Source organism: Ceratotherium simum, chromosome 12 (genome assembly GCF_057802395.1).
Source record: "Ceratotherium simum simum isolate JZ-2026a chromosome 12, ASM5780239v1, whole genome shotgun sequence".
In the NCBI taxonomy this organism is placed as follows: domain Eukaryota; kingdom Metazoa; phylum Chordata; class Mammalia; order Perissodactyla; family Rhinocerotidae; genus Ceratotherium; species Ceratotherium simum.
The window spans coordinates 16,234,278-16,306,366 of NC_141911.1; the positions used below are offsets into that span (position 1 = coordinate 16,234,278).

Sequence of the window (72,089 nt, forward strand, 5' to 3'; positions counted from 1 at the left end):
ACCTTAGGTCCTGATAAAAAGGCCTCCAAATGGAGGCTCCTGGGGTAGGAATGCATATATGCACATGAACGTGGCTGGTCTCAAGAGGCCTGAAACTCCCTCCAGAAGCTAATGCGCTGGCTGTACATCAAGTTTACTGTGGGGAGTGTAGTTTCCCCTATGAGTCCTGACTGGCAAGCCTTCTCTATGGTCAGGCCTGAAAGATCACAATAGAACTTTAATTTGAAGCTAGACTCCTCAGTCCCATGATCAGATTTTAAATTTTTTTATAGATACTTGATTTCAGTGATGGTAATCATTGGTTAAGAGTTAAAACAGGAAACAGTGAGACAGGACTCTGATGATACAAATCAGATAATATAAGAGCTTTAGGGAAGAAATAGAAGAATGAAGAGAAGAAATAGAAGAAGAAGAATGCTTTGAAATGCTTCAAAGAGGTAGACATTATAGAAAGTGATGAATTGAATGTAAAGTTGTTAAAAATGAAGGGTCAACAATTATGTTAGAATTGCAATCGGGTACGGGAGTTAAAACTCAACAACAGGGCCGGCCCAGTGGCCTAGCGGTTAAGTGCACGCGCTCTGCTTTGGCAGCCCGGGGTTCACAGTTTCAGATCCCGGGAGTGCACCTACGCACTGCTTGTCAGGCCATGCTGTGGTGGCGTCCCATATAAAGTAGAGGAAGATGGGCATGGATATTAGCCCAGGGCCAGTCTTCCTCAGCAAAAAAGAGGAGGATTGGCATCGGATATTAGCTCAGGGCTGATCTTTCTCACAAAAAAAAAAAAAAAAAACCTCAAAAATAAAATATTCATCATTAACACACACTGATGTGTTAATTTTTTTATATTTACCACTGCCATAAATCTATTACACATATTAATTCATTTAATCTTATACAAACCATATGATATGTGTATTGTGACACATTTTACAGGTTAGCTAGAAAATTTTGGAGCTGGGATTCAAACTTTGGGAGTCTCTCTAAAATCTTTATTCTTAACCATTGTGTTCATGCTTTCTAAATCATCACATGTGCCTGAAAAACTGTGAAGTGAATGATGCATTCTAGTGAAGAAAGTATAGGGAGAAAATGTAATCTAAGTACACATGCAACCTCAATAATTAAAGAGGTAAGCTGAAGTTCAGCTTTCAAGGAAAGAAGGAGTAGATAGTCAGACAGTAGGAGAAAGACTAATATCTTCCTTTACTGAAGCAAAAGGGAAATAATTTCCAACAGTGCTAAACACTGGAGAATATTCCAGAAAATTAACAATTAAAAAATCCACATCAAATTTTTTTTTAGAAATCCATTTTTAATCTTGACATAGTAGAGGCAAAACATAGTTCATGGACCACATTTAAAAAAACGTATGTAGTAGAAAGTTTTTAACCTGCAATTACGGAGATTCTCTTCCAGCAGGACAGAGTGAAGAGCTTAACAAATGTTGTCACCAAAAAGCAACTACAAAACTGAAAAAACTGTCAAAAATAACCATTTCAGCACTACGGAAATCAAGCAAAGCATACAATAAACTAAGAAGTGTCTATTCATGAAAACAATGAAACATTCAATAAGAATATTATGAGTCTGCAGCTTTCTTTTCTCAGGCTGATCCCATCCCCACCTAGTTCTGTCAGCTCAGTAGTTAAATCAGAAAAGCGCAGGCCAAGGAAAACAGAAGACTCATTGCTACTGCTAGAGGGGACCACTGATTTAGAGCGTTGTCAGTTACAGTGGTTATCTTAGAGGCAAATAAATAGGAATGGCCAGTGGCTATGAGGTGTCAATTTTGTTGAGACAAACAACAACAGGGGGATCAGTGTGGAACAGAATTCCAGGAGGCAGCAGAGCCACAGGAGGCTTGATAAGCATTCTAAATACCCTAGGTTGACCGGAAGATGAATGCACGTGCAGCAGAGACCAGAGCCAACCCAGGTCACACCAGTATCCCTAGTTGACAAGGCCTGTGTGCAGGCACAAAAGAGACATGACAGAGCTTAGCAGAAAGTAAAAGCCTAGGCAGACAGGAAGAAAGCCTGAGGTTTAAATAATTAAAATTCACAACCTACATACAGATCCATCAGTAAAGAGCAAAAGCCACATTGGCCCAATATGTTTGAACGTCTTCTGACTCATATTTTGGATGAGTGCTATTCTATGCAAACACAGAAGGAACCCTTAAAAAGTAAGGCTCAAAAACAAACAAGCACTGAGGAGAGACATCAGTAACCATACATTTCAATGAAAATGTACTTCATAAGTTTAGGTAAAACAAGCTACTAAACAGACAAACAAAACAGCAACAACCCACAGGGAGGGAAAATTAGATTTCAGAGTTGCTACAATATATGATACGTAATGGTCATTATGCAACAAGAAAATTATGAGAGAAACAAATGAACAACAGCAACAGCAACAAAAATGGAAAGTGAGACCAATACTCAGGAAAGTGAATCAGTCAATATAAAGAACCTCTAAATATCTCCAGATGTTGGATTTAGGAGACTAATACTTTAACATACATTTAAAGAACCAGGGAAACTATGTTAAAATTAAAAAAAACAAAACTGTGAAGACAATGATTTAGTGAATAATAATTTCAAAAAAGAGATAGAAATTATTAAAAAAAAATAAGCAAATGGGAAATCTGGAGTTAAAAGCATATAAACTGAAATAAAGAATTCACTAGAGGGCTCAGCAGCAGAATTGAGATTGCAGAAGAAGGAAAAATTGAACATGAGGATAGATCAATTATAACCTCACAACTGAAGAAAAGAGAAACAAAAAGATTTAAAAAAAGAACAAAGCCTCAAATACCTGTTGAAAACATCAAGCACATCAACATACGAGTCTCAGCAGGAAACAGAAAAAGAGAGAGACAAAGAGAGAAAGAGAGACAGAGACTGAAAGTTTTCCAAATTTGAGAAAAACATTTATCTATATATTCAAGAATCTCAATGAATCCTAAGTAGAATAAATACAAAGAGATTCACACCTAGAGTTATTATAGTGAAACTATTGAAAGCTAAACACAGTAAGAAAAATTTGAAAACAGCAAGAGAAAAACATCTTATCAAGTATGGGGACGCAATAATACAGTCAACAGCTGACTTGTCATCTTAGACAGTGGAGGTCAGAAGTCAGTAGGATAAAATATTCAAAGCGTAAAGGAAAAAAAAAGTTTTACATCTCGCAAAGCCATCCTTCAAAAGTAAAGATGAATTAAAAATATTCCATAATAAACAAAGAGTGAAATAAATTTGCTGGCAAAACTGCCTTTCAAGACATTCTACAGGATGTACTTAAGGCTGAAAGGAAGTGTCACAACACAGCAACTTAAATCAGGAGAAGAAATAATAAGCATGAGAAATATTAAATAAAGAGAGGTAAATGGAAAAGACTATAATATATTTTTTTCTCATTTATTCTCTTAATTTTTTAAAACATATAAGATTATATAAAGCAATAAATATAACATTATGTTTCTGGTTTATAACATATATGTACAGTAGTCCCCCTCCCCTTATGCATGAGGGTTATGTTCCAAGACGCCCAGCGGATGCCTGAAACTGTGAATAGTACAGAACCCTATATATTCTATGTTTTTTCCTATATATACATATCTATGATTAAAGTTTAATTTATAAATTAGGGACACTAACAGATTAACAATAATAACTAATAATAAACTAGAATAATTATAACAATATACTGTAATAAAAGTTACCATAGATCTTAGCAACCTCAGCATATGATTTTTTTCTTTCCTTATGAAGTTGAGAACTTTCACCTTTCACTTACAGGAGGTACTTTACAGCTTCTCTTTGGCATAACCAAATTGCCAGTATCACTTCTCTTGTACTTTGGGGCCATTATTAAGTAAAATAAAGGTTACTTGAACACAAGCACTGAGATACTGCAACAGTCATTCTGCTAACTGAGATGGCTACTAAGTGACTAATGGGCAGGTAGCATATACAGTGTGGATATGCTAGACAAAGGGATGATTCACATCCCAGGTAGGACAGAGCTAGACAGCATGAGATTTCATCATGGTACTCAGAACGGCACACAATTTAAAATGTCTGAATTGTTCATTTCTGGAATTTTCCATTTAATATTTTCAGACTGTTGTTGATCACAGGTAACTGAAGCCACAAAAAGTGACACCACAAATAAGAGATGACTACTATATATATATAAATCATATATATATATATGATAATAATAATATAAAGAGGGGGAAAGAAAAAGATATTTAATATAACATGTGTAAATTTTACAATTAAGTTATTTTCTTGAAGTAGATTTTTGATAAATTAACAGGCATATCATAATCCCTAGAGCAACTCCAAAAAAAATAATTTAAAAGAGATAGCAAAAACATCTACAGAGAAAGAAAAAATGGTACACTAAAAAGGTAGTCAACAACAAAAAGCATATAAAGGAACAAGGAAACAAAAAAAGAGAATAATGAGACACAATGGAAAAATGGCAGATATGAATACAATCATATCAACAATCACATTAAAAGTAAATGGACTGGGGGCCGGCCTCGTGGCTTAGCGGTTAAGCGTGCGCGCTCCACTGCTGGCGGCTCGGGTTCGGATCCCGGGCACACACCGCTTCTCCGGCCATGCTGAGGCCGCGTCCCACATACAGCAACTAGAAGGATGTGCAGCTATGACATACAACTATCTACTGGGGCTTTGGGGGGAAAATAAATACATAAATAAAATCTTAAAAAAAAAAAAAAGTAAATGGACTGGAGCGGGCCCAGTGGCCTAGTGGTTAAGTTTGCATGCTTCGCTTTGGCAGCCTGGGGTTCGCAGGTTCAAAGCCCAGGCACAGATCCACACACCGCTCATCAAGCCATGCTGTGGAGGCATGCCATATACAAAAAGGAGGAAGATGGGCACAGATGTTAGCTCAGAGCTAATCTTTCTCGGCAAAAAGAAGAAGATGGGCAAGGGATGTTAGCTCAGGGCTGATCTTCCTCAGAAAAAAGAAGATGGGCAAGGGATGTTAGCTCAGGGCTGATCTTCCTCACCAAAATAAAAAAGCAAATGGACTAAACAACCAGTCAAGGGCAGAGATCATCATTTTTGATTTATAAATCAAGATCCAATTATCTACAGAAAATATATCTTAAATTTAGAAACACAAAAAGATTGAAAGTAAAAGGATGTAAAACTATATACCATGCAAACAGCAACCATGAGCGAGTTGAAATAGCAAATATTAATATCAGCAAAATAGACTTTAAGATAGGAAATATTACTGAAGATGAAACACAAAAAGATTGAAAGTAAAAGGATGTAAAACTATATACCATGCAAACAGCAACCATGAGCGAGTTGAAATAGCAAATATTAATATCAGCAAAATAGACTTTAAGATAGGAAATATTACTGAAGATAATAGGTACATTTTATTATGATAAAGTACTTAATTCATAGGAACACATAACAATAACAAAGCTATAAGCATCTAACAATAGAGTCCCCTGCTCCATGGGCACTAGCAGCAATGGCCTAATCTAACCTCATCAGCAGCAATAGGGGAACAAAGGTGCTTTGACCAACCTACTGCCCCATATCACCTAATAGCAGGCCACTTTGTGCAGCACTAACTCCAAATGGGTAACAGAATTAAATGTAAAATGTGAAACTATAAAATTTTAGAAAATAAATATCATAGAAAATTTTAGGATCTAAGGTTTGGCAAAAAGTTCTTAGACTTGACACCAGAAACATGATAGGTAAAGGGAAAAAATTGATAACCTGCATTTCATCAAAATTAAAAACTTGCTCTGTAAAAGACCTTGTTAAAAGGATGAAAAAACAAGCTACAGACTGGGAGAAAATATTTGCAAACTACTTATCTGACAAAGTGCTAGTATCTATAATATATAAAACTCAAGAGTTAAAAAACAATTAATACAATTTGAAAATGAACAAAAACATCAACAGATATTTTACCAAATAGGATATGCATAAGGTAAATAAGCACATGAAAAATTGTTCAACTTGATTAGCCATTAAGGAAATGCAAATGGAAACGACAATTTGATATCATTACATCTGTAACAGAATAGTTAAAAAAATTAAAAAGTGGCAACTCCAAAACCTGGTAAGAATGCAGAAAAACCAGATCACTCATGGATTGTTAGTGGGAATGTAAAATTGTACAGCCAGTCTAGAAAACAGTTTGGCAGTTAATTAAAAAACTACCAAGTACTACCCACTAGTACTGTAGTGCAAACACTACAACTACCAAGTACTACCCAGCTTTTACACTTCTAAGCATTTAAGCCATAGAAATGTATATCATGTTCATACAAAAATGTATACATAAATGTTTATAGCAGCTTTGTATGCAATAGCCCAAAACTGGAAACAACCCATTTGTCCTTCACTGGGTGGGTTAAACAAAACTGTAGTATCTCCAGACTATGGACTACTCACATAAAAGAAGGAACTGTTGATGCATGCAACAACCAGAATGAATCTCCAGAGAGTGATGCTAAGTTAAAAAGTAAAAAGCTAATACCAAAAGGTATTGGAGAGAAGAAACTGGAAGATTCCATTTATTCAACCTAAAATGACAAAACTCCACAAATTGAGAACAGGTTAGCGGTTGCTGAGACTATGGATGGGGGAGGGGTAGTATGAAGTGGGAGGGGTTGTAAAAGGGCCACAGGGGGTTTCTGCAGTGTTTGAGTAGTTCTTTATTTTGACTACAGTGAATACATGAATTGACATGTGATAAAATTGCATAGAGCTATATACAACACACATGTACACACACACACCGAAATGAGTACAAGAAAACTGGAAACATTTGAACAAGATCAGTATATTGTGTCAATGTTAATATGTATATTGTGATATTGCTCTGAAGTTTGCAAGATGTCATCATTGAGGGAAAATAGATGTAGGGTACAGGAGATCTATATGTATAATTTCTTACAACTGCATGTGATCTATAATTATTTCAAAATAAAAATTAAAATTTACTCTTCAAAAGATACCCTGAGAGAAAGGAAAAACCAAGTCACTCAATGGTAGAAAATACTTGCAAATCGTATATCTGATAAAGTAACTGTAACCAGAATATTATATAGTTAGTTTACAACTCAAAAAATAAAAAGACAAAAACCCAATAAAAACATAAACAAAAGCACTGAATAGACATTTTACCAGAGACATATAAGATGCTAAAAGGAACAGGAAAAGGTGCTCAAAATCATTAGTCATTAGGGAAAACGTAAATTAAAACCATAATGACATACTACTACACACCCACTAGAATGATTATAATAAAAAATACAGACTAGGGGCAGGCCCGGTAGCGTAGTGGTTAAGTTTGTGCACTCTGCTTTGGTGGCCCAGGGTTCCTGGGTTAGGATCCTGGGCATGGACCTACCCACTGCTCATCAAGCCATGCTGCAGCGGCATCCCACATTCAAAATAGAGGAAGACTGGCACAAATGTTAGCTCACGGTCATTTTTCCTCACCAAAAAATAAATTAAAAAATTAAAAAAGAAAAGACTACATTCAGTATTAGTAAGAATGGAGAGGAAACAGAACACCTTATACATTGATTGTGGAACGTACGATGGTATAGCCACTGAGGTAAACTATTTGGCATTTTCTTTAAAGTTAAAAGAATTGCATACAAACGTTCATAGAAGCATTATTCATAAATCCAAAAAGTGGAAACAATTTAAATGTACATCAATTGGTGAACGGATAAACACAATATAATGTATCCATACGATGGTATATTACTCAGCAATAAAAAGTATCAAACTACCAATACATGCTACCATGTGGATGAACTGTAAAAAACGTTAGTTAAGTGAAAAAAGTCAAATGCAAAATAAAATTATTGTTTCATGCCAGTTACGTGAAATGTGCAGAAAAGTTAAATTTATAGAGAGCGGATAGATGATGAGTAGGTGTTTGGAGCAAAGAGTAGGAATGAGGATTGACTGCAAACAGCTCAAGTGAATATTTGCATTAATAGGAATGCTTTAAAATTGGAATATGGTTATGCTTGAATTTTTCTACACATTTACTAAAAATCATTGAATGTAAATTCTTAACACTTTCAAGGAGTGAATTCTATGGTAATTTTTAGTAAATTATACCTTAGTAATACTATGTTTGAAAAAGCAAAACATATGTATATATATTATATAATAAATTTTAGATAAGGAAAGATAAGATTATGAATAGACAATTTTTAAAAGATGTCTGTGACATCTTTTAAAAGAATAGAGATAACGTGGCAGCTGTAGTGTATATTTTAGGGGTTATATGATGTAGCAAATTCTCTTTTCCAGGGTTCTGCCTCATAATCCAAATGTAAAATCATTAATGCACTCATAATTGAAGCAGGTAACTCTGACTCACACATGTAAAATCAGTTCCCCTCCCTCAAAATCCACTGTGACTTTCTTACTTGTTGCAACTCTTGGTCGAAAATGAAGAGCTAAAATAACACTTCACCAGCACCCACAAAATAAAAAATACAGGCTTAGCTAGCCATACACATCAGAATCTCAAGAAAAAATAATTCGTATGGCCCTGTAGTCTGAATGTTTCCTTCACTGTCTCCCAATCAGAGACAGAAAAATAAAAGAAGAAACACAATTATTTGAATATGATCTACAAATAAAATGAAGGGCAGCGTTAAGGAAATCAAATCCAGATCGATAAAGAGCAACAGTCTCCCTTTCAAGAATTTAACAAGCAGAAAGTAACAGTGAAAATCTAAATCTTTTTATAAAAAATATCTCCAGCAGGCCCAGCGGCATAGTGGTTAAATTCGCCAGCTCCACTTGGCGGCACGGGGTTTGCCGGTTTGGATCCTGGGAGTGGACCTACTCACCGCTCATCAAGCCATGCTGGGGTGGCATCCCACATAGAAGAGCTACAACTCTACAACTGTGATACACAACTATATACTGGCGCTTTGGGGAGAAAAAAGAAGAAAGAGGAATACTGGCAACAGATGTTAGCATAGGGCCAATCTTTGTCAAAAAAAAAAAAAAAGGAGAGACCATCCATGTGCAAAAAAAGGATTATTAAAAAAAAAATCTCAAACCTTACTCCCATGTAAAAGGCCAGCCATGTAGATCATCTACTGTAATATCTCTTGGACATAGAAGTATACCCATACCGTGATGACACACTTGAACAAATCAAGATACTAAATTATCTCACTCTTACTTTTTCTTGAGGCCTTTTACCCACTAATCTAGCATCACTGACCCCATCCCCTGTCCCAATCATCAGGAAGTAACTGAAACCAGCTGTAGAGGAATCTAGACATTTTCATTAATTCACAGCCCTCCATTGCTTCTTGCTACAGGGCTACCATACACCAAGTTACACCACAGTCCCCCAAACATGACAATATTGGCTGCTTAGCAGTGATGCCCTTTCCTGGATTGTTCTTGGACAGGCAGCATTGGCATCTTCCTCTTTGGGCCCCAAATTACAGCTTTTTAAAATCAGAAACCATGTGTCATTGTATATGTGCTGTAAGGGTTTCCAAGCTAGATCACATACTGGGCCCAAAATAGCCTTACGTGCATTAACACGCAGTCCTTTGATTAAGCCCAGAATACTCTTTCAGAATCCCCCTTTCCACGTAACATTCTGTCAAGGGCCTTGTTATTCTTCCCTGCCCCTGAATCTTCCTGTGATCAGCCCTCTCATACACTGTGACCAACTTCCTAACTTTGAGATTTGGGGACCAATCTTCACCCTTTACGGCTCAGAAGGTTTTGGTTCATTATGTAATTGGCTGCCTTTGACTTCAGTGGTCAGCTTTACCAATCAGGCATCTCAGTGAATGCCAACTTAATAAGATGTTTCCAGTTGAATTTTATCATGAGTGCAATCAGAATCAAAAGTAAACTCTTCTTATACATCTGCATGTGCACATATACTATCTACCTTAGTAGTCATCAGCCTCAGAATTGAGACTCAGAAATTAAATAATTTTGACACTCCGTGAGCAGTAAGTGTTGGAATAGAATAAGAAACTTGATGTCGTCAAATAAGAAACATCTGGATTTAAGGAGAGATTTTTAATCAGAAAGACAGACTATTGCAATAGGGAAAACTCTCCGATCTAAGAAATCTGAAACTTGCTCAAAATTAAACATAAAAAGTCTTCTTTTATACAATAAAGGAAGGGCAAGCAGAGAGAAGCAGAACACTGTAAGAGGAAGCTGGGCAAGCAAGGGGAAATGACCACGGCGGTCTAACAGGAAAAGGGTCTCCCGGTGGCCAGCAGATGTCCAGGAGAAGCTGATAAGAGGGACACATTCTACTTTGCTTTTGCTTGCTCAGGCTTGGGGGCAAGCAGAGGTCAAGGGGTACTCAGGAAGAAGAGAAGCCTGACTAAAATTTGGTCAAGACAAAGCAGAGGGTGAGAAATGAGTAATTGTGAACTCTTGGTCAATATGAACCAATATGGTCCTCTTTCCAAACCACTACTGGAGGACTAGGGAAAAAAATAACGCTTCCTTAAGATGAATGATTAACTTTATTAGTAAATGAAAAATGTGTGGTGTCATTTAGCTTTTTTTCTGGTCTGTAGTATCAGAAGGAAAACAGAATTACAAAATCAAAAACAGTTGTTGAATTTAATCTTAAGATCACAATTACACCAAATGGGAATCTAGTTTAAAAAACTAGATTGTGGTTATGGATGACCTATTAAAATATATATTTCAACCAGATTAGTAGAAAGCAGTTAGTGGCCTCCCAAACTTTCTCATTCTTAGTCTCCTTCTTACATGTTGAAATGACATGACTCTACAGCTACCAATGGAGAAAGGCTTTGTTCTGGCATGTCTGCAGAGTGGTTCCACTAATACAATAACTATAGAAAGTATTCAGACACATAAAGGAGCCCAGCGTATTGCAACTTATCACTATTTTCTGTTTGTAATTCGACCACAAAATGGTATTGAGACTTACTTTATTGGCTAGATATAATTTATTTTGGTAAATTTTCTTGTACACTTGAAAAAGGCATGTATTCTGCTTTCGTTGGGTGAAGTATTATATAAATGTCCATTTGGTCAAGTTGGTTAGCAGAATTATTCAATTTTCTATATCAGGGAGAGGCAAAATATAGCCTGCAGGTCAAATGTGACCCACTGTCTGTTTTGGTAAATAAAGTTTAATTGAAACAGAACTCTGGCCATTAATTTATATATTTTCTATGGCTGTTTTTAGGTTATGAGGGCAGAGTCAAGTAGTTGCTACAGTGACCATATGGCTCACAAAACCTAGAATATTTACTAGATGGTTCTCCATTGAAAAAATTTTGCTAGCCACTATTCTCTATCGTTACTCATTTTCTATCTATTCATTCTATTAATCATTAAATAAGTTGTACTTAAATCTCTAATTGTAGGTTTATTTTATTTCCCCCTTTAGATCTTGCTTTTTTTTTTTTTTTTTTTGGTGAGGAAGATCGGCCCTGAGCTAACATCTGCCAATCCTCCTCCTTTTTGGCTGAGGAAGACTGGCCCTGGGCTAAAATCCATGCCCATCTTCCTCTACTTTATATGGGATGCCACCACAGCATGGCTTGACAAGCGGTGTGTCAGTGCGCACCCAGGATCCGGGCCAGCAAACCCCAGGCCGCCGCAGCGGAGCGCGCGCACTTAACTGCTTGCGCCATCGGGCCAGCCCCTAGATCTTGCAGTTTTTGTATGTGTATTTTGAAGCTCTCTTGTTATGTGTATAAATGTTTCTTCTTGATGAATTGACCCCTTTATCCTATATAATGGCCTTCTTTAACTCTGGTAGTCTTTGCTTTTAAATATATTTTGTCTAGTATCAATATAACCTTATTATCTTTCTTTTTATTATTGCTGGCATAATACACATTTTTTAATCCTGTCACTTTTAACCTAATTGTATCTGTATATTTAAGGTGGGTTTCTTGTTCAGCATATAGTTATGTTTTGAGTTTATATAAGCCAACAATAGTTACCTTTTAAATGGGGTGTCTACTTCATTTATATTTAAGGTGATTATTGAGCTGAGTTTATATTATCAACTAGCTATTTGTTTTTTATTGATCCTTGCTCTTTGATCTTTTTCTTTTTTTTCTACCATCTTTGGACTATCATTTTCAGAATTGCAATTTATGAGTGCATTTTATCTTCTATGGTTATGTATTAGCGATGCAACTCTTTTGTATTCTTTACGATTACTTCAGGATTTATAACATTCATATTTCTAGCTTCAAATAATATTATACTAATTCATTGTTGTATAAGATCCTTATTATAATATACTTTCATTTCTCCTCTCTTGGCCTTGTGCTATTATTGCCAAACATTTTATTTCTATATATTTATAAACCCTACAATACATAGTTATTTGTTGTAAATTCAATTAAAAAATAAAAAATAAAAAATATTATTTTATATTTATGTATATATTTACCGCACTCTTCATTTATTGTGTAGTAACAGATTTCTATTTGATATCAGTTTTCTTCTGTCTGAAGATCTTCCTTTAACATTCCTTGTAGTATAAGTCTTCTAGTGATTAATTATGTTAACTTCTGTGTGTATAGAAAGTCTTCATTTTTCCATCTTTTGAAAAAGATATTTTTAATGGGTATTATAAAATTGTGGGGTAACAATTTTTTTTCAGTTCAAATATGTTACTCTACTATGTTCTGGTGTGCCTTTTTTTTTTAGGAAGATTGGCCCTGAGCTAACATCTGTTGCCAATCTTCCTCCTTTTAGCCTCTTTTCTCCCCAAAGCCCCAGTGGATAGTTGTATGTCACAGTTGTACATCCTTCTAGTCGCTCTTTGTGGGACACCACCTCAGCGTAGCTTGATGAGTGGTGTGTATGTCTGCGCCCAGGATCCGAACCAGCGAACCCCAGGCCACCAAAGCAAAGCACGTGAACTCAACCGCTATGCCAACGGGCCGGCCCCTGGTGTGCATTTTTAATAACTCCATTTCTTTCTGTCTCTGTATATAATGGGTCTTTTTCTCTCTGGCTTCTCGAAATATTTTTTATTCATCATAGGTTTTAAGCAGTTTTTGATTATGATCTGCCTCGGTGTAGTTTTCTTCACGTTTCTTGTTCTTGGAATTCTCTGTTTCTTAGATCAGTGGGTTTATTAATTTCATCATTTTTTTTTTTTAAGCTGGCCATTTTACTTACTTTTTTTTTTCCCAATCCTCTTTCTTGTCTCTTCTTCTGGGATATACAGGTGTACTTGGTTGCTTGCCAAGACTTGGTTCAATTTTTTTTCTCCTTTTTTCATATATTTCTTCATTTTGGATAGTTTATATGGCTATATCTTCAGCTTCATTAACTTTTCCTTTAACAGTGTCTAATCTATCATCTCCAACTTTAAATATTTTACCCATGCAAGTGCTATTAGGGTCTTTTTTATATCTTCTATGTTAATATGCTCATGCTTTCCTCTACCTTCCTGAACATACTATATATAGTTATAACCATTTTAACACTCTTGGTCTACTGATTCTATGTTTGGTGTAATTTCTAGTGCTTTACCTATTGGGGGCTTCTTCCTCATCAAGGATATCTTAGTGAATCTGAAACTAGAGCAATCTGTAGTCTTTGATTATTATGACCCATTACTGAAGCCATATCCTTTCGAGTTTTGAGTTCTCTACCTCATATTTGATATGTACAAGTTTTGATTTTTTCTCCCCCCTTCTGGCTGGTGGGAAAACAAATTTCCCCATTCTTATGTGGCATCCAGAGGTTGTTCTGCTTTCCAGTGGTTCTTTCCCCACTTTGGGTATGTTCCTCCCACTCATGTGCTGATTCCTGTTAGCTGAGACAAGTGGGGAAACCTCTGATGCTCTCTCTCTGATCATCTCTCTCCTGTTCATGCTGTTCTTTTCTTCAGTTCTCTGCCTGGTGCCTTCTAGCTGTTTTGTCCACCCCATATTCTCAACTCTGCTTCAACTGAGGAGCCTTTGGGTTTCTGTTTGGGTTCATCCTCCCTGCGCTGTGTCCTGTAAACTCTATTTAGGCAGTAAAATGGCAAAAATTGTAGGACTCGCTTCATTTACTTCTTTTATCTAGAGGATCACTGTCCTCTGCTGTTTATTGTCCAATGTCCAAAAACTCTTGTTTGATATATTTTATCCTGTGGTTTTAATAGTTTAAAGCAGAAGGATACATCAGGACACTGGTTGTAAGCAGAAGTTTTACCCATCATGGCTGTAAGGAGTTTTCTCTCTCCAATCCAATGAATTTTTTATGCATTATTTTTATTACAGCAATTATTTCTGAACAGACTCAGAGTAACAGCATATTTCATTGAATCTAACACGCCACTGATTTTTAAATGCTCTATTATTTTATATACCACTAAGAAAGAATAACACTTCCAATTCTATTTTCACATGCCGTCACTATATCTATATTTCAGAGATACTAAATATGAAAAAATGAGCATCGTCAATGTGAAAAATAATCGTATTGACAATACATGGTAAATAAACATATTATAATAAGATTAAAATTCATATGAGATAATTTTTAACTAGTTTCACCTTTTCTAGTTTATGTAAATGTGACATAAATAGGTATTTAATCTCTGTCTATAATTATTCTAGTAATCAAGTCTTTTCCATGGCATGGTCTTTCATAAACTGAAAATTATTACACAGAATGAGAATTTCTGTCATTCACTGGTCTCCTAAAGGTTTAAATATATCCTTCTACAACAATGATAAACTGACTAAGAAACTCTATCAACTTCTTATTCAATTAGAGTCTTCAGATGGCACTGTGGTATTTTCTTAATCAAATTTTATTGAAAGATAATATGAAGGGGAATAAAGATTATAGTGAAACATCATTTTTAAAATCTTTAAAGTAAATGCTTATCATGTCACTATTCTAAAACTGAATGCTTACATTATTATATGTCCATCTCAGCAATCCCTTAGGTAAGTGACACCACTCCAAACTGCAATTCAACTTTGAAATCTAGAGGCGAGTCCACAGAATTCTGAATAGATTAACTAAGTTAACTCTCACAATTCTTTGAAGCCTGGCTGGCTAAGAACATGTAGTAAGTCTAGAACAAATAATTATCTGATATTACATAAAGATAATAAAAAAAAACTAGATGCCTAAAGCCAGATACAGACAACTTCTTAAAAGTTGACAAGATACCATAAAATATGATCTGCCTAGTCCACTACCATTATTATTAATAACTCCTTAAGTTCAGTACAAACGAAAGATCTGAGTTACTATCTCACACTTACACTACGACTGTGAATTCATAAAGGACAGGAAACACTTCTTGTGGTTTTGGTTTCTATTATGATATTTGGAACATTATAGATACTCAAATATTTGTAGAATTGAATTTTAAATGTGCTATGGGAAAGTAAACCTCTAATAGTTCATAGCCACTGTCAAATTCAGTGTAGCGATAGAAGGATCCTGACTCAATTTATCTAGGATTCTAGACTTTGATAAAATGTTGAAGTGAACAAATGGGCCATCATTTTAGAGATAATTTTTGAAATGATGAGACATTTGATATAATTTTGAGGCTTCATTACTAAGCATTCTCGTTAATGAGGTAGCTTAGAGCCATTTTAACTATAGTTCGGAGAAAGGTCAGCATACACACTTTTGTATGTATCATAAAATAAGGATTATAAAGTAATTAATTTTATGGTCCATAACTATGCAATTAAAGATGTGAAGTCATCTAATTATCTGAAACTTCAAAGTATGCATTTGGTAACCATTTAAATTAGCAACATTAGTGTATATTTCTTCTGTATGGCTGAGTGACAGTTTAAGGTTGCACTTTATATACACTGCCAAATCCACACAACTTCCGGTCTTGACTGTGTACATCAAGGTCTCTTTTTTATAAAGAGCAGAAACTTAATAGGTTCAGAAGTAAACTATCCAGTATCAGTAATACGGACCCAGGAGGCAGCAATACAGAATCTATTAATTTATTTTATTTTTTATTTTTTTTTTTTAAATTTTTTGTTTATTGCAGTAACATTGGTTTATAACATCAGAATCTATTAAGTTATATCACATAATCCAAATTATTTGATCTATGAAACAAGGTTAATAGTGAAGAAAAATGTTCTTACTACTTCTATAATTAGCTAAAATATTTGAAAATCAGTTACCCTTTCATATAACAATATTCAACAAGTATTTATTAAGAGGGCACCAATATATTTATCATTAGTTGTACAAGAGGTTACAAAATACAGTCTTTAGCTTTCAGAATCTAACACACTATGTCATCACTTTCATCTGTTACTAAAGTAAATAAAATTCCATCCTATTTGATACTCTACAAGGTTTCAATTATAGTGAAGCAAATATCTGAAGATTTTGTGGAGTAACAACCAACTATCATAATATATATTTATTAAGAAATAAATTACACCAGAAAAACAAAATCAATAAAGTATCTAGTAAATCATCTCCAAAGTTATCAAAAAGGGATTGAATAAAGTATTCACTGCCAGAAATGGTCCTTTGAGTTGACGATAATGGCCAGTGATCAAGAATCACCTCAAAAAAGTGAAAGTATAGCAGATTTTAATTCACTAATGGTTACTTTATCCTAAGTATCTATATATTTAGTAATAGTTACTGAATTCTGAGTAAAATCAATTAATTATTGCATTATTTCTAAACATCTTAGAAAAGGAAGTTAAAAATGTCTACTGAATGCCTCATCTTTGGATTTCTAAAAATAAAGAATTCCAGATGCTCTGACTCTTATAAACTAACTAATGCCTTTGAAGATTAATCATGACACACTAAAAATTAATAAACCAACTTTGAGGGATGTTTGTCAATAAGTATGTTCAACTGTTTTCAGTTCAAACTCATGGAACGACATTAAATATAATGAAAACAGTAAACTGTTACAAGAGCCTCAAGGGCAACTGCAGAAAAACTAGATTGTGAAAATAAGATGAATCTAGAAAATGAAAAGTTAGTAAGTTTCATATAAGAAACAGAAAATGGTTTTAGTGTAGCTGAATTTTCTCTACTTTTGTGGGGAAAAAATACATTAAAGGGCACAATCAGTATGGAAGAAAAAATCTCATTATTTGAATACTACAAATAAACACTCATTTACTTCTTCTAAACAATAAATGTATTCCTGAAACTTGGAGTTTTTTATTCACTAAAAATAGCTATATATAATCAACTAGTGTTTAGTCAGGAAAATAAAATCTTCCGCAGATGTTTTCAGGAGGAAAAAGCTTAAAATAGGAAAGTTGAAGCTTACACAACTGTTGGAAGCTGGAGGAATACAAGTTAGAGAATCTGGAATTGCAGGAATGTGATGGTGCTCAGGGCAGGCCACCCCAAGAAGCACCACTCTGGTACGCGGATTATTTCAAGCTGAAGACAATAAAAACTCAGAAAACTCAGGAAGAACATTTGAGTTTCCCCTCCCAAACTGCCTAAAGAATTTAAAACAAAAAGATCTGTTTCAGGAAGGAGTTATTATCATGATGGCTATAATATAATGTGAAATAGATGTTACAATAGGAAAGGCACCAAGCCCCTCTTATCAAAAATTCCATCTCTCCCTGGCCACATTCTCTATAGGTGGCCCTGAAAAGAACTGTCAGATAAACATTTGCATTTCTATCTCCATGTGAATTGTCTTTTTCCCCTCTGAAATTCCAAACCACTACCAACCCCAACAGCTTCCTCGCCTTTAGCTACAATACTTAAGCAAGCAGCTTAGACAGAAGGATGAGCTGCTCATTTCTGAGTTTCTCCCATGTATACGTGTTATTAAACTTGGTATTATTTTCTCCTGCTAACCTGTCTTGTTAATTATTTGGCCAGCCATAAGAACCTTAAGGGAAAAAGCAGAGGGGGATTCTCCCTCTTCCCCCAACAAATGGCAAGGATGGCCTCAGTGTCCTCTAGCACCCAAGTGGGTATCTTTTAGGACAATGTTCAGAACTGTTAGAAGCCACCACTGATGGCTTCAGCTACCAACAGTACTGATGTGAATGATTTTCAGGAGATAATCTAAAAACTTCGGATAAATCACAATATCTGCTGTCTGATGATTTCCATATGACTTGCCACAGCTGCCAAGGAGAGTAATGGCATCTCTTTCTTTTGCATCATCCCAGGCTGCATTTGCCCATTCATTGGTGGACTCTAACAAGAACTCTCCTAGCAGGGGGTAAGTTTTCAGGCTTCAAATTTCCTTGGGGGTAAGCTTTGAAAAACAGAGATGGCACTGAGTGTGAACAACCATCAGGCCTATCCTTTCACCAGGCTTTAAATATTTTGGGAGTATAAATCTTTGAAAAAAGTAGTCTAGGCTTAATCTATTTACTCTTCACCCATTCCAACAGTTCTAGGCAACCATTCTATTGAAATTCTTCCTGCTAATGTCAACAAAGACTAGTTATGAATACCAATGGCCCCTTTAAAATTCCTGTTACACTTTACTTCTTTTTATCATGAGTAACACTTCACATTCTTGAAGCCTCTGGCTATTATATACTTGTTCTTATTCAACATCTATTTCTATTACCATTCCTTTTTTGCCTCTTTTCTCATCCCTCTTTCTTTACCAACATCATTATTTTTTTCCTGAGACTTTTGCTTTCTTCTTTCTTTCAGCTCTATAAATTCTCTCTTTGTATTACCAATAGACCCCATGTCTTCAACTATAGGCCAATAATCCATAAATGTTTACATATAAATCCCAACCTTTTGCCTGAATTCCAGACTCATAAATCTAGCTATACACTGAATAACTCTATGTAAATATCTCACAAAATTTATAACTGATTTTTATACAAGAAAAATAAAAATATAAGCAATCAAATCAAATAATAAAAAAAATTTGTGAAGACCTTATACCTTTCACAAATATTAACTCAACATGAATCACAGAACTAACTGTAAAACAAAAAAATATAAAACTCCTAGAAGATAACATAGGAAAATCTAGATGACCTTGGGTTTGGATATGACTTTTAAGACACAACACGAAAGGCACGATCCATGAAAAAAAGAATTGATAAGCTGGACTTCACTAAAATTAAAAATTTCTGCTCTGAGAAAGACACTACCAAGAGAATGAAAAGCAAGCTAGAGAATGGAGAAAATATTTTCAAAAAAGTACATTTGATAAAGATGTACTCTGTGTATATCCAAAATATACACAGAACTCCTAAAAATTCAACCATAAGGAGACAAACTACTGATTTAAAAAATGGCCAGAAGTCCTGAACAGATGTCTCACCAAAAAAGATATAGAGATGACAAATAAGCATATGAAAAGATGCTCCACATCATGTTGTTAGGGAAATGAAAATTAAAACGACGAGATATCACTACACACCTATTAGAACGAACAAAATTCATAACATCGACAACACCAAATGCTGGCGAGAATGTGGAACAACAGGAACTCTCACTTTTCGTTGGCGGAAATACAAAATATTACAGCCACTTTGGAAGCCAGTTTGTTGGTCTTGTCGGGGGAAGAGGGAGAATCTCCCTCTGCCCTTTCCCTTAAGGTTCTTCTGGCTGGCCAAATAATCAACAAGACAGGTTAGCAGGAGAAAATAATACCAAGTTTAATAACATGTATACATGGGAGAAACTCAGAAATGAGCAACTCGTCCCTCTGTCTAAGCTGCTTGCTTAAGTATTGCAGCTAAAGGCGAGGAGCGTGTTGGGGCTGGGCAGTGGCCTGGGACTTCAGAGGGCAGAAGGACAATTCTTTTCAGGGTCATCTATTGATAATTTGGTCAGGGAGAGATAGAGTTTTTTGATAAAAAGGGCTTGGTGCCCCTCCCAAGTGATAAGAAGTCTGCAAAGAGAAAAGAACATAGATTAGAATGAGGATGAACAGGCAGAAAAGGACAAATCGGAGCACATTTCCCCACACGCCATTAAACCAGTCCCCCAATCCCGGAAATAAGTCAGTCCAATAAAATGTGTTAGCTTCGTTTATCTGATGAAAAATGTCAATCTTCTCTTTTAATCGATTTAAGTTAGATATTACTTGACCTGTTTGATTCACATAAAAGCAACATTTTTCTCCAATGATTGCACATGCTCCTCCTTGCTGGGCAGTGAGCACATCCAGAGCACGTCGATTTTGGAGCACCACAGATGCTAGGCTGTTAATCTGTGACTGGAGTATGTTCAAGGTTTGCATGGTGGTGTTGAACTCTTGCTCCATTACCATAGAGAGATTTAATATTGCCTTTTCCAACTCATAATCTCCAAAGCTGGGGAATAGGACTCTCAAGGCTGAAAAGAACTTGGAGTTGTGATACACAAATGGATTTTCCACGATTTCTCGACTGGCACGTTTATGTGGCACAATCTTATGAACAAACGAACCCAAGTTTGTAATTTGGCTAGCATTTAAGGTGGAGTGTTTGGTGACAGAAGGAGCCAGGTATCCAAGTCCGCATCGTCCTGACCAATTAGGTGGGAATCCTTTATACACTTTGTTGCCGCATAAAATGAAAAGACCAGTGTAGTTTAAAGACAAGGTTAGAATTGAGTCTGTAGTTCCCAGGATCTGGACTATTTCATGATCTGTGCCACTTGCACCGTTACTACCTAAACATCTCCATTTCCCATGAGCTCCTGTCAGTCTGCGAGAACAGAATAGATTGTGGAATAGCTGGTACAGGAGGCCTGCAGTCTGATTTTGGCAGCTATACAGCCTGGTCTTGTCACCTGACCAGGTGAGTCCAGATTTTTGATCCACCCATATATAGTCTGTGGCATTGGGCAGCCTAACCATGCGGATAGCTGCGATACCCCAAGTTGCACACGGGTGGCTCGTAGGCCATCCAGAGCACTTGGTGATTTGGCAAATGTTTGTGCCAGAGGGAGTAGTGATAGAGTCACTTACAATTCCCTTGAGAGTTCTGAAGATGCCACCTGCGGAATCAAACCACAGAGTTTGACTGCAATATTGTCTCGGTATGTCACCCAGGAAAGGTTCAGCGCCATGTTTACTTTCAATGCAGAGGGAAAAACTTTCACCTATTGCTTGTACTTGGGCAAGGGACAGTCCTTGACCTTCTAAGTAGTCTTTCTGGGGCCCAAGTGACTCACCAGGAGAAGAAGCAGAGTGAAGTTTCCCTTGTTGCGGATACCATACTCTGTTATTCATCTATTTTCCATATTTAGTCTACCAGGTGTTCATATCAGCAGGAACAAAGACTAGTTCAGGTTCTTTTGCACTATCTAGCTGTTGACATAACCAACAGTCAGACTGATTAGTTAGCGTGGCTAGGGCTTGGTAAACTGGCATAAGGGGGTGTTTGGTCTGTGCCCGACCTGTTGAAAAGGAGAGGGTTAGTAAAAGCAAGACACAGATTGGAAAAGAGCCCATAGCGGAGACTTAGAGAAGGGAAGAGGGACAGATAGAGACCAGCACTCTCCAGTCAGCTTTCTAATAAATGATTAAAAATATATATATATATATATCCACTAATAGTTTGTGTGTGTGAGTGTGTATATATATAGGGAGTTTTGAAGCAAGGGGGAGGAAATGGGTCAAAGTAGGTTTTCTCGATCCGTGATCTTGGGAAAAGCTGTCTACTTCATGATGTCGGCTGCTTCTGGGGCCTGGGTTTTGGCCCTCGAAATCCTTAGTTTAAGGTCACCTGTGGGGATTATCTCCCAGTTGTCTGGAGAGCGATGTTCTGGGTCTATTTTGGCGTGGCTCGCATGGATCCAGGAAGATTTTTCCTTTATTTTGATGGCAGTGCAGGTCGTCAGTAAGACTTCATAAGGTCCTTCCCAGCGAGGTGACAGTGCGTGTTTTCTTCTAAAGACCTTGATGTACACCCAGTCTCCTGGTCGAAAGGGATGGCAAGGCTTGTCAGAAGGTGGTGGCCATGCCTCTTTTACCTGTTGACGATATACTTCAAGTATACTAGTTAATTTTTGTATATAACAAGTCATAGCATCAAATTGTTCACTTAAGTTCCCATAATATTCATTTAATCCAGGAATTGAAGGTTTAGAGACACCAGTAGGTATCGGACGTCCAAAAACTATTTCAAAAGGAGTCAGTCCTTGCCTTCTATTTGGAGTATTTTGAATCTTCATAAGGGCCAAGGGCAGAGCCTCTGGCCATTTAAGTCCAGTTTCTTGACAGACTTTTCCTAGAGTTCTTTTTATATCTAGATTTTTACGTTCCACTTGCCCTGATGACTGAGGGTGATATGGCGTATGAAATTTTAATGAATACCCCAGAGTTTTTGCAAGCAAGTGGTTTATCTCTGCTGTAAAATGAGTTCCTTGGTCTGATTCAATCCATAAAGGAATGCCAAAGCGAGGAATAACTTCAGTTATTAATTTCTTTACCACTGTTGTGGCATCTGCATGTCTGGTCGGATAGCATTCAGTCCATCTACTAAACATGCAGACAATAACCAAACAGTGAGAGTAACCTAAAGCTGAAGGTAAGTCCATAAAATCCATTTGGAGTGCTGCAAAAGGCAGCGTGGGCCTGGGAGGACTTCCTGGATCACACTGATTTCTCCCAGAGACTTGGTAAGATTTGCAAGTTGTGCACTGGGAGGTGATTTGGTCAGAAATTTTATGGATGCCAAGGCAAAACCAATTGTCTTTTAGTTCCTTAACTATCCCCCGTTTGCACATATGTCCCATTTGGTGGGAGATAAGTGCAAGCCAAAAAGTCAAAACAACAGGAGATACTGGAAGTCCATTTGGTCCAATGTATAATCCATCTGATAATTGTTTGGCACCCTTTTGTATCCAATTTTCTTTTTCAGATTGTGGGGCATTTGCCTGATAGTTAATAACATCAGTCAGGGATAAAGGCAGGTTTAAGAATTGGGTGGAAAACGGATAAGGGGGTATATAGTGAGCTGCATGTTTAGCAGCTCTGTCAGCCCTGTCATTCCCTAAAGATATGACGTCAGTCTCCTTAGTATGGGCTGAACAATGAACAATGGCAATTTTTAAGGAAGGTGAATAGCTTGTAACAAGGCTGCAATTAAGTGTCCATTAGCAATAGGATTTCCTGCAGAAGTTAAGAATCCACGGGATTTCCAAATTGTGCCAACAGCATGGCAGACTCCAAAAGCATATTTGTGTAAACGAAAGAAAAACAAGGTTAATGGTTAGAGCAAATTGTAAACCAGTTTTTGAGGTCAGAGGACAGCCAGTGAAGAAGAATTTTAGATGTCAGTGTCAAAGTATCTTTTGCAGTTTAAAATGTCTCTGATGGTGTCGTCAGGTCATCTCTTAAGTTTATATCAAGTTCATCGGCTTCAGTTTGTAAGGCTTCAGGAAAAAGGGCAGGTTCAGTTCTCAGTGATTTCAAATGAAAATGATGGAAAAAATCAAAAACGTTAGTTTGGACATCTGTAGCCAGATATTTCAGGAGACTAGAAGAAATCAGGATCCAGTCCAGTCAACAGATATAAAACAAAAACCTCAAAAGACAACAAAACTAGGATCTAATATCCGCAAACTTATACTGAAATAGTTTTTACTGAAATATAATTTTTCTCTCTAAAATCACCCTCATTTTTATTAAGATAGCAAAACTAAAACTAGTTTACAATAACTCTAGTTCCAATAGAGTTGGCTCAATTATTTACATAAGTACAGCAAGAATAGCAGTTGATCACATAGGCTCTTTTAAATCTGCTTTGCTGGAACTTTTTATGAGGAATCTCACATTGAACTTTAAAGGTCTCTCGAGGCCAGGAAAGCCAAGCCAAGGATTTTGTCATCAGACTTTGCCTGCAATACCTATAGATTTGGGTGAATTCCTCTATTCCGAGGTTTCCCCAAAATATTTCAAGGTTCCTTGTACCTGCCAGATAAGTGACATTCTTTACTTATCCTGGTAAGTGCTGCTTGGAACACAAGGTACCAGGCCAATATTTCCACGTGGCTTTATTCCATAAAGTCCAATCTTCATTCCTCAAAAACTGTATGGTTATATTGCAAATATGATGTTCCAGTCACAACCTTGGTAATAGAACCAGTGTTTCCAATTGTGTCCTGTTTTAAGGAGAACAGATTCTTATTGAACTTATGCAAATAACTATATTGCCATGAAAACAACAATACTCACTTACTAAGAGTTTCTAAATTCGAGGGATCAGGTAGAGAGAAAAAGATAAATATTTCAATTTTACTTACAAAAGTATCATTTACCAAATTGCTATAAGTCATAGCTAGCTCAGGAGAAAAGAGAAAAAGTTTTCCTTAAATCTGAAAAAAACAAAACATTAAAAATTCAGCAATACTTCAAACGAAAAATCATAAAAATTATAATCATCCTTATCAGTTCATTCAGTCCTGTGTAATCCATTCTTGATCCCAATCTTTTTGTTAGCAGCTTCATGAAGTTATCAGTCTCTCCATCAGATTTCTATAATTTTTTACCCAGTTCAGTTTTATGATCAGAAAGTTTGTCAGAAACCTGTACTCCAGTGTAAATGTCAGAGTCCTTTCCATGAATTTTTCTGAAGTTGAAACATTTTGCAAAAGCATTAGAGCAAAGAAATAAGTCTGTAAACAACAAGACCTCAAAATGGCAATTGACAAGGAAATTTGGTTAATTTTTTGACATACAACACTTAAAAATAATAATAACCAGAATTATGACTGATAACCAGGACAGATCAGAATTTCAGTAATGTTATACAATTTTAAAACACCTATGTCAATAACATTTGCCCACATAATAGCACCTAAGCAGGCTTATCATCACTGTTCTGACAATGCTTTCCATGTAATTGAACATATTGAATAAGCCTAATAAGTTTAGTATCTTTCCCCTTATAGGAAGAGAGCAAATTTCTTTGAGAAGTTCCAGGGCCCTTTGAAAATTCCCAAAGAAATAAAAGTTAAAAAAAGACTTTAAGATATGAATTTTGGGGGAGCTTGTCAAAAATATAAACAATCAAAGCAAACAGAACATTAACAGTCCAAAAGTCTTAATAGAGAGACCTCAGTCTTTTGAACGTAAGAAATTATTTTAACAGTTTTTTTTTTTTTTTCTGTCTTTTAGGTAGACTTACTCAAAGGTAAAGAAAAATCTTTTGTAACCTCTTTATCAAGTTTAAGCAAATTATCCTTTTAAGAGACAGAAGACCAAATTTTAATTTTGCACCAGCTTATTTCTGCTATTAAAACTCATTTACTTAATTAAATTCATTTCAATCTTAGCCAACTTGACCATGCATAAAACTCCTTTTCCAGAATTCCTCTTCCACAAACCTTCTATAACTTTCCTTTTACATTCAGAATTTGTCCCATGTCTTTCTTTTCCCTCCTAGTACTTGAGGACAAATTTATCTTTCTTAACCAAACAAAATATTTCCATTCTTTGTACCTTTATACATCTTACTTTCCTTGTACACAGACATATTTTTCTTAATTTTCAATCACATATACTAATTAGGAATTTTACCCCTTAGAAACATTAATTTGTAAGTAAAAACTAAGTAAACAATTGTAAACTTTCTTTTACATTAGTATCTTGTGGCTTGGAAAATTTATAAACACTTCATAACTTCTAGAAATATGTTACTTTATAGTACAATCTTTTAATAAAACACATGTTTACCAATAGACCCAAAACACCTTTTAGTTTTCCTGTAATGAAAAGCCAAAAGTAGACAAATGTACATTTAGCAATCAATGTCTAATATCTTATCTTATTTGGAAATGATGATACTCAGAGAATTTTTATCATAAAACTTAGCAAAACTCTCAAGTTTTAAGTCACCAAAAAGAGTTTGGAAGCTGTAACCACCATAACACATAATTATTGTTTAAAGTTCATCCAACATTCATCTTTTTCACAACTATTTAGTTACTTATTCCCAATAATTATTTAGATTGCCTACAAGACTTCATAAGACTTCAGATAAAATTAGCCATCATTTAAATTACTATTTTTGTTAACCAGTTCTGTAATAGAAATAACATCAGTTTTTTTTCTTACAAAATTTCATGTAAATTTCGTCACCTCTTATACCTTTAAACATAATTATCATTAAGATTTTTATCAATAGGTCTTGGTCTTCTAATTTTGGACAAGAGAAGCATTCCCAGTCAGACGTTTTAAAACATACTCAGGCAAAGTTGATGTAACCTCTTTGTATAAAATTAGCTCAAACATTCCAACCTTTATAATCTTATCAACACTTACACTTTTACGTGTTCTCAATTCAATTGTAACCCGAGTCAAGGTCTTAAGACTAGTCAAATTTTTCCCTTCCTTTTTCTAGCCTTAATTCTTAGGTACCAATTAAGCAATTATGTGAGAGCTCTCAAAACATTTTTTTTCCCCCAATTTACAAGTTTTTCCAATTCAAAGGATCCATCGTCTGGCCATTGACGAGTAGGATCTTCACTTGTATATTTATTCCAATAGTGACTCGAACCAATAAGCCTTTTTAAGGAAAGACCCGGAGGTAACTTTCCACGCTTAGAATAAATCTTCACCATGGACGCAAGAGGCGTCCCTGGTGAGGGCGCAGATGATGTAGCCCCCATGATCCACAGAATTCACTCCCAAAGATATTCAGAGAAAGTAAAGACCTTCGTTGCACAGGCGGTAAGGATGGTGTCTCCGGTCTCCCACAATAGTTTGGGACGCCTCCAGTCACAGACCCGCTAATCTGTGACACCGGGCGGGCGATACTAGAATGGGATTTTTCCAGCACTAACAAGCAACGAAGGTAAAGACGACAAAAGCCCTTATGGACTGGGCCTTTTATGACAAACTCCCCTGAGAGCTTGGCACAGCCGGACAAAGAGACAGTTCGGAACCCCAGTCTACTCGACTGGCCACCAAGGTGCACCCCGGTAAATGCACCTTCCGTATGGTGGAGACCAAGGAGAATATTCTCACTGGTCACAAAGCCAAGTTTTCTCGGGACACAGAACAAGACAGAAGGAAAAACCTCATCCGGTTTTTTTTTGTTTTGTTTTGTTTTGTTTTTTTCTGTGCACAATGACAGCTTTAGTCACGCCTTAGGTCTCTTGGAGCCAGAATAATACCTGGGGGGGAGGTGCCGCAGGGTTGGGGACTGTGTGCTTTTACAGAGTACCTCGTCGTTGCACAGACATTTTCTTGCAGTTGGCAGGGGACCTGTGTCATCTACCCCGTTCCGTGATCCAACTTATCCTGACACGGGAGTCTTCTGAAAGTGGCGAGCGCCCTAATGGCTCTTAACTGCTCGACCCGCACCCACTTAAATTGGCGGCCTTTTTGGCTTCCAAGATGCCCTTGGCAATGACCTTCACTTCATGTGCATAATAACCCACAGCAAAGTTTGTAGACGCCGGTCTGGTGAGACCCGCAAACTCACCAGTCTGTGGGGCCGGCCCGGACAGCAGGCTTATAGGGCCTATGCCTGCGTCCTACCCTATGGTATTTCCTTCTTATGACAAAAGACACAGACAAAAGAGAAAAACAGAGACTACCTCTGGGAGGAAAAGGGATCAAGATCAAAAACCAAGAGTACTCTACCAAATTTAAACCAAGAGTCACTAAAAGCCCAAGAAACTAGTTTCCCAAATATTTTCTCCTGCCAATCTAAATTTAGAAAGAGAAAAAATTCTCACCACTTCCTTCCGCCGGACTCCGCAGATAGAGATTCCGGGAGGCTGACGTGGTAAGAAGTCTTACCTTTTGCCGGCTTTCGTCAGGCGTTCCCGTATCTCATCATCTGCAGTAGTCCAGGGAGAAGGCAGGTCTTCCAGCCAGAGAAGGCAACTTGCCAGCCAGTGTGGCTCCTGGCGACTACACCAAAACTGTCGGGGAAGAGGGAGAATCTTCCTCTGCCCTTTCCCTTAAGGTTCTTCTGGCTGGCCAAATAATCAACAAGACAGGTTAGCAGGAGAAAATAATACCAAGTTTAATAACATGTATACATGGGAGAAACTCAGAAATGAGCAACTCGTCCCTCTGTCTAAGCTGCTTGCTTAAGTATTGCAGCTAAAGGCGAGGAGCGTGTTGGGGCTGGGCAGTGGCCTGGGACTTCAGAGGGCAGAAGGACAATTCTTTTCAGGGTCATCTATTGATAATTTGGTCAGGGAGAGATAGAGTTTTTCGATAAAAAGGGCTTGGGGCCCCTCCCATTGCAACATCTATTTTACATTATCTTTATAGCCATCATGATAGAAGACCTGTTCCAGGAATGAGCCACCATACCAGATTCTCTAGGCAGTTAGTGGGGGGAAGTCAAATATCCTTATTGTCTTCAGCTCGAAATAATTCGCATACCAGAGTGGTGCTTCCTGGGGCAGCTTGCCCTGAGCACCATCAGTCTCTTATAAAATTAATCATACTCTTACGACATGATCCAGTAATCACACTGCTTAGTATTTACCCAAAGGAGTTGGAAATGTATGTCCACACAAAAACCCTCACACAGATGTTTATAGCAGCTTTATCCACAACTGCCAAAATCTGGAAGTAACCAAGATGTCCTTCAGTAGGTGAATGGATAACGTACATCCAGACAATGGAATATAATTCAGTGCTAGAAGAAATGAGCCATTAAGCTATGAAAAGACAAAAGAAACTTAAAGGTATATTACTAAGTGAAAGAGGCCTATCTGAAAAGGCTATACATTGTATGATTCCAACTATATGACATTCTGGAAAAGGCAAAACTATGGAGACAGTAAAAAGATCAGGGGTTGGGGAGGGAGAGATAAATAGGTGTAGCATTGAGGATTTTTGGAGCAGTGAAAATGCTCTGTGTAGTACTATAATGGTGGATACATGACATTATAAATTTGTCTAAACCCATAGAATGTACAACACCAAAAGTAAACCCAAGGGTAAACTATGGACCCTGAGTGGCTACAATTTGTCAGTGTAGGTTCACTAATTGTAACCAGTGTACCACTGTGATGGGGGATGTTTATAATGGGAAAAGTTATGCGTGTGCAGGGCAGTGGGTACACAGGGAATTTCTGTACCTTCCCCTCAATTTTGCTGTGAACATTAAACAGCTCTAAAAAATAAAGTCTACTTTTAAAATTTTCAAAACTTCTCTTCCTGTATTCCCTGTTTTGGTTAACATCATCATGTATTCTGTGAACTAAGTTACCAAATTTGATACCTTGCAGTCAAAAGCACGCCCCTCCAACTCTCAAAATAGGAAAATTACAATTTTTGGACTATTTTACCTGTCGATCTCTCTCCAATAACTCATTTCTAAATTCTCATTATTATTGGCTTAATTAAGGCATAAAATTAGATTATTGGAAAATATTATTCTTTACCTTTCAAGCATAAGTGTTATTTTATTGGATCAGTGCTGGAAACATGTTTTAAAATACAAAGTAGCTTATGTTATTCCTATGTTTAAAACTGTTTTATATCCATAGGCTTAAAGACCAAATTTCTTAAAATGGAATAAAAGGTCTCTCATATTCTGACATGTAGCCACCTTATTATTCTCATTCCCTGCCACTTTCTGGGATGCAATATCAATGCCCCTTAACTGTTTTTCCTGAATGTGTAGTTCCTTCTCTCTCTCTCTTTTTCTCTCTTTGTGCTTTTGTACAACTTCTATCTAGAATTCGGGTCTTCCTTTGTTCAACTTAAATCATCTATATACCTTTTAATGTATGAGTCAAATGTAATTTCCTCTGGTCTCTCTGAAGTCCTCAAAGTTGGTTGTACCACGCCAACCTGTGTGCACATAGCACATTAAGAATTACTATATTGGGCCGGCTCCGTGGCTTAGCGGTTAAGTGCGCGCGCTCTGACGCCGGCGGCCCGGGTTCGGATCCAGGGAGCGCCCCGAGGCACCACTTCTCCGTCCAACGCGAGGCCGAGTCCCACGTACAGCAACTAGAAGGATGTAAACCTATGACATACAACTGTCTACTGGGGCTTTGGGGGGAAAAAAATGAATAAATAAAAAAATCTTTAAAAAAAAAAAAAAAAGAATTACTATAATATAAATGTCAGTATGTTACCATGTATTGTTTTCATATCTGTTTGCCCTACTAAACCGTGAATTCTTTGAAGACAGAAACTATGCATTACTTGTTCTTGACCCTGGTCTAGCACACAGCACAATACCAATAAACGGTGGTTGACGAAATAAAATGAGATATTTCTCTAAAGAAAACTAAAAAGCATTGTTTGAATGAATTTGAGAAAATGAAGTGGCAGCAAAAATGTTCGAAATATCATTTGACAGCACTTATTTCCCAAACCAGACCAACTCATTCTGACAGAACCACATGACAAACCTCTAGGTGGTCAAGGCAGACAGAGAAAGAAGTCCAAAGAAACACGTGCGAGTTTTTGTGTATTCATGAGCATGTGTATTTATTTAAGGAGCTGTGCAGATCTCTAAACTATTCATTTTAATGAAAGATATCAACAAGTTATCAAAAGCTAAAAGCAATGACATAGAGAACACAAATGACATAGTTCGTAAAGGCAGCTGTCTGAGGAACAGTCTCCAGATTAGGAAGCAAACAGGCAGCTTGTCTTTTCAGTCTGCAGGAGCCACATACAAGTGTATTTAATTTAGGCATGGGGATTACAAACAGCGATATGTCTATTCTAGTGACCTGAAGTATACATTCTTTAAGATATAGTTCAGGGCTCACCATTCTTGCCACACCAAAACTGGATTGAGTGCCTCATCTCACCCACTTTTTTTAGATTCCTGTAGCATGCTGTCACAACTTGAACATCAATGGTATCATATCACTGTACATTGTAATTAGCTGGTTACCTATATACCTTCATGTGGGAGCCCAAACTACTTGGGGGGGGGGGGTAGTGACTATTTGGTTTTTGCTATATATCACAACACATGGCTGTTTATAATTGTTCAACACTTGCTGAATACTGATGAATGCTATATATGTAAAAAATCACTGATAATAACTGAAATAAACTCAAGTTGCCCTCTGTAATAGAGTAGACTATATTGCTTGATAAAGGCCTTTCAGTAAATCCACTTGATAAAGGAGATGTAGGACTCTAGGAAGAGTGAAGGAAACAGAACCCAGATTTGGGGTGCTAGTGGGGAGATTCTGAGAAATTGATGAGTATATATATTGAGATATTTTGAATGGGCTTCTTTCTGTCAGGTTTCTTAAAGTATAAATTACATATAGCAAAATGCACTCTTTTTCATGTGTAGTTCTATGCATCAGACATACGCACGCAGTAGTGTAACCACCACCATAATGAAGATATAAAACTTTCTAACACCACCCCAAAATTTCCACATGCCCTTTTGTAAACAACTCCTCCCAAGTAATTAGAGGCTTTGAAGTAAATGACAATGGCTTTTGAAAATGATGAAATTCTTTAAGAATTGGGAAACTCTGAAGCCCATGGTGGTGGACACAAGTTTTTAAAAAATTCTAATTTTCATTTACAAACTTGAATTGTATAATTGCCACCAAATACTATCAGTTGTTTTTCTTGAACTAACAGGCTCACTTCACTTATTTCTAAGAAAATGTCTGGCAAAGTACCCAAATATGGATGACCATCTTTTGTTTGCCAGTGATTCTTTAAAGCAATGATAATGTTCCATAAAATAAGTGACAATTTTAGCTAATAACTCAAATACTCACACAAAACTTTTTCATTGAGACAACCACTATACTGTTGTGTGTAGCAGAAGTGGTCTATATATACTTCCATTCTTTTCACTCAGAATATTAAACCAATGTGTAATCAATGGTCAAGATTAATAAAATGAATAACTTTTGCTGCTTCATCAATTTGTTGGCTCAGGTCCTCAGAGACACAGAAATCAAAATGAGATTGGACTTGTAAGAAATTACTGGGGGAAACAGCTGTGAAAGAAAATGTAAAGTGAGCTACATGGGTCAAACCACAAGGCAGGTCTGCCCCTGAGTTGTGAAGAGAAAAAAGAAAAGAAAGTTAGTGAAAGCACAGTAGATTGCAGCTCTGTTCTATAGAATGTTTGGCAAGACTACTGGTGAGTCCTCCAGCCATAGTTTCCTTCCAGAAAAGAAGCTTGCTTTAATGTCCCTGCTGCCTTCGGCCATTGGTCACTGGCTAGGAGCAGCAGAAGGATTTCAGAATTCAGGCCCTGGAGTCTTGCAGTTAGAGATCTGAGAGGCTCACGGCTGGTACAACGAAGAACATTTATAAGTAAAATTGGCATTTTTTTAAATGTGTCTTGAATACAATGTCTACTAGTACAGTTTGTTACTACCACCTTGATTTGTGCCAAAGTACCATTGCTTTCACGATATCAGTGCAAATATCAACAAAACAAAAATGGCAAAAATGTCTTAATATTATTATAAAAAGAGTTTTGCCTTGTAGACTCACTGAAAAAGTCTTGGAATCCCCCCGAGACATGTTGAGAACCACTGTGCTAGATCAAGTTAGATAATAAATCACCATTTTAAACTTCATTCAATTCCTTTTTATTTCTGAGTTGGATTCCATTTTACATATATACAAAAGTTTGTTTATCCTTTCTCCTGTTGAATAATACACGTCTTTTCTCCAGTTTAGGGCAATTATTTATACTGTTGCTATAATCATTTTGTGTGAATATAAGTTTTTATTTCTCTAGGTTAAATACCTAGAAGTAGTACTGTTGGAGATCTGTTAAGTGCATGTTCATCTTTATAAAAAATTACCAAACTATGTTGTATTTTGAATTCCCACTAGCAAGGAGTGAAAAATAGAGTGAATGAGAACAGATAGCTGTTGTCAGAGGTTGGGGAGTAGTAAACATAAAAGGGTGGTAGCTGAGAATTTTTTGAGGTGATGATCTGTTCTACGCTCTGTTTGTGGTGAGAGATACACAAATCTATAGATGTGTTAAAATTCATTATACTATATTGGTATACTATATACCATATACTATATATTATATTGGTATACTATATACCAATACAAGTCAGTTTTACTGTATGTTGATTTATAAAATAAAATTAAAGCAAAAATAAATGGATACAGTTTGTAAAAACATTTAAAAATCAAAACTGAATCTCTTTTTGACACCTTTTAGTATCTATTAGCATTGTTACTTCATCACGTAGGGGTCTTACAAAAATAGAAATATAATTAATTTTATCATTGTATCTATAGCCAATGCCAGTGTTTCAGAGGTCTGCCTCAAATAGAAGTGTGAATGCAATCAATGAAAATATCACACTCCTCTTGTATGTGTCTCTTTGAACTTAAACACAAACAACTGGAAAAAGGCACAACACCACCTAAACAGATGGGCTTGAATCTCTATCAGGCAGTTAGATATGTGTACATGTATATCAAACAGACAAGTATCCCTGCTCTTAAATCAGAATCTGTGTCACTTTAAATTTGTCCACATAGTTTCAGTGCATAGGTTATTGATGTATGTATGAAAAATAAAGAAAATAATATTGTGGTGCTAGCTAATGGCTAGCATCTCTGGCAAAAAACGACCATCTTTTCTTTTTCGGCTTTCCTGATTTTAGTTGCTACACCAACACTTTCTGTTTTAAAGCAGTCTACAACAATACTGCATTTCATATTTTGTGACTTTATAAGTATCCTTTATCAATATGTTCTTAATAGAGTTTTCTGGGAATATAAAAAAACAGAATTCTGTGATAAAACGCACTGTACTATAAAAATTGTATGAATCACAGTATTGAAATCAATTCACATAATGATCCAAGTATAAAGAGAAAAATATTTTATATAATAAAGAAAAATACATGAAATGGGAGCAATAGAATGGGTTCTCTTCTAGTAAATGATACAGTTACTGATTACATAAAGCTTTCCCAAAATTATCTCATTTGAGCCTAAGGACAAACCATGGAAATAAGTAGGGAAGGTGTTCTTTTGCCAATTCTAGAAGATGATGTGGTAGACAGAAAAATGCCCCTGCCCCAACAAAGATACACAAGGCCTACTTCCTAAAACTTGTGACTGTTACCTTGCATAGAAAAAGGGGCTTTGCAGACACTGATTGGGACCAATATAATCACAATGTCCTTATGAGAGAGAGACAGGAGGGACAGAGTCATAAAAGGAGATGTGATGATAGAAGAAGAGACTGGAGTGATGGAGAAAAGGGACACAAGCTAGGGAATGTAGGCAGTCTCTAGAAGCTGAAAACGCAAAGAAACTGACTCTCCTCTGGAACTTCTAGAAGGAATTCAGCCTAATTTTCAGCCTTGTTGACACTTTGATTTTAGGACTTCTGACCTCCCCAAATGTAAAATCATAAATCTGTGTTGTTTTAAGCCACTAAGTTTGCAGTGGCTAATTTGTTAAAGCAGCAATAGAAAGCTAATACAGATGAGAAAACTAAGATCCAGAAATTATAATAAAGTTACTCCCAAATCCCAAAATGAATACATTATTGAGCCTAGACCTAACCTAGAATATCTGAACTTGCTTTTAGGGGTGATGCCATTATCCACACAGAACTGATATAACACAATCTAATGTGAAGAAAGACTTAAGGTATATACAGACCTATATAAAAAACTTGGGTTAGGAGAAGTCAAAATCACATAAATAAAAAACAGTAAAACCAGGCATTAGAAGAGCCCCTCCTGAATCAATCAGGATGTGATTATTGACATGAACGTTGATAGAGCTAGAGGCATAGAAGAGTGTGTTAGAAAACTGATAGAGTCAAAATACTTTTGAAATTTCCTTAAATCACCAATAAGGTAAAGCTAATGTAAATATGCAGACTATTTAGTATTTCTTATGTGATGGTCAGTCAGTTGATGCCACAAGAGAGAGAGGAGAGGCTCAGGAAAACAAGGTCTATTGTACTCACAGGTCCTAGAGACTGCAGGCATGGCACACTACACAGTGCTACATGAGACAGACACCAGGGTGGTCAGGAGACAGAAGACAGGAGCAAGGGGAAGGCATTAGGCTAGAGCTTTTACAGGGGTTTTTGCAGGAAAGGCAAGGCAGGGCAGGGTGAACAGTTTAGGATTGGTTACTTGGGATAATTTCAATTTTGATGGGCTTTGGTCTAGAGGGGTGGTCCCTAGTTGCTTGGCACCAGGCTGTGGGATGATTAAGGCAGAGGAATATTGCCTTCTGGGGTGCACAGGGCAGATAGAAGAGGTACGGCTCTGGATTGCTTGGTTTGCATATCAAAAGCATGCTCCCAGCTGGCCATTTACTCCCTCTAAGAATTAGCTAGTCCAGAAAAGGGCAGTCTCTCTCCTGAGAGAAAGATTTTTTAAGATGTCAAACATCAAAATACACAGAAAATTAAAAATAGACACAATACACAGACACATTTAATTTTAAAAATTTTATTTTTACAATTAAGAATCGTCTCTATATTATAAGAGACAGTTGAGAACTGATCGCTGATAACTGGGAATTGATTGACATCTTATAACTCACACTCAATCCAGAACAAATACTGGAGGAGTTGCCTGTAAGGCAGATTGGCCTGCAAGTTTAAAATCAATCTCTTGCTCTCATTCTCTCTGCATATAGAATTGAATTAAGTTAGGTTGACTGTATCCTTGGTGGGACTCCTCTCCACTGATAAATGGAACTGAGTGGGAAACGCTGAAAAGAGTATTTCCAGGATTTGTTGAATGGAGGACATCTTAATCAGTGCCTTAGGACTCTGAGCAGAACTGGAAATGCGGATTTATAATGGCTTCTGTCAAGACAATCTAAAAAAAGTCACCTTTGCTCATAATTTAACTTCACTAGAAGGTGTTTTTTACTGAAATGTCCTAAAATGACATTCTGGTACAAAATAAATCTCCTTTCTTAGCCATATTTTAATTATCTAATGTCTTATGTATAGCATAAATGTTGAAGTTCCAAATTTTTTAAAGTGGGAGGCCAACATTAGAATTTTTTGAGATCATTCAATCTTGATCAATCTAATCTAGTATTCATTATCCATAACCAGTTATACAGTACTGATGGAAAGTTCTTCTCACTAGTCTTCCTGTTTCATTGCCCTCACCTCACTCCAATACCCTCCATGCTCAGTCTTCCTGCCAGAGGGGTCAATTTAAATGGTAAGAGATTTTTTTCACTTTTTTGCATAAAATCTTTAAATATTTACCTAAGGCATCCACACCACATACCTCAGCACTCTAAGTCTTATAAAATCGATTCCCTTCCTACTTCCACTTCATATAAAATATACTTGCACCAATATATATTGTGGACATTAGACTATAGTGTTAAAACTAGCTGAAATGATCTTCCCCTCTATATCTGCTTGGTGAACACCTGTTCATCCTTCAGACCACAGCTCAAGATTCTTTTAACCACTTTTGTCTGAACTCTGAGATCAATGCTAGAGCTTCTTGCTTTGTGCAACCAGTGTAGTTTGTGCATGCTCCTATTATACCACTAATCTATCCTTCTATTATATGTGGTATATATATATATCACATATATATTATATATGTGGTATAATCTATTATACCACAATTAACTATCCTTCTTTATTTATTTCTCTGTATGAGATTATGAGTCTTTTAAGTTCAGGGGCCAATTCTCTTTTTTTTTTTTTTTTGTGAGGAAGATCAGCCCTGAGCTAACATCCATGCCAATCCCCCTCTTTTTGCTGAGGAAGACCGGCTCTGAGCTAACATCTATTGCCAATCCTCCTCCTTTTTTTCCCCAAAGCCCCAGAAGATAGTTGTATGTCATAGTTGTACATCCTTCTAGTTGCTGTATGTGGGACGCGGCCTCAGCACGGCCAGAGAAGCGGTGCATCGGTGTGCGCCCGGGATCCCAACCCGGGCCGCCAGTAGCTGAGCGCGCAAACTTAACCACTAAGCCACGGGGCTGGCCCCAGGGGCCAATTCTTGATCAAAATTCAATCCCCTGTGCCTATAACAGGGATTGGTTGTCACATAATAGACACTCAAGGGGTGTTTGAGGGATTAATTAATTTTTGGATTTTTCCCTAAAATAAACAAAACTATCTTTGCCTTATACTCAGAGAAGTTATATCAACTATCAATTGGCTGAAGTAACCGAACTCAGCCTGTTAATTAGTTAAAAATATTTCAGGGTTCCTATGCTCAAACAGTCTTATTTCAGGATTATCCTACACCCTTTTCAGGGTGCACATATTTTGGAAGCAAAGCACCTCCCTCATTAACTCATTTGTTTTCCTGGAAGAAATTGGTTTGTTTGCCCAGCAACATCTACTTTCACTTTAACTGAAATTGGCAAAACTGCCACAGGGAAGAATTGACATTTTCTATCAATTTCTGGAAAGTGCAGTAGTACCAAATGTCATCAGACTTGAGTTATACTGGAAATTATTTTGAACTGCTCATGTACATGCTTGCAAAGTTTAATGTCAATCTTAGTGGTGTAACAAGTAGAGCAATCTAGAGTCTAGAGCAGCAGACTGGCTCTAAGGTTACCGAGTTTTGCATATGGTTCAATCAATCAAATACTTTTGGATACTTTTGATGGTGCTGATGTTGAGCTAAAACTCTGTGGGGCTCAAAAACAGGTGGAAGATATAGTCTTTACTCACAAAATCATTCAGTCTAGATAAGGGGGCAAAAAGTCAATATATAAAAAAATATTGAATAAGACGTCAGAGGCTAATTCTATTGCATAGCTAGAGAAAACATGCTTTTTATTTCAAAGCCATACATTATGAATAGTAAAATGCTAAACTGAGTGACAAATGTTTAAGGACAGATGGGATTTTATAAATTGCTGGCTGAGTGGTTCAGACAGGAAGAGAAAAGGATCTGGGAAACTTTCAGATCCAAGTAGTTTGGAATGATCTTGGAAGTTTTATCTCAGATAAGAGGTCCTAGAAAAGATAAAGGATGGGTAATTATATGAAGAGATTGAGATGGGGGATGGAAAAGAACAACAACATAAACAAAGGGACAGAAAACAGAATTCTGTGAGTAGAAGACAACACGAAGTTAGACGAAGAAGGGTCAAATTTTCTTCTTCCATTAACTATCACTGGGTTGAAGGTGAACCAGAAAATCTCCCTGTGTCACCATTTCTTCAAGTGCGCAGACGGAGAGATCACCAGTGAACAGAGCGCCAAGGGTATAGACTGTGCCTCTAGAAATCTGGCTTGGCTATTTTACTCTTATCTTACACAGTTACCTAATCTTTCTATCCTCATTTTTTTTATTTGTAAAGTAGAAATAATATGTGCCAGGAACTCATTGTGTTCCAGGAATTCACACAGTTTATCTTGAGAATAAAATAAAACAAATGTAAAAATCCTTAGCACTGTTTCTGGCACATATTATAGAGCCATTAGCTTTCTTTCCTGCCGTGGAAGGAAAAACAAACCAAAAAAGAAAAAAAAAAAAGCCAAAAAGGGAAGGTCACCATTGAATTGATTGATAATTTCTATAAGAACAGAGATGCATTTTCTAAAGTCTCTCATGAGCACAGAAGACAAAATAAGAGTATGTGTACAAAAAGAATGACCTAAAAATACGTAAAGAGCCATGTGTGAAACAGAAGCTCCAATCCATAGCTAAATTAAACCAAAACATTATATAAATTTCTGGCCAAGAACTGATATTTAAATCGTATGTGCAATGACATTTACAAAAAAATTAGACCCTCATAGAAAATTTCTGTTTTCTACTTTTGAGATGGTTATCAAATATAGGTAATTAGTCGTAAGTGTCTTTCCTAGGAACAACTCTTTTCCAGTTGAAATCTGTCTCCCACACATCATGGCAAGTCCTGCCTGGTAAGTGCCCTCCTTACCTGTAACTGGGGCACTACAAAGGAATCACAGCACCTAATTTGCTTTGGCAGCAGCATGACAGCAGGTTACCACTTAGCATTCTCTGGACAAAAGAAAGGATGATGAGGCACAGCTGTTTTTAAAGGCAGTCCAAACTGGATGCTGAAAGGGACGAAGCTGCAACATGTCAAAGCACAACATAGCAAACACATTTTGAAACTGTGTCAGCCACAAAGCGTTAGGAGAAACTCACAGAAAGTAAGTCATGGAAACATCCTTTGAAGGTTTTTATTTAAAAGGTTACGTGAGAAAGGTATTAGATTGCTTAGAACTTACTCCTCATTTAGGAACACATATGGTTTGCTTTTACAAAGGAGCCAGAGGGCATATGTTTTGTAAAGCTCCCTAATATACTGGCACAGCGAAACATTACTTGAGGCTATGCAAATGCATTAAATAAAGTTTAACATGATCAAGGACCACTTTTCAAATATTTTAAAAATATTACATACTCATTAGATCATATCAGCTTTACCAATGATAGTAAACGATTTGCATCTTAATTTCTTTTTTTTTTTTTTTAAATTTTATTTATTCATTTTTTCCCCCCAAAGCCCCAGTAGATAGTTGTATGTCATAGGTTCACATCCTTCTAGTTGCTGTACGTGGGACTCGGTCTCGCGTTGGACGGAGAAGTGGTGCCTCGGGGCGCGCCCGGGATCCGAACCCGGGCCGCCAGCATCAGAGCGCGCGCACTTAACCGCTAAGCCACGGAGCCGGCCCTGCATCTTAATTTCTAACAATGGTTGATTGGTACGAACTGCCTGGAGTACTGTGTTGAAAATTTTTTTTTTATTGATGTTTTAATAGTTTATAACATTGTAAAATTTTGGGTTGTACATTTTTCTTTGTCCATCACCATATCATATGTCTCCCTTCACCACTTGTGCCCACCTCCTAACCCCATTGCCCCTGGCAACCACAATACAGTTTTCTCTGTCAATGTGTTGGTTTATATTCCACATATGAGTGAGATCATACAGTGTTTGTCTTTCTCTTTCTGGCTTATTTCACTTAACATAATACCCTCCAGGGCCATCCACGTTGTTGCAAATGGGAGGATTTCGTCTTTTTTTATGGCTGAGTAGTATTCCATTGTATATATATACTACATCATCTTGATACAATCATCAGTCAAGGGACACTAAGGTTGCTTCCACTTCTTGGCTATAGTGAATAGTGCTGCAATGAACATAGGGGTGCATAAGCCTCTTTGGATTGTTGATTTCAGGTTCCTTGGATAGATTCCCAGTAGTGGAACAGCTGGATCATACGGTATTTCTATTTTTAATTCTTTGAGGAATCTCCACACCGTTTTCCATAGAGGCTGCACCAGTCTGCATTCCCACCAGCTGTGTATGAGGGTTCCTGTTTCTCCACATCCTCTCCAACATTTGTTGTTTTTTGTCTTTGTCATTACAGCCATTCTAACGGGCCTGAGGTGATATCTTAGTGTTATTTTGATTTGCATTTCCCTGATGATTAGTGATGTTAAATATCTTTTCATGTGCCTATTGGCCATCTGTATATCTTCTTTTGAGAGGTGTCTGCTCATTTCCTCTGCCCATTTTTTGATCGGGTTGTTTGTTATTTTGTTGTTCAGTTGTGTGAGTTCTTTATATATTATGGATATTAACCCCTTGTCAGATATATGTTTTGCAAATATTTTCTCCCAGCTGGTGGGTTGTCTGTTCATCTTGATTCTGGTTTCGTTTGTCTTGTAGAAGCTCCTTAATCTAATAAAGACCCACTTGCTTATTTTTTCTTTAGTTTCCCTAGTCTGGGTAGGCATGTCATCCAAAAAGATTCCTTTATGACCAATGTCAAAGAGTGTGTTGCCTATATTTTCTTCTATGAGTTTTATAGTTTCAGATCTCACCTTCAGGTCTTTGATCCATTTTGAGTTAATTTTTGTGAATGGCGATAGCAGATGGTCCACTTTCATTCTTTTGCATGTGGCTGTCCAGTTTTCCCAACACCATTTATTGAAGAGACTTTCCTTTCTCCATTGTATGTTCTTAGCTCCTTTGTCGAAAATTAGCTGTCTGTATATGTGTGGTTTTATTTCTGGGCTTTCAATTCTGTTCCATTGATCTGTGTGTCTGTTTTTGTACCAGTACCATGCTGTTTTGATTACTATTGCTTTGTGGTATGTTTTGAAGTCAGGGATTGTGATGCCTCCTGCTTTGTTCTTTTTGCTTAGGATTGCTTTAGCTCTTCGGGGTATATTGTTGCCCCATATGAATTTTAGTATTCTTTTTTCTATTTCTGTGAAGAATGTCATTGTGATTCTGATTGGGATTGCATTGAATCTGTAGATTGCTTTAGGTAATATAGACATTTTAACTATGTTTATTCTTCCAATCCATGTGCATGGGATGTCTTTCCATTTCTTTATGTCATCATCAATTTCTTTCAATAATGTCTTGTAGTTTTCATTGTATAGGTCTTTCACCTCCTTGGTAAGATTTATTCCTAGATATTTTATTCTTTTTGATGCAATTATAAATGGTATTGTCTTTTTGAGTTCTCTTTCTGTTAGTTTGTTATTAGCATACAGAAATGCAACTGATTTTTGTGGATTGATTTTGTACCCTGTAACTTTGCTGTAGTTGTTGATTAGTTCTAACAGTTTTCCAACGGATTCTTTAGGGTGTTCTATATATAAAATCATATTATCTGCAAATAGTGAGAGTTTCACATCTTTGTTGCCTATTTGGATTTCTTTTATTCCTTTTTCTTGCCTAAGTGCTCTGGCCAAAACCTAAAGTACTACATTGAATAGGAGTGGTGTGAGTGGGCAGCCCTGCCTCGTTCCTGTTCTCAGAGGAATGGCTTTCAGTCCTTCCCCGTTGAGTATGATGTTGGCTGTGGGTTTGTCATAAATAGCCTTTATTATGTTGAGGTACTTTCCTTCTATACCCATTTTGTTGAGAGTTTTTATCATAAATGGATGTTGTATCTTGTCAAATGCCTTCTCTGTGTCTATTGAGATGACCACGTGGTTTCTATTCTTTGTTTTGTCGATGTGGTGTATCACGTTGATTGATTTGCAGATGTATAACCATCCCTGCATCCCTGGTATAAATCCCACTTGATCATGGTGTATGATCTTTTTAATGTATTGCTGTATTCGGTTTGCCAATATTTTGTTGAGGATTTTTGCATCTGTGTTCATCAGCGATATTGGCCTGTAATTTTCCTTCTTTGTATTGTCTTTGTCTGGCTTTGGTATCAGGGTGATGTTCGCCTCATAGAATGATTTAGGAAGTGTTCATCTTCCTCTACTTTTTGGAATAGTTTGAGAAGGATGGGTATTAAATCTTCTTTGAATGTCTGGTAAAATTCACCGGAGAAGCCATCTGGTCCTGGACTTTTATTTTTTGGGAGGTTTTTGATTACTATTTCAATCTTTTTACTTGTGACTGGTCTATTCAGATTCTCCATTTCTTCTTGGTTCAGTTTTGGGAGGTTGTATGAGTCTAAGAATTTATCCATTTCTTCTAGATTGTCCAATGTGTTGGCATATAATTTCTCATAGTATTCTCTTATAATCCTCTGTATTTCCATGGTATCCGTTGTAATTTCTCCTCTTTCATTTCTAATTTTATTTACTTGAGCTTTTTCTCTTTTTTTTTGAGTAAGTCTGGCTAAGGGTTTGTCAATTTTGTTTATCTTCTCAAAGAACCAACTCTTTGTTTCATTAATCCTTTCTACTGTTTTTTTGGTCTCAATTTCATTTATTTCTGCTCTGATTTTTATTATTTCTCTCCTTCTGCTGACTTTGGGCTTTGTTTGTTCTTCTTTTTCTAGTTCTGTTAGGTGTAATTTGAGGTTGCTTATTTGGGCTTTTTCTTGTTTGTTAAGGTGGGCTTGTATCGCTATGAGTTTCCCTCTCAGGACCGCTTTTGCTGCATCCCATGTGATATGGTATGGCATATTTTCATTTTTGTTTGTTTCCAGATAGTTTTTGACTTCTCCTTTAATTTCATCAATGATCCATTGGTTTTTCAGTAGCATGTTGTTTAATCTCCACATTTTTGTCACTTTCCCAGTTTTTTTTTCATAGTTGATTTCCCGTTTCATAGCATTATGGTCTGAAAAGATGCTTGTTATGATTTCAGTCTTCTTAAATTTATTGAGGCTTGCTTTGTTTCCCAACATATGGTCTATCCTTGAGAATGTTCCATGCGTGCTTGAGAAGAATGTGTAGTCAGCTGTTTTTGGATGGAGTGCTCTGTATATTCTACTAGGTCCATCTCGTCCAGTTTTTCATTTAAGTCCACTGTTTCTTTATTGACTTTTTGTCTGGATGACCTATCCATTGGTGTAAGTGGGGTATTAAGATCCCCTACTATTATTGTGTTGTTGTTAATGTCTCCTTTTAGGTTTGTTAATAGTTGCTTTATGTACTTTGGTGCTCCTATTTTGGGTGCATATATATTCATAATTGATATGTCTTCTTGGTGGAGTGTCCCTTTTATCATTATATATTGCCCTTCTTTGTCTCTCTTAACCTGTTTTATCTTGAAGTCTACTTTGTCTGATATAACTATGGCAATACCTGCTTTCTTTTGTTTGCCATTAGCTTGGAGTATTGTCTTCCATCCTTTCACTCTGAGCCTGTGCTTGTCTTTAGTGCTGAGATGTGTTTCCTGGTGGCAGCATATTGTTGGGTCTTGCTTTTTAATCCATCCTGCCACTCTGTATCTTTTGATTTCCAATCATTTTGGAGATCATTTCAATCCATTTACATTAAGGGAAATTATTGATATATGAGGGCTTAATGTTGCTGTTTTGTCACTTATTTTCTAGTTCTTTTGCATTTCCTTTGTTTCTTATCCCATTTGTTTCGGACTGTCAATTCACTTTGGTTGTTCTGTCTTATGACTCTTGTAGTTTTCTCTTTGTTTATCATATGTGATTTTGTTTTGATTATGTGTTTAGTGGATACCTTGAGGTTTGTATTAAAAATCCTGTGTATGAGATAGTCCATTATCTGATGGCCTCTTGTTTCCTTATACTAAGTCAATTCAATCTCTTTCCTCTTCCCCTTTTAAGGCGTTCTTGTTATACCTTATTCTATCTTGTGTTGTGGGTGTGTGTTTACAGTGATGAGGTTATATTTATTTTTGGTGAATTCCTTCCTTTGATCTTTGATTTTGGTATTTAAGTGGTTGCTAACCTATTCCAATAAAGATATACTATTTTTCTGATTTTGTCTACCTGTTTTTCTCCTTGCTCCAAGCTTTGTATTCCCTTTCTCTTTTTTTTTTCAGGCCTGAGGGCCTTCTTGAGTATTTCTTGTAGTGGGGTTCTCGTGGTCACGAACTCCCTTAGCTTTTGTTTACCTGGGAAAGTCACTATTTCTCCATCATATTTGAAGGATATTTTTGCTGGATAGAGAATTATTGGCTGAAAGTTTTTATCTTTCAGTATTTTGAATATATCATTCCAGTGTCTCCTAGCCTGTAAAATTTCTGTTGAGAAATCCGCTGAGAGCCTGATGGGAGTTCCTTTGTACGTTATTTTTTGTTTTTGTCTAGCTGCCCTTAATACTGTTTCTTTGTCATTGACTTTAGACAGCCTTACCACTATATGTCGTGGACTGGGCCTTTGCCTGTTGATGTATTTAGGCGACCTATTTGCTTCACTTACTGGTATTTCCTGCTCCTTCCCCAGATTTGGGAAGTTCTCAGCCATTATTTCCTTGAATAGGCTCTCTGTTCCTCTTTCCCTCTCTTCTCCCTCAGGAATACCTATAATTCTTATGTTACATTTCCTAATAGAGTCACATATTTCTCGGAGACTTTCTTCATTTCTTTTTAGTCTTAGTTCTCTCTTCTCTTCCATCTGGAGCATATCTGTATTTGTATCCTCGATAATGCTAATTCTTTCCTCCATATTGTCAGCTCTGTTCTTTAAAGATTCCAGATTCTCCTTTATCTCCTCCATTGTGTTATTAATCTCCATCAGTACTGATTGGTTTTTCTTTATGATTTCAATCTCTTTTGTGAAGAAACTCCTAATGTCATGGAACTGTTTGTGTTATGTCGTATTTCATTGAGTTTTTTTACGATAGCTATTTTGAAATCTCTGTAGTTTAGGTTATGGATTTCTGTGTCTTCAGAGTTGGTTTCTGGGTGCTTGTCATTTTCCTTCTGGTCTGGTGATTTCATGTAACTTTGCATTGTGGTTCCTGTATTAGCTTTGTTTTTCCTCATCCTGGAAATATCTGGTTGCAACTTCCACCCACTGCCACCGTGTGGGGGTTAAGGGCTGTGTAATCTGAGCCCCCTGCACTGTGTCCCAGCTGCTTGCTGCAATTGGCCGGCAACGTGGTCTGGTCTGGTAGGCTGAGCTGCAGTGTTCGGCATGGGGGGGTGGGAGTGGGGGGGCTCTCTTTCGCCTGCTCGGTCCCTGGTGTGGGGGGGCTTCTCGCTTGCCCCTTGTTATGCGCTCTCCTGGGGTGCTCACATGTTGATGGTACCCCTGTATCAGTTCTGAGTCCTCTGTGTGGGAGTTTCCCACTGACTGAGAGAGCCCGAAGAGCTACGGTTTCCCCGCAGAGGGCCACCTCTCCCCCCTCTCTGAGAGCCATGAGGAACGGGATCGCTGATCTGATGGGGAGGGAGAGGAGTTCTCCTTACCTCTCCCCACTTCCTCCAGGGGCCCCAGCATGTTCCACTCTCAGATGTGCGGCAGTGTGGATCTTTCTGATCTTCCTTTTTGCTGTCTAGGAGTCCGTTGTTGGTCTGTGACTGTTCCTTTTGTTGTATCTTATTGGGAGAAGAGTTTATGGGAGACCTCACTCCGCCATGACGCTGACGTGACTCTCTGTGTTGAAGATTTTGAAGCTACATCAAGTTCAGTGAGAGAGGTATGATTTACTATGCTGGAGTTGAGTTCAGGTGAGAGAGTGGTTGCACACATATACATTTGGCAGCTCTCAATTTAACAAATATGATAATCACCCCACTCTAAGAAGAATTTGCAAAAAAAACCCAGGTAAATTTCATTTATTCAATATAATTTTAATACATCCTGCACTATAAATGACTTTAAGAATAACAAAGGAATGTGTGCATCACCATATTTTAGAAGAAAATCACAACAATAAAATGATTCATCAATAAATGTATTACATCTCTGTAGTCTCACCATATTTGTTTGTGTCTTCATGTTAGAACTTACCATACTGGATTTTCTTCTCACACAAGACTGTGAGTTCTTTGAGGCTAGGATCACATCATATTCACTTTATATCTAAGCTAACATACTGCCAAAATATAACTTGTCCTCACTCAAACTTTGTTGAACGAATGATCAAAGGAAGGAAGAATGGAAAATTCAGTAGAAAACAGAATATGAGTTTTTAGAAAGTGGAAGAAATGTTGAGGCTTTTTCTGGGATTTTGAAACTTGGGTCAATAACTATCTGAAAACTTGGAAAAAGTATCTCAGGTAGGTAAAAAGACAATTAAACTACATTTTTAATTTTGTTTGCATGTCTATTTTGCTGTTACACTTGTGGAAAGTGCAACCCATCAACTTCTCTTTTAATGATTCTGAACTAAGTCTGAAATCAGTGTACGTCTTAGAAGAGCAATTGAAGTCCAAAGTCTCACCACAATGTATCCATTATATGGCCTTTGTTGTGATTTACATTAAAATACTTCAGGATAAACCACATAATATATATTTGCATATGTTTGCTTTAATCTAGGGATAGTTAGCATGTGAGGTAACAAAATAAGAAATCAAGCTCCTGATAGTGTCATATGTATTCCAATCAAGTATCAATGCAATCAGAGGTAATAATCTGTCATTTCTGTTAATAACATTAATATGGACATTTGTTCATTAGCAGAAAATATGTTAGAAATAATTTTTATGGCGAAATGAGTGTTCAAGATTTTAATTGGCAGAAAATACCATACAAGTATCTCAAGTCATGCATAAAAAAGATATAGAATCTGGCCAGACCAATGCTCCTAGAGCACTACTCTGTCAAGAGTCCTTTTGGCCCTGCATCCCTCCTTTTCATAAAGGATCTGCAACATCACTCCAGTTACAAGGCTGACTGGTCCTTCTGTCTACATATCCTTTCATCTACTTCCCAGTCAAACCTCAAGCAAAGTGCTAATTATAGTGCCCTGCTTAGCAAATGTAAATTCCCAGAGGTATAGAACAGACACATGATTGTTTTACTTGATTCCTAATAATGTTTGGAGAAATCTGACCTGAGACTTACTTTCACTATGGCATTCCACCTGATTATTTGACCTCCCAAAATATCTATCCATTATCAGCTAACAATATTTACCAAAGGCACTTGATACTTGCAGAACCACCAAATTGGCCTGGGTCAGTTTGCAGCAATAATGCTCTCATTGCCAATATACTACAATAATCATTATCAATGTCTTTCTCTTGCCCAATAGCCTAAACACCCTTTGAAGGCCAGGATTTATAATTTTTTCAGATCCTAATACATAATAGGTTTCTAGTAAATAATTTTATAATGAATAAATAATAAACCATCCTGAATCATTCAGGAAGGAGCATAAATATTCAAAAGCAAAAGTCATCCCTGTTGGTAACTAGACTGTGATGTTCCTAGCAGAACACAAAACAATGTTCACAATGGAATATAGACAAGGCCATACAAACAATGCTTCTCCAATGGCCATACCATGCCTGTAAAATGAATAACACCCCTCATTTTAAGTCATTGCTTTTTTTAACAACATCTTAGCCCAACTTCATTCCTCTCACCTTCTCACCAAATATTACCAAACTATGCAATTGCTAGATGTGCTGGCTACTTGACAGCACTCAATCCAGAGCTGGACTTCACTTTCCTCTATCTTCCTTAGAATCACAAGCCCAAACTTTATAAAAAGCTTCTCCACACTCCTTTTATTAAGACATTTCCAAGATCCCCTCTGGAATGTATTTTCTGTTATTGTAGCAAGCTAAATAAACATAATTTATTTGCCTATGGTTGTGTCTTCCATGGGCTTTGGCTGGTGAGCTTAGAATAACACTTAACCTAATAAAAAATATATGGTTCTAATCTCTCAGAATTATGTTTTTATAAATTACCTGCAGCATATAAAGAGCTATACTGAATATTAAATTATTCCTGTTTACAATTATGGTTTTCAACATCCAACATTTATCCACTTGTGTTATTGTTTTCTTAGTTCACAACCTTTAGATTCCTTAACATCTGTGACATTTCAGCCTTTATCTTCCATTGTTGGGCTGTATTATCATCACAAAAATCCCACTGTGAAAATTATATACTTCATATAATAGTCTTTCATAGTTTATGCACATGAATCTATCTCCTTTTTTCATATAATAAGCAAATTAAAAGGAGATTAAGGGAGAAGAACCCTGTCCCTCATCTTCATCTTGGAAACTAGTATCATCAAGGGGGATAATACAGTTATCTATGACTCTCCTCTAGTTATAAAGAACAGGCTAGTGAGGGAATTCTATGAGAATTATACCAGACACACCGTATAGAAAAACATGTACAAAGCTTCTACCAAGTGTTTTTTAACCTCTGTTGTATCCTAATCAGAAGCATACATTCTTGGTTAGTTAGGTGGTTAGCTGGCATTTCAAAGACCCTAAAAAGAGAAATTGACAGCTAAAACTAAAATATTATTATTGTATTGACAATACTAAAATAGGAGGAGACTTTAATACCCCACATCGAATAGTGGATAGAACATCCAGACAGAAAATCAATAAAGAAACAGTTGACTTTAACAGCACTATAGACCAAATGGACCTAACAGATATATACAGAACTTTCCATGCAACAGCAGAAGAACACACATTTTTCTCAAGTTGACACAGAATATTCTCCAGGACAGATCACGTGTTAGGTCAAAAATAAATTTTAACAAATTTAAGAAGATCAAAATCATTCTAAGTATCTCTTCTGACCACAATAGAATGAAACTAGAAATCACTAACAGTAAGAAAACCAGAAAATTTAAAAATACATAGAAACAAGACAAACAAAATGGTCTTGAACAACCATTGGATCAAAGAGGAAATAAAAAGAGAATTTTAAAAAATATCTCAAGACAAACAAAAATGAAAACACAACATACCAGAATTTATGGAATGCAGCAAAAGCAATATTAAGATAGAAGTTTACAGTGATAAATGCCTACATTAAAAAAGAAGACAGACCACAAATAAACAACCTAACATTTACCCTCAAGGAACTAGAAAAAGAAAAACAAACTAAGCCCAAAGTTAGCGGAAGGAAGGAAATAATAAAAATTAGAGCAGAAAGTAAAATAGAAAATAGAAAAAAAAATTCACAAAACTAAGAGTTATTTTATTTTTTTTAGTGAGGAAGATTAACCCTGAGCTAACTTGCCACGTCTCATCTTTTTGCTGAGGAAGATTGGCCCTGGGCTAACATCCGTGCCCATCTTCCTCTACTTTACATGTGAGATGCCTGCCATAGCAGGGCTTGATAAGTGATGCGTAGGTCTGCGCCCAGGATCCCAACCTGCGAACCCCGGGCCGGCGAAGCAGAGCACGCAAACTTAACCACTATGCCCCCAGGCCAGCCCTGAGAGTTGGTTCTTGAAAAGATAAACAAAATTGACAAATCTTTAGCTAGACTACCTAGGAATAAAAGAGAAAAGACTCAAATAAATGGAAGAGAAGACATTACAATGGATGCCTCAGAAATAAAAAGGATCATAAGAGATGAATATGAACAATTATAAACCAACAAAATGAATAAGCTAGAAGAAATGGATAAATTCTTAGAAACATACAACTTACTAAAATTGAATTGAGAAGAAACAGAAAGCATGAACAGACCAATAACAAATAAGGAGACTGAACCAGGAATAGAAAACATTCCAACAAAGAAAAGCCCAGGACCAGATGACTTTGCTGGTGAATTCTATAAAACATTCAAAGAATGTTTAAAATCTTCTAACATATAGAAGAGGGAACACTTCCAAACTGATTTTAGGAGGACAACATCACCCTGATACCAAAGCCAGACAAGGACACCACAAGAAAAAAATAAATAAATAAATAAGCAAATAAAACTACAGGCCAATATCCCTGATGAACAAAAATGTAAAAATCCTCAATAAAGTAGTAGTAAAACCAAATTCAACAGCACATCGAAAGGATTATACACCACAATCAAGCAGGATTTATCCCTGGAATGCAAAGATGGCTTGACATACATAAATCACTCAATGTGATTCACCACATTGACAGAATGAAAGATAAAAAGAACACGATCATCTCAATAGATACAGAAAAAGCATTTGGCAAAATTAAACATCTACTGATGATAAAAATTCTCAATAAATTGGGTATAGAAAGAAATTACCTCAAAACACAAAAAAGGCCATATAGGAAAAGCCCACAGCTAATGTCATAATCAATGGGAAACAACTGAAAGCTTTTCCTCTAAGATCTGGTATAGGACAAGGATGCCCACTCCTTCCATTTCTACTCAACATGATCCTGGAAGTCCTAGTTAGATCAATTAAATAAGAAAACTAAATAAAATGCATCCACATGGAAAAGAAAGACATAAAAGGATAAAAATATCTCTATTTGCATATATGTAGAAAACTCTATAGATTCCACCAAAAAACTGTCAGAACTAATTAAAAAATTCAGTAAATTGGCAATATTCAAAGTCAATATACAAAAATCAGTCCCATTTCTATATATAAACATGAACTATCCAAAAAGGAAAGGAAGGAAACAGTCCCATTTACAACAGCAACAAAAAGAATAAAATACTTAGGGATAAACGTAACCAAAGGGGTAAAAGACATGTATATTGAAAATGATAAAACATAGATGAACAAAATTAAAGAAGACAGAGATAAATGAAAAGACACCCTATGTTCATGGATTGGCTGACTTAATATTGTTAAAATACCATACTACACAAAGTGATTTACAGATTCAAAGCAATTGCTATCAAAATCCCAATGACATTCTTTACAGAAATAGAAAAAACAAACCTAAAATTCATATGAACCACAGAAGATCTTTAGCAGCCAAAGTGACTGTGAGCAAGAAGAATAAAGCTGGAGACATCACACTTCCTGATTTCAAAATATATTACAAAGCTACAGTAATCAAAATGATATGGTATTGGCATAAAAAGAGACCTACAGATCAACAGAACAGAAGAAAGAACCCAGAGAAAGATCCTGATATTCAACAAAGGTGCTAAAAACACATATAGGGAAAGAATAGTCTCTTTAATAAATGGTTTTGGAAAAACTGGATATCTACCTGCAAAAGAATGAAATTCAACCCTTATCTTACACCATATACAAACATCAACTCAAAACAGATCAAAGAATAAAATTGGACCCTTTTCTTACACCATATGCAAAAATCAACTCAAAAATGGATTAAAGACTTAAACGTAAGACCTGAAACCATTAAATTACTAGACTAAAACAGAGAAAAATCTTCTTGACATTGGTCTACACAATGACTTTTTGGAAATGACACTAAAAACACAGGCAACAAAAGCAAAAATTGACAAGCAAGATTGCATCAAACTAAAGTTTCTGCACAGTAAAAAAAAACAATCAACAGAGGGAAAAGTCAACCAAAGAAAAGAGAGAAAATATTTGCAAACTATATATCTGATGAGTTAAAATCCAAACTATATAAGGAATTCATACAACTCAACAGCAAGAAAACACCTCAATTAAAAAATAGGTAAAAAATCTGAATAGACATTTCTCAAAAAAAAAATACACAAATGGCCAACAGATATATGAAAAAATACTCAACATCACTAATCATTAGGATAATGCAAATCAAAAGTACAATGAAATGCAAATCAAAACTATACTGAGATATTACCTCATATCTGTTAGAATGGCTATTATCAAAAACAAGAGATAACAAGTGCTCATGAAGATACGGAGAAAAGGGAACTCTTGTACATTGTTAGTGGGATTGTAAATTGGTATAGCCACTATAAAAAACAGTACGGAGATTCCTCAAAACAATTAAAAATAGAACTACTATATGATCCAGAAATCCCACATATGGTTATATGTCCAAAAGAAATAATCAATATCTCTAAGAGATATCTGCATTCTCATGTTCATTATAGCATTATTCACAGTAGCTAAGATATGGAAACAACATGAAGTCCACTGACAGATGAATGGATAAAGAAAATGTGGTATATGTACACAATGGAATATTATTCAGCCTTACAAAACAAATATATCCTGCCATTTTTGACAACATGGATGAGCCTAGAAGACATCCTAAGTGAATTAAGCCAGGCACGGAAAGATAAATACTACATGACTTCATTTATATGTGGAATCTAAAATAGCTGAACTCATAGAAGCTGAGAGTAGAATGGTATTTGCCAAGGGCTGGGGGTTGGACGAAATGGGGAGATGTTGGTCAAAGGGTATAAAATTTCAGTTATGAGGGATGAATAAGTTCTGGAGATCTAATGTACATCATGGAGACCATAGTTAATAATACTATATTGTATACTTGAAATTAGCTAAGAGAGTATATTTTGAATGTTCTCACCACATACACACAAAAATGATAACTATGTGACCTAACTAATATGTTAGCTTGATCTAGTAATAATTTCTCAATATATACATATATCCAAACAACATGCTGTACACCTTAAATATATAAAATTTTTACTTGGCAAAAAAAGTTAAAAATAAAGAGCCCTTAAAAGGATTCTCCATTCCAATGGACACTATTAAAACTATATTATGTCCATATGTCTAAAAGAGCATTAATTAGCAAAAATATATTAGAAATCATTTTTTTTGTGGAAATAATGTTCATGGATGTGTTGACTGCTTAAAAATATACCCTGTTATTGTCTCATAGAATAAAATATGTGAATAAAAACGATAAAACCCATCTCATAGAATAAAATATGTGAACCAAAATGTACTTTAGAGATCACCTGGTCCCAATCCCTTTATTAGAGAAAATAATTTTGAAGCAGGTAGAAGATAAATGGTTTCTCAATGTCAGACCAACTAAAAGCAGAACCAAGACTATAGCAAAGTACTTAGTTAAGAATGTAAGTTTTGGATTTAGTCAGACCTGTGTTTATATCCCATTTTGGCCACTCTCAAGATTTGTGACCTTTGACCAAATTACTTAAATTTACTGTGCTTCTGTCTTCTCATGTGTAAAAGGGAAATAATTATGTTGACCTATTTGGGATATTGTAAGGATGAAATATAACTAAAAAGCACTTAATGTTATGCTATTGTTTTTGAAATATTCTGACAACCAATGATATTGGGTTAATTAAATAAAAAATAGGTTTAATATTTTACTTTAATCAAAGATCAAGTACAATGAATCGATTTAGTTTCAGCAAATTTTGAGTAAGAGAGATCTGAAATAAAAAGGGCTCTGAAATATGTGTCTACTTCATATATTTTTTAATTTATATTTTTAATTTTAATAAAATAACATGTAAATTTATTATGAAGAAATGGAATTTCAGAGTTAATAAATTATTTGTCCCAGTCTTACAGTTAATAACTGGAGGAATGGGCTGTGATCCTAAGTCTTATCAGACTCTCAAGTGTGACATATATTAGTCTGTATTGGAACGAAGACAGGCAAAAGGCCTCATGGTGATTATAGATACCTAGCTGTTATTTACACAGAGAGAGCGATCAAAAAGCTATGATGTTTAGAGCTAACACATGTCACCTGCTGCTTTGAATGGACTATGGAATCTATACCCTGCTATCAATAGTGACCAAAGATAAAAGAAAATTCAATTCTTCTGTACTACATAATTCTTATTATGCACTGCCTAAGGAGATTCAAGTTTTTCCTATATAAATAATAAAACTGTCACAGAATTAAAAAAAGAATCATAAAGGCCACTGGTTTTGAAGATAAATACTGACTTTTATACTAAACATAAAAGCAAATACCATTGAGTCATTAAAAGAACATTCAATCTACCTCTTGCTTCAAGAAAGAACTTCAGTGAAACTATTTCTGTGAGATGCTAAATGGCTCTAGAGAAATATTTCTTAATCTTCACAAATATTTCAGAATTTTATTTAACCTGATAGAAGGCTACACAATATGTACTGTATATGAATCTTGGTCTTCCAACTTAAGTATACAAAAATGATAACCTTTTTTTTCTATAACTTCATTTTAATATCCAGCCCAAACCCGTTGCTTTCAGTAAATTTTCCCAGAGTTGTAAACTTATTAGAGCAAAGGCATTTGGTGTTTGGGTTGGGATCTGATCCTGAGCCACCAGTCTGAACAGGAATTTGCTGAGATGCTCATTTTATTGGTTTGCACGACATTTTGGTTCCATGGTTCTCTGTTCTTTCCCTTAGCTCCTTCGCTTTCTGACCCTGTCAGTATAGAGACAGCACAGAGCTATCTTCTGAGGTCTTGCCTCCTCTCTGCCGCCAGTTAGAAAGTGCTTCTCTCTTCCCCAGGCATGACTGGATTAAACAATGTTACTAGGATTGAATCTCTTTCCTTTGACATCTCAGGTATGCTTTCCTCTAATTTGGGTTCATCCAAGATAGATTCCTTATTATCCTCACTGAAGTTACTGTGGTGGAGACAGAAATTCTCTTTTGCAATTGCTGTTTCTTCCCCCAGCTTTACTGAGATAAAACTGACAAATAAAAATTATATATATTTACAGTACACAATGTGATGTTTTGATACATGTATACATTGTCAAATAATTACCACAATCAAGCTAATTAACATATCTTTCACCTCACATTATTTTTTGGGGGGGTGAGAACATTTAAGATCTACTCTCTTAGCAAATTTCAAGTATACAATATAGTATTATTAACTATAGTCACCATCCTCTACATTCTATTTCCAGAACTTATTCAACCTACATAATTGAGAGTTTGTACCCTTCACCAACATCTCCCCATTTTCCTCAAGCCTCAGCTCCTGGCAACCACCATTATACTCTCTGTGTCTATAAGATAAACATTTTTGAATTCCACATATAAGTGAGGTCATCAGTATTTATCTTTCTGTGCCTGGCTTATTTCACTTCACATAATGTCTTCTAGGTTCATCCATGTTGTTGCAAATGGCAAAATTTAATTCTTTTTAAAGGCTGAATAATATTCCATTGTATATATATATGGAGGTTGTCAGAAAATTAAAAATATAACTACCATATGATCCAGAAATCCTACTTCTGGGTATATATCCAAAACAAATGAAATCAAGATCTTGAAGAGATATCTGCACTCCCATTTTCATTTCAGCATTATTCACAATAGCAAAGATGTGGACTCAACCTAAGTTTCCATCAATGGATGAGTGGATAAAGAAAATGTGGAAAACCAAATTTGGAACACTAAATGTGGAACATAAAATCTACCTGAGGCCACAGACATCCCTTTCTAGGAGAATCTCCAGGAAGACACAAGCACAAAAGAGTGGCCAAGTTAAGCAAAGTGCTATTTTATTGCTAAATAGGTGTTCTGATCATCAATCCCAGTGTGTGCATTTGAGTGCTGGGGGTGAAGAGGGTTTCATCGCACCAACAAGCAATCCTCAGGACACCAGCTGGGTGCCCTATAATTCAACTCAATTCTGACACCATCTACCTGGAGAGAGCATCAGATTCCACAGGTGGAGGGCTCACTACCACAAGATTCCTCCCTCATCCACTTCAGACATCAATCAAAAGTTCAGTTTGTTAACTGTGCTTCTGACCAATCAACTACAAACTGGAGGTTCCATCAACCCCTTCCAACTCAGGATGCCAATTGCAAGCCCAGGTTATTACCTGTACTTCTGACTGACTGGCTATAGATCAGAGGTTCCCATGACCCCCTCCTTGGGTTCCATGAATTTGCTAGAGTGACCCACAGAACTCAGGAAACCTGTTTACTCACTAGATCACCAGTTTATTATAAAAGGATGTAACTCAGGAATAGCCAGATGGAAGAGATGCATAGGGCAAGGTATGGGGTAAGGGTTCAGAGCTCCCATGACCTCTCCAAGTGCACCACTCTCCCAGACCTCCCTGTCTGGGAGGTCCTTGACCAACCGGGAAGCTCTGTGAATGCTGTCCTTTTGAGTTCTTAAGGAGGCTTCATTACACAGGCCTGACTGATTAAATCATTGGCCACTGGGGATTGAACTCAATCTCCAGCCCCTCTCCCCTCCCCAGAGGCTAAGGGGTGGTACTGAAAGTTGCAACCCTCTAATCACATGGTTGGCTCCACTGGCAACCAGCCCCCCATCCTTAGGTACTTTCCAAAAGTCAACTCATTAACATAGCAAAAGATACTTTTCTCACTGTCAAAACTTAAGACATTTCAAGGGTTTTGGGAGCTCTAAGCCAGGAATTGTGGAAAAAGACCAAATACACATGAAAAACGTATTCTGATCACCTGAATGACCAAATATAGATTTCATATAAATTACAATATGGCAATTGCTAAGTGTGGGTTTTGCTTGATTCCTCTTTGCAGACAACTCTGGTACACTGGGTTGAACAAGAAGGGCACCATTTGTCATGCCTACTCAAGCTTCTAACAAAACAGTGAACACAGGACCTTCTCTTTTTCACCATCCCTCCCTCACTATACTGAAATATGAGTTCAGAATTGTTTTGTGCTCACATGGCTTGAATGAGGCAGAAGAGTAAGAATAAAAGAACAGACAAGCAAAATGCAGGGTAATGGCCAACCTGAGCAGGCATTCTATAACTCCCTGTCAATGGAAGGAATGAAGAGAAAGAAAAATGGTTACCTTTTCACCCTGTAGGAAGGATTTAAGAAATCCCTGGAGAGGACATAGCAGCTGTGGAAACTTTGGTATACATTGCAACTTAGACTTATAAAAACATTGTAATCTTTCAAGAAATAGATAAATAAAAAAATATCAAGGTATAGGCATTGTGTGAGTCTACAAGAGTTTGCATCTTGATAAAAATATAATAAAAATATCTAACATATATTTGATGCCGGCCCTGATATCAATCCCCCTACATTAACTCCAGCATATATGGGGTTAAAACCAAAAGCACTCATCCCCTTTCCTTGCTTCTGTAAGTTACATTCATAGGTAAATATCTTTTTTTTTTTAACTTTTGTATCCCTGAACTTCACAAGGCAAATAGAAGTTACAAATTGTTAGAGCCCAGGTGGCCTCATGCTAATATTTTGGCTAGTTAAGGAGTCCTCTGAGGTTCGTTACAGGGAAACTGACATCCAGAGAATACCAAGAAGCTGAAGCTTCCCAGGCCCCAACTCCTTGGCTTCCTGGTACCAGAACACCCTCTACCACCGGGGCAGACAACCAAGGACACCCACCTTCGGATTCCCTTATCCACCCGCCCCACCCCCCCGCCCCCTGCAAGCATCCTCACAAGGCCAAATGCAGGCTGATGGGAAAGCACCAACCAGCAAGGCCACAGGCTTCCCTGCCCTACAAGCAGCTACATTCCCTGAAACCTTTAAAACTCCTTGCCTCTCATCTTTCAGGCAGACGGGATGAATTTGAGGGCTCACTCTCATCTCTTGGCTGACGTCACCTAAAATAAAAACCCTTTCCTTGCCACAAGCCTGGCATTCCAGTTTTTATTTGGCCCCTCCTGTGTGGCAGGTAAAGACCTCGTGTGTGTCCATTAACATACTGCAAGTTTACTCTGTGCCAGGGCTTATCCTAAATTAGCACATTACAGATAGTATCCCATTTAATCCTCAAAGCAACCTGAGGGCATAGGTGCTATTATTATATGCTTTTATAGATGGAAAACCTGAGGGCACAAAGTAGTTACGTATCTAGGATAAGAAAAGGCAGTTAACAAATTAAAGATCAGAGAATTCATCTCAATAAATCTGACTCCATTCTCATGCGGTTAACTACTAAGTTATATTGACTCCAGGTTAAAATAATTTCCTGATGTAAATATAAAGACCACTGCTCACAATAAAGTAGAGGGTCTTCTTCAAGATAGAGGTCATATTTGGTTTAGAATTTTGGTTCCAGGAATAAAGGGACCAAAAGAAAAGGAAATTAACACATATAAATAGGAGGAAAAGGCAGTGCTGAGAGATTGACCAACCCTTGTATTTCCACAAGTGGACTTCTACTTTTGATGATTGAACAACTCCATCCAGAATGTACCTTTCCATAGTTAGTCCACCATCTAAATTAGACCTAGACTCGGTATGTGTATCTTCTCTTCTTGTACATTTCAGTCTTAACCTATACACTCCTCGTTCCCCAGGCATTTTCTTTTCTTCATAGCACACGCTTTTCCTGTTTCCCTACCGAGGATCACTCCATCCTATGCAGATCTCCTAAACTTCCACTCTCAGATATGCCTACCTTTCTGCTGCCTTCTTACTTAGTTTTATTTATTTCCTACTCCTCCTTTCCAAGAATAGTTTTCCAAACCAAGGGAGTTACCAAGAGTGAAATTCATCCATTTTGTAAATACAAACTTTCTTCTGGGAGATTTATTTCAGCTACAGTCTGATTTGCATTATGATAATATCTTAGTAAAATTCAAAAATATTCAAATCCTTTTACTGACCTCTTCTGTTAAATTTTTTGGGACCAATGATAATCCTCCCTGACACGGTAATATGTAAAACATTCACCTCTTTCCTCACTAAATCCTTATCATGGATTTGGCCTCTAAGATTTTGGTCTTTTTCCTGTGATAGAACTTTAATTAGATTCCTTAGTTTAATATCTGTCATTTCTAAAGGTACATTCACCTCTGGAAAAACTACTCCACGTTCACTGCACATATCCCATAGGCCCCTGTCTCTAAAAATGCAGTTCAAAGTCCCCCCAAAGTCCCTCAAGCCAAGGCATTCCAGGCACAGCCTCTCGGTATTGATTTCAGGTTTGGGATTGTGATATTTTAGTTTGTTTGCCTTAACATTTATCCAAGAAGAAGCTACAGTTCCAATGTAATGAATGTGCTACTCTTTGCCATTTGTTCAATGAGTATACTATAGTATAATATATAATTACTTTCTTTCCTGGTTGTAGCAGTTTTTATTTTGTTTTGTTTTCTTTTCCTCAGCATTTACTGCATTTTCTTGGGGCAATATTCATTCAGGAAAATTTATTCTCTCCCACTCTCAGCCCAGATGTCCTTGTCTAGCATCTGACATAGACTAAGGTGGTAGGTGCCTTAGAGCTGTCTTGTACACACATCGATTCTGGAATGGAGTCATGAATTGTCTTTGTTCATCATTTTGGGAATTTGCTTTATTAAGGAAGCCAAACTTTTCTTCTCCTGGAGTAAGTGATGTGATTTGAGCTTCAATGTAACAGTTGTCATCATATGTGATTTCATGACACAGACAGAGAGTGCAGACATAATTTGAGCCATGAATAAACTGCACCTGGAATCTGACTTAACCTCGGACTGTACAGACATTTGAGTCAATAAATTCATTTTATTGTTTTCTTTTCATTAGACAACACTGAATTTTTAATTAGCTTCTTTTTTTTTTTTTTTTTTTTTTTTTTTTTTTTATATATATTTTTTTTTTTTTTTTTTTTTTTTTTTATTGCAGTAACATTGGATTATAACATTGCAAAAATTTCAGGTGTACATCATTGTACTTCTATTTCTGCATAGATTACATCATGTTCACCACCAAAATACTAATTATAACGCATCACCACACACATGTACCGAATTATCCCTTTCTCCCTCCACCCTCCCCCTTCCTCTGGTAACCACCAATCCAATCTCTGTCCCTATGTGTTTGTTTATTGTTGTTATTATCTACTACTTAATGAAGGAAATCATACGGTATTTGGCCTTCTCCCTCTGACTTATTTCACTTTGCATTATACCCTCAATGTCCATCCATGTTGTCACAAATGGCTGGATTTCATCGTTTCTTATGGCTGAGTAGTATTCCATTGTGTATATATACCACAGCTTCTTTATCCATTCGTCCCTTGATGGGCACTTAGGTTGCTTCCAAGTCTTGGCTATTGTGAATAACGCTGCAATGAACACAGGGGTGCATGTACCTTTGCAAATTGGTGTTTTCAAGTTCTTTGGATAAATACCCAACAGTGGAATAGCTGGATCATATGGTAGTTCTATCCTTGATTTTTTGAGGAATCTCCATACTGTTTTCCATAGCGGCTGCACCAGTTTGCACTCCCACCAGCAGTGTATGAGAGTTCCCTTCTCTCCACATCCTCTCCAACACATGTTGTTTCCTGTCTTGTTAATTATAGCCATTCTGACGGGCGTGAGGTGATATCTCATTGTAGTTTTGATTTGCATTTCCCTGATAGTTAGTGATTTTGAACATCTTTTCATGTGTCTGTTGGCCATCTGTATATCTTCTTTGGAGAAATGTCTGTTCAGCTCTTTTGCCCATTTTTTAATTGGGTTGGTAGTTTTTTTGTTGTTGAGATGCATGAGTTCTTTATATATTTTGGAGATTAAGCCCTTATCAGATGTATGGTTTGCAAATATCTTCTCCCAATTGTTAGGTTGTCTTTTCGTTTTGTTGATGGTTTCCTTTGCTGTGCAGAAGCTTTTTAGTTTGATGTAGTCCCATTTGTTTATTTTTTCTATTGTTTCTCTTGCCCGGTCAGATGTGGTGTTAGAAAAGATGTTGCTAAGACCGATGTCGAAGAGCGTACTGCCTATGTTTTCTTCTAGAACTTTCACAGTTTCAGGTCTTACATTCAAGTCTTTAATCCATTTGGAGTTAATTTTTGTGTATGGTGTAAGGTAAGGATCTACTTTCATTTTTTTGCATATGACTATCCAGTTTTCCCAACACCATTTGTTGAAGAGACTTTCTTTTCCCCATTGTATGTTCTTGGCTCCTTTGTCAAAGATTAGCTGTCCATAGATGTGTGGGTTTATTTCTGGGCTTTCGATTCTATTCCATTGATCTGTGTGTCTGTTTTTGTGCCAGTACCATGCTGTTTTGGTTACTATAGCTTTGTAGTATATTTTGATATCAGGGAGTGTGATACCTCCAGCTTTGTTCTTTTTTCTCAGGATTCCTTTAGCTATTCGGGGTCTTTTGTTGTTCCATATGAATTTTCTATTAGTGTCCTAATAGTTACACTTACTGGCCTAAAAACAGTTTTTTAATTTTTGTTTTAATTTTCTCCTAAATGTGTACTCCTCTAAATATTGACTATAAATACTCAATAATATATATATTATATACTCACCTTTTTAAAAACTAAAATATATAGGTTACTTTTTTTCTTGTCATATTTTCAGTAAGGAACAGGTCCTTGTTTTACCGTCTTGAGATAAAGTATTTATTTTACTACAAGACACAAGCCAATGTCTTTATTTTAAAAATAGAAGTACTTTCACGACATGAATGTATTATAACTAACTTTCTTTCTGTGTCTGTCTCTGCTTTTCTTTCTGTCTTTCTATGTCTCTGTCTCTATCTCTGTCTCTGTCTCTGTCTCGCTCTCCTCTAGGCATAAGAAAATTGCTCAGTTATTTAAAACGAACTGATTGTCTTCTAATTGTGAATTATCTTTTAGTCTGAATAATGTTGGTTTATCCAACACTGCTCAACCTGTATGTTAGTTTAGATATGAGCAAAAATATATGTAAAATAAAATTTAAATTCCTTATTTTATATTTGGGTACAGACTTTACAAGAAGATGTTATGTTTTAGAAATGACTTTATAATTGATGTGAAATGTAAGAATGGATCTATAAAAGGCAGAATAGAATAAAATTAAGCAATTCTTTTCAATGTGATTTATTTCTGCGCCTGTCACTGAAAAAAGAAGAGCAACTGTTATTTAACCAACAGTTCAGCAAGTATCCTGGGGTATATATTGAAAGAAAGAAATCTCACTCAAGGCTGGGACCTAGAAAAATGGGGCAAGAATTAAATCTTCTATCAAAACTCATCCATTGCTTTGTTAACCTCTTCTCTAAAGCAGCCATGTGCCAAAAGACCAAAACTTAAAGGTGAAAATGAATTGTTCCAGTGGAAAAATCTATGACCTTATAGCGAATGTGCAATTGTCTTCAAATCATCTCAAAAAATTGTTTACAAAAAGAAAGAGATTAAGTATTATTTATAATTGTATTTCTAACTCTTGGAAATTTCTGAAAAACAAATATTTGAAAGGAGTAGATGAAGAATAAGCTATACAGATATTCTTAGCAGCACTTCAAAAAATAACAATATTTTTATACAAACAATTCGTCTAGTTCTAGGGGCTTGAGAAGATAAATTAAAGCTCATCCAAATAATAAAATATACTAAGTCAATAAAAAACATAGTTTGTGAATATTTATTGGCCTAGAAGAAGTTTATATTATCTTGTTAAATGTAGTAGTTACAAATGTGAAGCCAATTTTGCCATAAGTAATGTGTGTCTGAGTGTGTATTTGTATGGGTAAGAAAAAATGTTTACAGGCCAAATTATTTACAATTTTGCCTAAGTGGAAGTATCAAAGGTTATTTTTATTTTCTTTATTTTATTGATAAGTATTCTTTATTTCTTTCTTCAGTTCATATGTTTGAGGTGTAATAAAGGCTAAATAGAGTCACAGAATTAGGTTTGGCCTTACAATTGAACACCATAAGCAAGCCTCTCACAGTCTTATTTTAAAGGTACAAGAACCCCACTCAAAAATAAAATATTTTTTACCTATGTTGGTTGTTGGTGCTTAAAATTATACTGTTACCAGCACCTGTCAGCTTGGTGCAGTGTGGTCCCATGTTCTTGGTCCACAGACACAAAAGGATTTGAGAGTGGACACAGCAGAAGTTTTAACAGAGGAAGATTTACTAGCAAAGCGAAAGTACACCCCCAAGGGGAGGGGTCGGCAGGCCCGAGGGAGCAACTGCACCAAAGTTGTGGTCAGTGGTTTTGGAATGTTGGGCTCTGGAGGAGGTTGAGGGTCTTGGAATGTGTGCCAATCAGGGCAATGTCTCCACCTTCATGTCGGGAGGGGGAGATTTTTTCCTTACATAGGCATCTCCGGAACTGTCATAGCGGTGATCCCCCACAGCGGGGTCAAAACCACAATGCAAATGAGGGTATAATGAGGCTTGGGGCTACTCTCGGTCAGGGTTGGGGGGAGTCCTGCACGTCAGAATAGTCACTTCCCTGTAATTAGGACGCTGCACCTGGTAGAGTGAACTTGCAGTTGGTGGGGGGAGTGCTGCAAGTCTGAAGAGTTGCTGCCTGGCAATTAGGACACGGCACTTGGTGGAGTAAGCTTGCCCCCAGCTCATATCTAGCTTTCTGCCTATCTCAATATCATTGACTTTTTATTCTTTTGAGCATTTAAAATCCCACATTAAACCTCAGCAGGGTAATGTTGCTAATGAAATGGAATACAGAATGGGGTTACAGGAATTAGGATCTCAGGAAATAGGAAAAGAGTATGGAAATGAGATAGAAGGCGAGAAAATCAAAATTCATTTTCTTCCAATTTTGCTTATGCCTTGCAATGACAAAATCATTGCTAAAATTTACCTAGGGCCTATTTGTCAGAAAGCATCGTAAAATAGGAGCGATATCCATACAGATAACTTTTCAACTCAATTTAAGAATGAATAATTTACATTTCTAAGCAAAGTTTAGAAGTGCTTTTCAATTGGAAGTTTCAATTTAAAGTTATGACTCTCAAAGATTTAAAAGGTAAATAAGACACTTCACTAGGCAAATATCAAAACAATCAACTTTTCTTTCTCTTTGTTGAAGACAGTAAGACTGAAAGAGAGGATATTTTCTTATTATAGCATAAATGCATATGCTCATCAAGGAAAGACTGTAAGACAGATTAATTTTCAAAACAGAATCTTTACACCTATAAAAATATGTAAAAATTCCATTAAAATCAATTTGTATTATCTAGAAGTATATTCACTATTAAAGACATTTTTAAGTGTCTCATGCTGAGGCACCACATTCAAAGACTGAATTGACATATTTATCATGAAGTGAACTGTCTATTTTTATTTATTTTAGTTTCCCAACCACTCTCAGGTAGTTAACCAGGTTTTACTACTCAGTTCCAAAAAGTTTGTTCGTATTGATTGTCTCTACACTGCTATCTATATTTTTCTAGATATGGGCAGAGATTGTTATTTTTGTCAGAAAGTCCATAGTAATTGAAATTAAGTCCGGGATATAAAAATGCAATGGGGTGCATAAGTGTCCCAACGTGTCTCATTTACAAAAGATATATATATATACATATAATTAGTACACTGGAATGTCTAAGCTAAAGTGGATTTACAAGACTACATATTTGATAACTTACACTACAAAAGAGTCAACAACAAAAGAAAGTTTCCATTTACATGGCAGTAACTACATATCCAATTTAAATGTTACATATTAAATTTAATAACTACATGTCCATATGAAGATCTAATGTCTCAGCTTGATTTTTTTTAAGAAGGTAATTCTCTACGGAATAGAATTTCATATTTTCAGTAATGGGCATACAGTAGAAATTAATAAATGTAGTGTAGTGTTACAATTGCTTGTCTACTATTCTAAGTAGCTCCAGAAAGAAATAAAAGAATAAAGAAAGGAAAGAAGGAAAAAGAAAGGAAGGAAGGATGCCTAAATATCATGCTATTTAAAGAAATGCTTAATTTAAATGACTGAAGTGTCCTTATGGATAAAGATAGACAGAGACTAATCAATTGATTAAAAGACTGGGAAAAATGAATAAGAACCCTGAGGGAAAATGTTAGTAAATTCCGTTCATTTAAAAGCTTAAAAAAATAACTCCTCAAAAGTTGAAATACATTTAAAGTGCTCATTAGTTAGAAAGATTCTTTCCTTGATCAAACTCTAGTTAGGCTCTCCTGAGCTCTTTTTCAACTAGAGCTTGACTTTTGGATTTCTATGTTTGTCTCTTCATTGTCCAATTTTAGCAAGAATCCTGCTGAATTGGTTTAGCCAGAATCCACCATCCTTGATATCTCATCACCCTTGATATCTGATCAGGTCCCTTACCCTCCAGCATCCCCCAGGTGATGTCTGATCACCCTACCTTGCCTACAGCAAGAATCCTGTTAGGTGAGTTTAGCCAGAGTTCTCCCTTACATCTAATGTTTCCTCTTAGTCAGTTTCTATCCACTGACCCCCACCCTGTTCACTGGCTATAAATTCCCACTTTTCCTTACTGTATTTGGAGTTGAGCCCAATCTCTCTTCCCCACCACGAAATTCCGTTGCAACAGTCTCTACAACTATTGCAATGGTCCTGAATAAAGTCTGCCTTACCATTCTTTGACAAGTATCAGAATGAATATTTTCTTCTTTAATAGTTAAGGTGCTGTGACTCAGATAGGATCAGATTCATCACTGAATCCCTAGACCTTTTATCCAAGACCTTCAGTGCATGCCTTTGAAGACTTTGTCTTCCTTCTTGAGTAACTGATCAGGAATCCATTGGTGAGTTTGACTCTGGAGCCACTGCTCTGAACAAACATCCATTGAAGCTGGTAATGACAGATTTTAATTCTTAAGATCTGAGGATACTCTAGGAGCTGGGTTAGAGTCTCAGACAAACAGGCTAATTAGAGTCCTAGATTTCTCTGTAAGAATCTTGGTTAGAGTCCCAGGGAAGCAGATGTTTGTAAGAAGCTGGGTTAGAGGCCCAGACATCTTGGTTTGAAAGGTACCTGCTGGGCTGAAAGTCTTTCTACCCGGCTCTCTGCCTTAAGTAGGGATCATTCCCTGACTCCTGGACTGGAAATTCTTCTTCCTGACTCCTTGTTTTGAGAGGGGATCTACTCCCTGACTCCTGGGCTGGAAAATTTTTCCTGGCTCTTTTTGAGGCCTCTTTGTTCTCTCTCTTTTACCCTACTCCTGCCACGGGAACTTCTTCATTGACTGAAATCCCCTTCTTGAACCCCTGTTGACTATATACTCTACCAACTCTGTCCATCCTTTTCTTGTTTGGATGATTTTACTAAAGATAACTGGAAACTTTAATGATCTCTTTGGGAAACTTAAGATCTCCCCAAATTGGCTCCTCTAAGACCTCTCCCTTCCCATCACTTCCACGCCTCCTTCCTCCTTTTACTGCCTTGAGTCTTCCCTTCAGTTCCCTTGAGTCGTTTGATACACCCCCCTTCAGATCCCTACATCTTCCACCCCCTCTCTCCACCTCTGCCGGGCCCTTCCCTTCCCACTAGAGCAACTCAACTACCTATGGTCACCAGAACTTTAGGCCCTCTGCCCCCATCAGAGCTCTCAAAGGACTCAGGGTCCCCTCAAAGCAACTACTTGAGGCTAAAAACGGAAAAGGCTAATTGGAAATAGACTGAATACTCAGTCCATTGCAGTAGTTCCTACACCTATTGCAAAGGTTCTGCGAAGCCAAACTCAGATGGCTTTGGAGACATTTAGACAGTCTCTATATGTTTCCTCAGTCACACACTTAAAATGCAGTCCACAGCCTCTTAAGATTTCACATCAGGAAAAAAGAAAATTTTATATGTCTTCTCCACAAATATTGGTTAATAAAAATAAACCTTAGTCCTCATTGAATAGATAACCTCACCTTGTCTCATTTTCGTCAGAAATACAATTCAGATAAAAATATAAAATGGAGATAAACCAGTGAGTTTTGTATTACTGTGTTGACTGATTCATGGCTAAAATTTTAGGATGGAAAGCTGTAATATGTCTGTTTCCATCATGTGTATGTTTATGCATATATGTTTATGTACGTATGTATGTTATGTATATATGATATTTTTCTACCTTTGGGTGGTACTACCAAATTAGTTTATAAAATGCCTTAAAGGAGTTTTATTCAAATTGAATTAGAGATAAATGAGCAATTATAAATTAAATATTCCTAAAACTCTCAGGAAAATAGAAAACAGTCCAAATGTTTTTCAAGTTCATGAGACTTGGGTAAATCTTTGATAAATAAAATTATTTTAATAGTTTTGTTTTAACAAAAATAGCTGTGTCTTCTGAGTTATCAGCATTAAGTATAATACAAGCATACACTTTTATTCCATTTGAGTTTACTAGTTAAATAAGGTTAAAGATAGTAGCAAAGAAATAACTTGATATGATAACTAGCTTTGTTTGGTGTTATAGTATGTCTGCTTAAAAACAGTTTCCAAAATCTTTTTGGTATCTTGCAACCTCGAGTTAGAGTTTTGCTAAGTCAAGTTAAGTAACAGACATTCATTACACATATAAATCATAACTAAAGAGATAAAATACTCTATAATAAGATAAAGATACTTAAACATTCACTAATGAACAAATTGAAGTTTATATATTTATGCATCTTGTTTTTATATGATACAGAAAAGCTAAATATATTAAGTCTGTTAATAAACACAAGAAATTGTTCTATGAGGAAACCACATATACCTATAAAAAATGTGAGGTGATGAATTTGTAAAATTTGCTACTCTGCTTGTATAGAATCCTGGTATGTGACAGACAATGCATAAATATCTACTTCTTAGTTTTCTTCCTGAAGGAAATGTTACTAATGGTTAAAAAATATAATCAATTTATGTAAATGAAACTACTAGAAGTCATAAAGGTTAAGAGAAACAACTTTGCATGAAAAGTATGCAAGGTATATAGGATGTGTTTTTGAAAGAAAAAAAGAGAGTAATTTTATTCTAAGGTAGAATGGCTGGTTGTTCCTGAACTAGAAAGGGAAAAATATAGGAACAAACCTGAATGGATATAAAAAAGTTGTAAAAGTTTTACAAAAGTAGATTTTATTTCATGTAGCCAAATTGGCTAAGATGTGAATAGATTAATTTATAAGTTTTTTAAAAATGAGCCTTAATATCAAAAATATACTGTTGCAAAGTTAAAATCACACAATTTTCTTGGGTTATTGGTCTGCTCTTAATAAGAGATTGTGAAAGGTATTTCTTTACCTTTTGAGCAATCTACCTAGGAAACCAAGACTCTGTGTCTTATCAGAATAGTTTCCTGTGCTTTATGTTAACCTTTATCATGTTCTTGATTAAGTATTGTTTCACAGTAATCTGTGAACCTATTTAATCAAGTATTCAAATCTTTTTATATTTTTGATAATTTTGCCTTTCCAAAATCAAATCCTAAATAAAATATTCCTTTTCTCAAACTGACTTTGAGATTTCCCAGGGGTTCCTAGAAAATCTTAAAGGATTTGTTTTTTCATCTTGTAAAAAGAGAAAGCTAAAGTAATTAGGGTTATTTGATATATTAAATTGCATGAAAAGTGTTGTCAAATCTTATTTGAGACACTTAACCTTCCCTAGGTTATATTTATATGGGTAAATGTTATTAATATAAGTATTTCATAAGTTGTATGAAGTTAATAAAAATTTGTCAATACTCATTGTCCATGATATCTCTGGTATAATGTTGTCCATGATATCTCTGGTATAACGTTATCGGTTATAACTCTAGTTATTATCTTAAAATATTGTATGTCACAGAAATAACCAAATTTCCTTGTAAACTGCATTACAATGAACTTGCATCAGATCTTTAACTATGGCCATTTTAAGGTTTGTTGCTGTTGTTGATGTTGTTGTTGTTGTTGTTATCCATAGACAGTTTTCATTTTATTCTGACGCTTTCCTGAAAATGCGTGCATAAAAAATGAAACATTTATCTTTTCTCTCTATCAGATCCCTCTAGAATTCAGAAACTCTTATTGAGTACTGTTTTTTTCATGGCAATATAACTATTTGTGTAAGTTCAATAAGAATCTTATTGTAACAGGTCTTGATTGGAAACACTGGTTACATTACCAAGGCTTTAACAGGAATGTCATATTTAAGAATGATACATAGAATCAGATATGACCAACAATTTGAAGGATCTAAGGTTGACTTTATGGAGCCAATGGCTACCAGGCTTTCTCGGAAAAACCAGCCCGGTACTTAGCTTACTGGGTTCCTAGTCTTACAGGTGAGTAAAGAAGGTCACTTCCTGGCAGTTGCTCGAACATAGGATATCTTGAGAACTTAAGAAGACAGGAAATCATCCAAATCTATAAGTACCAAAAGTGAAATCTGGTAGTGAGCTCTTCACTTGGCTTCCTAGATTTGAGAGGCTTTTAAAAATCTAATATAAGATTCCTTATGAAAAGTTCCAGCAAAGTAAACTTAAATGTGCTGTGTAATCAAGTACCATTATTGCTGCACTTATGTAAATAATTAGGCCAAACCTAATGAGACCAGATTTATTTTGTAAACCAGAATAGCCTTATTTTGGTTATCTTTGATGAAAAGGGGGTGACTGTAGAGAGAAATTTTATGTTTCAATGGAAAACTATAGTGCATTTTTGTGGGTTCTCATTTCTTCTAGTTTCCTCCAATATCTATCTACAATTATCCAAACTAATGTTTCTAATTTTTCTCCAACCCTCCTGACTTGGAGTCACTGATAATTAAAGCTTCCTCTAAATTAAATTAAATTAAAGGCTTTTGCCAAAGTCCTGTAAGCTGGGACTGAACAACTTGAGATAAACTTCAAAGAAATCACCACAACGGATCATGTATGGACAACTTTCATGCCTGCTGCTGTGTGGGCCACTCAAAAAGTTTACTGAAACAGCTGTTGCCATCACCAAAGACATTCACTGCAAGCCAGGAAATGTGTGGGATTGCCACTGCCATCCTCACTCCACCATTTACAGGATGCTTCAAGCTCAAGTCTAGAAATCTTCTCAACTGGCCGCTCAATGGCAGAAATTATCCCAAGCATTAATCTTTGTTTTTCTTTTAATAGAAACTCCCTTCATTAAATGCTTGACTGCTGTACCATACAGCAAATCTCCTCTAATACCAAGTCCCAACAAAAGGTTCAGTGGGTCCTTAAGGAACAAAAGGCAACCGAACAAGAAAATGGACTTATATGTCTATTCTTTCCTTGAACAAGAGGGGTGACAGGCAGTCTCACCTTGATCAAACTCCAGGTAGGCTTTTGAGCTCTTTTTCAACTAAGACTTGACTTTTGGACATCCACGTTTGTCTCTTCATCACCTAATTTTAACAAGAATCTGCTAAGCTGGTTTAGCTAGAATCTCCCATCCTCCAGGTGATGTCTGATCACCCTGGCCTGCCTTCAGCAAGAATCTTGTAAAGTCTGTTTAGACTGAATCTCCCCTCACCCCTGATGTTTCCTCTTAGTAATTTTCTATTCACTGACTCCCATCCTGCTCCTTGGCTATAAATTTCTACTTTTCCTTGTTGTATTCAGAGTTGAGCCCAATCTCTCCCCTCTACTGCAAAGCCCATTTGCAGTGGTCTCTACAGCTACTGCAATGGTCCTGAATAAAGTCCGCCTTACCATTCTTTAAATGAATAATTATTTTCTTTAATGTTAGTATGAAAACAAATATGCCAGGGGACTATAATTTTAAAAATATACTGTTTAGAGATACAATCTGGAAATACTTTGTTTTTTATAATTTCATTTGCCCAACACTGGTGAATAACAAATGTTTTAGCATAATCTTTCTTGCCCCATGACATTTTCTGTTTCACATTTTTACATTGAGTGGGGTGGCTTTCATGTAAGAAGAGATATAATGAATCTTTTTAATGCCAGTAAATACGATTTTGTGATTTTATATTATTCTGATCATTGCCTCTAGCTCATGAACATCTTCAAGGACAGTGTAAGATTGCTGATGGCGAGTCCATTGCACCAGATGGTGAAAGGCAGCTTGAATCTAGGAGGTTAATACTTACAATTTCCAAATTTTCTTCTTTTTGAGGAAGATTGGCCCTGAGGTAACATCTGTTTCAAATCTTCCTGCTTTTTTCTCCCCAAAGCCCCAGTAGATAGTTGTATGTCATAGTTGTACATCCTTCTAGTTGCTCTATATGGGACGCCGCCTCAGCATGGCTTGATGAATGGTGTAGATCCACACCCAGCATCCGAACTGGCAAACCCCAGGCCGCCAAAGCAGAGCATGAGAACTTAACCACTACGCCACCAGGCCAGCCCCGATTTCCAAATATTTTTAAAAGAGTACAGTTAACTTCTAAGTGCTCAATGTCATAGTCATAATTAATATATTGTAAAACCCCCTCCTGTTTCTTATCCTGTTTTAAGAAGTGATGACTGAATTTAAGCTTTAGAAAAGGTGTAAGGTAAGAGTTACACAGATAATAACCTCTATTTGATAAAGCTTTTGACATATTTTACTTTATAATAACTTAAATATAGGCAAAAGTTTCTGTAATACTCTAGCCATCTCTAATGTAAGAGAGAAGCAGCTGGATAGCAAATTAGCTGTTTGGTCACAATACAGACTGAGCAACCACGTAAACAAAGAAATCTGCTAATCAAAAGCAATTTCTCATAAAACAAAGACAGCAGTTAATTGAGAGTATCTGAGGATAAAATAAGATTAACTTCAAAATGAAAACCCTCGCAGCTTCTTGTAGTAAAGCTGTTGGGATAAAATGAAAGCTTAAAGCAGTTTAGAAGTGGAAATGTTAGTAGAAACACCATTTCTCACTTTGGCAAAATATTTTTACAAACCCCATAATTAACTTTCTCTCTAGGAAAAGTGCTTGATAACATATAAGAAAATTACGAAAATGGATCCCTCAGGGTCCAGAATAGAAGAGCATATTATAGGCAAATCCACCAGAGAGTGAGCCTTCCATGGCCTGCTGGGTGTGCCTTGCTCAGCTGCTGTTTGTGTCTCAAGAACAGGTGGAATGCTTGTGGGCTCTGAACCTCTTCTGCTTTGGTGGAGGGCAGAAACAATAAGACTGAAGCAGGAGATTACTAGGTGGGAAGAGGTACAGGGTGTAAGACAGGCCTGAGTGTGTGGGAGAGTGAGAATGGACAAAGAAAGGGTGAGTGGCAGAAAATCCATGGGCATACATTGTGCTGAGCAAAGATTACACATTATAGTGTTTCTGAGAGCCACACTTTACTGGGTAAAAATAGAAAAATGGTTCTCAGATGTAATTCATCAAGAGGAGAGACAAAAGTCAGTGCCACTTTTACCACGTAGCAAAGACAGGCAGAAAAAGGATTCTAAAGTTACAGAAATAGGCACCTACTGAACTAGGACAAAGTCAAATCATACAGATCGTCTCAGAGCTTTTTGTTTCATTTGGTGTCCAAAATGATACACCACGTCAACTCTGTTTTTAAGGAAATATATATAAATA

At 36.4% G+C, this 72,089-nt stretch overlaps 1 protein-coding gene across 1 annotated transcript; it reads right to left on the reverse strand.

Annotated features, from left to right (window-relative positions):
- Window positions 1-18,060: 18,060 nt before the first annotated feature.
- Window positions 18,061-21,463, reverse strand: LOC147915784 (endogenous retroviral envelope protein HEMO-like). Its single transcript, XM_087437255.1, has 3 exons — window positions 21,180-21,463; window positions 19,992-21,002; window positions 18,061-18,254 (listed from the first exon to the last, which is right to left on the reverse strand). Exons 1-3 carry the CDS (start codon window positions 21,235-21,237, stop codon window positions 18,061-18,063), a joined length of 1,263 nt encoding a protein of 420 aa, XP_087293381.1. The 5' UTR covers window positions 21,238-21,463.
- Between the last annotated feature and the right edge of the window lie 50,626 nt (window positions 21,464-72,089).

Coding starts and splice junctions, on each gene's coding strand:
- LOC147915784 (XM_087437255.1), bottom strand. CDS start 21,237: ATGAATAACAGAGTATGGTATCCGCAACAAGGGAAACTTCACTCTGCT. Junction 21,003..21,179: donor TCACTCTGCTTCTTCTCCTG/GTGAGTCACTTG, acceptor TTGATTCCGCAG/GTGGCATCTTCAGAACTCTC. Junction 18,255..19,991: donor ATTGGGGGACTGGTTTAATG/GCGTGTGGGGAA, acceptor ACCCCCTGCTAG/GAGAGTTCTTGTTAGAGTCC.